This window comes from Lichenostomus cassidix, chromosome 1Aa (assembly GCF_008360975.1).
Source record: "Lichenostomus cassidix isolate B80296 chromosome 1Aa, HeHo_3.0, whole genome shotgun sequence".
Lineage (NCBI taxonomy): Eukaryota > Metazoa > Chordata > Aves > Passeriformes > Meliphagidae > Lichenostomus > Lichenostomus cassidix.
In genome coordinates this window covers 3,630,752-3,701,975 of record NC_139480.1, presented here as the reverse complement: position 1 = coordinate 3,701,975, position 71,224 = coordinate 3,630,752, and the positions used below count along the sequence as shown (strand labels likewise).

The window sequence follows — 71,224 nt, the reverse complement described above, 5'->3', positions numbered from 1 at the left end:
AAAAAAAAAAGCAACATTGGGGAAAGATGTAAAATCTAGTATGGCTCCAGATAGCAGCTGGAATATAGAATGGTTTGCACTCACAAAAGACATTTTTAAAAGGGTTTTAAGTTGGGCTTCTGTGTTGGTGGTGGTTTAACCTGGCAGGCAACAGAACAGAGCTGCTCGTTCACTCACCCTCAGAGGGATAGGAGAGAGAATCAGAAAAAGGGTAAAATTGATAGTTAGGATAAAGACGGTTTAATAGGACAGAAAAGGGAGGAAAAATAATAATAATAATGATGATAAGAGAATATACAAAACGAGTGATGCACATTGCAATTGTCACCACTTACTGACCAATGTCCAGCAAGTGTTGGAGCAGCTGCTGCCACCACCTAGACAATTTTACTGTACAGAGTTTTACTGTTCAGAGTGATACTGTATGCTCTGGAATATCCCTTTTGGGTCACCTGTTTGGGTCACCTGTCCTGGCTGTGTCCCCTCCCACCTCCTTGTGTCCCCCAACCTCCTCACTGCAAGGACAGTACAAGAAGATGAAAAGTCCTTAACTTAGTGTTCAGCAACAACTAAAACATCAGTGTGTTATTAACTCATCCTAAATCCAAAATCCAGCCCTGTGCCAGCTACTAGAGAGAAAAATAACTCTATCCCAGCCAAACCCAAGAAATATGCCCACAACTTGATTTTTTTTTTCACCTTTTTTAATCTATCCACTGTGCTAATAAAAACATTACCTCTCTCTACAAACCTTGTGTTACTGATATCCTCAGGACATCAGGGCTACAGAAACACTTCTAGTAAAAAGTCAAATGAATAATACATTAAGGAGAATTTCTCTGTAAATATGTCTTTCAGGTCTTGTGTTTACTCACTTGTAAAAAAAAACATGAAAGAGAGAGCTTTGCTTTACAGCCCAAGACAGGTGCAGAGAAAGATGACAAAGATGATAAAAAATATAACCTTGGACTCACTTCCAGACTGAGGAGGTGGCTGAGGGGTACCAGAAAGGTCTATCACATTTCTATCGCTCTCCTAAACGGTTTTCCCTCGCTTGACATCAAACTGCAAGACTGCAAGGAGCACTCCCACAGCATCTCCCCTGGCTCTGCAGATGTTGTAAAAATGAAAGAGGGACAGGGAATAAGCTCCAGGGATGTGCTGCTGCTTGCTAGTTCTGTGCCCACCAATATATCCTCATGCCACATCCCCAAGGGATAAAATAATCTTTTGCTGACAAATTCTTTCTGCGAAGCACAAGTCTGTAGAGCTCCACTGCAGCCTCATTGTCGTGACCTTGGCCTGAAAACAAGACTCTAAAGGGACATCTCACAACCACAGGAATATAAGAAATGTCATGGTGAAGAACCAGGGCCAATGTGGTGTGGACACAGCCAGGAACATTCCCTGGACAGGCAAACAGTGCCTGGTTTGGACAGGTTTTAATAAACATTTTTAGGTGTTTCTCCACAGAGCAACAACTTTTGCTGTTGTCTGGGAGAGACCAGATTCTGGTCAAGAAAAAATCTTGGTGAGGTCAATCTACAGCAGAAAATACCTTTTAATTGCCTACCTGTGGTCTGCAGACTCTGTTAGGTGTCAAAGCTGACTCCCAGCTCCTTCTTCCAAGCCACTGCTTTTTTTAAAATTATTATTTTATTCTCCTGTGTTTTCAGCCACTTCTACATGTGCTACACTTTGGCCATGCAAACATTTTGCTTCCTCAAGACAGACTCATGGTCCTGGGCAGCTGTTTTATATTTTGGTGCCACACAGGGACCTGTAGTACTGCAGCAATGGAAAATAATTAATTAACACAATTAAATCAGCGTTTCATTTCTCAGCTTGATCTGATTTTTCCTGGCCTGCAAAGGAACCTCCGGAATTTAGTTTGGTGTTGGACATGGCTGAGGAAGGTATCTTTGCTGTGTCCCAAACTCACAGGGCAATAATTCCTCTGGAGCACATGCATGGAGCCATGGCTCAGCCTCATTCCGTATAAAAATGGGGCTTGTGAGCCACATCTTGTGTGTATCCCTTGATCCATACCTTTGGGTCAGTTTGAATGGCAGACTGAGGGCTCTAAGAATTTCACATTTCATAGAAAGACACAGACCCATAGAATCACAGAATCACCAGGTTGGAAGAGACCTTCAAGATCATCGAGTCCATCCCCACCTACAAAGGTTGTAGTTGCAAACACAACCCTTATCAGACCTTGGAGAATTCCCACAGGCTAAACCCCTGCAAGTGGGTGAAAGAAATCAGCCCCCTACAGCAAATCCACAGGAAATTAATGGAATTACTTCTTTCCTCCTTGAACTGTCAGCTCTGGAATAACCCACCCCAGTGATGCATTCTGCTTCTGTGGGAAAGAGGGAAATGGGGAATAGGGAAACTGAGGCAGGGACCTTGGCTTCCCCTGTCTAAAACAATTCCCTCACCAACATCAAATATTCATTTTCTTGAGCAGGGGGCAGGCCAGCTGGTTTTTGTGGAGAGGAGAAAGGCAGTGTGCTTGGCTGGAATGTGGGAGGAGGCAGATAATGAAAGATTGTGGTAGAAATTGCAGGTGAAAACGCAGAGGAAGGCAGGATTTTATCTTCACCAGACATGGGTAAGAGCTTTGTTTGAATGTCACAGAACTGGTCAATGAATTTTTTGCCTTCCAGGAAAATTGAGCTGCTGGATTTCAGTTTATACCCAAGAAAATAAACTTATTTCCAGCTGCAGGTGTAAGACTGGAAGGTGTGAGGGATGTATGAACCCAAATCATATCCTACATATTCACAGAGCATCAGGGAGCCTTTGTGTGAGGGATTTGTGGTGTTCCCTTCCAAGACTCTCTGAAAACTAGTGATGATAGGCTAGAATCAAAAAATGTGGGGAAACACCGGGAGCTGATCATTTCAATGAAGAACATGAGTCATGCTTTAATTACCTTCATTTTTCTGTTTCAGTGGGATGCTCCTAAAGCAACCAGTAATAAATTGAATTCTCATGAGAAAGAGGCAGGGCTTTTTTCACTGACCTAAACTTAGATGCCTGGAACCACCTGAGGATATCTGAGACATTCAGGTGAGGCTGGATACATAGGACCTGTGCATTTCTGGACATGTGGCATTCAGGTCCATCTAAAATTGCCCCAGACATCTAAACAGAACAGCAGTCTGGCACCCCCAAAGTCCAGGAACCACAAAATGATCTCCATTTTCTGCTGAGAATGTGACATTTCAGTGCAATGCAGCAAGTGCTGAGTCTCTAAATGCCGAGGAAAGTTAAAGAGCAGTCTGGCACTTCAAAGCCAGCCAGCAAATCCCTAAAGCAAAGCATTTTACTAACTTTTATTTTAAGCTTTCCTTTAGTAAACATGGCATGTCTGAATACAAATTATCACCAAGATCAAGATGTTCAGATCTGAAAATACCTCAAAACAACTGTCTGCTTTAACCTTTGCATATTTTACATATTTTTTCCTGATAATCAGATTCCACCCACTAAAGGATTTCAGAAGAACCGGAAGGCAATGCTTCTATAGAAGGCATTTGTTGGAACATAATACCTTCCATAAAATGTAGCTGGGAATTATTAGATAGTATCCTCAAATAAATGCTCCTCATTAGACCCATGCTAATTCAGAGGATCATACAATTTTTAAAGAAGGTGGTATATGCAAATAACATCTGTGTCATTTTTAGAAAATGGCCCCAAGCTTAAAAATTTGAGCCTGGATCCAGATCTTACACATCATGAACTGTCAAGAGCTCCAGGCTTGGGATCTGGAGAAAAGAAGAAAAAATAAATAGAAATAATATTAACACAGAGGTCCCAGCAGCCAGGGTCTCTGATGAGCCCAGCAAGCAGGGCAGGTGTGGAGTCACAGATAAATTCAGTAATCAGGAGTTCATTCACCAAGTCTTTCTCATCTGAAAGAATTCACTGCAGATGTGCTGTACACATCCACTGGGTCTTTCACCACAAAATTGACATTTCTTTGCCAGTATGACAGCCACATTTACCAGAGATGAGGTGATATGTGGTGAGGACAACTGGAGGTGGATGGCCACATCTTCCCAGGAATGGATTTACCTGGAAAATTCACAGGACTCCAAATCCCTCCCTTTCCTCCCCCAGTCAGCACTCTGGCAGAGCAGATGTTGTTATTTCACAGATTTGCACATCATAGATTTACACCAGCCTGTGCCTGCTTACAGGAGATATTTATACAAGAAGGAAACAGCACTTTGGGGTGTGAAGCTGATAGTACAGACTGAAAAAATAAAAATCAAACCTAGAAGGTGAGGTAAACCTATTGTTTGTGGTGTTGGCTTGGTACCCTTGGAGGGTGAGATCTGGCCTGGAGCCTGCTCTTCAAGAAAGGTATGAAACAGGAAAGGATGGTAAAAAAGACCTCAGGGGCTAAGAAAGCATCACCTACTAGGAAAAGCAGAGTGAGATGGAGCAATTTAGTGTTAAGACAAATTCAGTGCAGGCAAGAGGGTGTCCAGTCTCTGAAAGTTACTAATGCCAAATGAACTAAAAAAAATTGCAATAAGCTAAACACACTTTTGATACTTTCAGCCTCCAGGAACTACCATTTCCAAGACTTCCTGAACAAGACAGGTTCTACTGGAATTGAATAGCCCTCAATGATTTTTATCTGTGTATTTGTCTAAGTGCTTTTTGAACCTGCCTAAGCTTTCAGTGGCTACAACATGGTCACTGAGAGGTTTCATAACTTAATTACAGGCCTTGCATGCTGCTTGAAGAACTGTTATCTGCATGTCTGTCTGAACCTATTTCTTTCACCTAATTTGATGGTAATTTGGTGTTCTTGTGCCAGAAAATACCACAGACAATCATCTCTTACATGTTGTCTCCATAGCACTCATGGTTTTTAGAGGTCTGCATCACAGGAGAAGGAGTCAGAGGCTTATCATGATGGATTTGGATTGCACATTAATAAAAAATTGTCTTTCTAGAGGTAAAGAGAACGAGATGGTGAAATAGATTGTATGGTAGGAGGATTAAGCTTGATTGCATGTGTCAAGAAGGCAGACAATCAATGCTGTTCATGGTGCAGTTTATCCCCTTCTGAAGTAAATGTCCACATTCAGTCAATTAAATTGCACTTTAAATTCCACTGACTATTGACTGGGTCTCCAGTGACAGCCATGAAGCTCCAGCAGCCTCCTTACAGGAAGACAACTCAAGTTGGAGGAGAAAAACACCACCCATATGAGCCCATCCAGGCAAAGCAGGATGGACAAACTTTCATCGTTAGCTAAACTGTAGAATTATTGGAAGCTACAAAAATGCCATGATGATGATTTGAGTCATTGCTACAAAGACTTGCTTTTCCTGGGTGTTCTTTGATGCCAGGCTCACAACATCAGTTCAACTGCTTACATTCTGACTTTGCAAATAGTGCAGGGCAGCAGCAAACCGTGGCTGAGCTCTGCCAAGTCATGGGGTGGAAGTGAAGCCAAGACACTGAACTGAGGCAGGAAAAGATGGAATCACTTGAGTTCCTTGTTCTCAGCAAAGCCCACAACAAGCATTTTTCCCATTTAGAGTCAAATGCTGTGGCTCTGCCCACCAGGATGCTCCTTCCTTTCCCAAATCTCCAGGAATTTGACTGATCAACAACTGACCTTCCCTCAAAGGCTTAGCTCACCCGAAGTTATTTCTGTGGTGGAAATGACTAAAAGATTACCTTGGCTTTGACAGACACCGCCATCTCAGCTGTGACACAGTCACAGAGCTCAGCACCAAGGACTCACCTGGATTCCACATCCACATGAGTATTCAGGTCCTAAATCAGAGCTACATTCCCAGCAGCACAAAGGTGAAGCCTCAACAGTTCCATCTCCAAGGTCCCTCATGGAGCTGATACCTCAATCAGTGCCATCACTGTGGCTCATTCCTTGCCAGCTGGTTAATTCACCACCTTTCCACTCCTTCCAGGTGCATTTCATTATCCTTAAAATTTCATTATCCTTATATCTAATCAGGCAGATCTAAAGAAAAGCTACTTTTTTCCCCTCCTCGCTTTTTTTTTTTTTGGTGTGTGAATAATGGCCACTCTTAAATCTATGTACCATAATAATGGCAATTAATGTGAACAGGCCATTTAAAAGCCATTGTATTGAGCTCAGCACAAGCCCAATTGACATGCAGGAGCCTTTTATAACCTGGTACTCTCTGCATTATCATCAATTATCTCCTAATTAAACAACAAAATTCCCTTGAAATGCCCTGGTTAGACATCATTACTAAACATTTTGCCTTCACTTAGTGGATTAATGTGTCTAATTAAATAACTTGCAGCGCGGAGGCAGAATCGTGGCATGATACTTGAAATGAGGTGTGCAGACCTCTATAAATTGTTTGAAGTCAAAACCTGCTTGGCTTGTATTGACAGAAAGGATTACTTTAAAAATCAATAGCTTTACTCTGTTTTTTGGGGTTTTTTTTCCATCTGGGTGAATAAAAACAAAGAAGCTGCCCACAGACTCCAATGACAAATTGCCATTGGAAAGGTTGGCTTTTCCATGCTCAGAGGAGAGACAGCTCATTTGCTCAGTGTTTTCAGGGTGTGGGAGTCTGGGGATTTTATAACAAAGATCTGACAAAATTTTCCAATGAATTTTCCATCAGTGATGAAAACTGAATCCTTGAGCTTCACCTGTGCATCCTCTAGGATGTCACTCCATACTGAAGCCTAACTTCCCCTGGTCCCTATAATCTGTAATAGGGAATTCCTGCACTGTTCATATGGTATCCAGCAGAAAGAATTTGGGATGATCTCTCTCAAACATCTATCTGCTCCAGGGAGTCACCAAACCCAGGCTACTACTGCTGTGATCACAGGAATATTTCTAAATCCAATCTGCTTCCAGGAAACTTGGGGGCTTGGAAGCTACCAGCTTTCCAGTTAGTGGGGCAGACCATGAAAAAGCCCTTTTAGGATGTCTAAGGTTCCTCTTTGGAGCTGTAATAGGACTGCTCATATACCCCAGTGACCCTGATGGAAATGTTGAGCCTCAAATCCATGACAGCAAAGGGCAAACCCAAATTACTGCTCTTCTGCCCTAGGAAGCAATAAACCACCAACCTGCGAGTGAAAAAAATATCTGAGAAAAACATGATTAGGTGGTAAGGTATTCTCGTGTCCTGAGCTGTGTCTGAGGATGTGCAGAGAGTTCAGATTTGTGCTCAGATAAAGTGATCACAGTGAAACTGAAACTCCCTGCATGGTAGCTACTTCTGACTAATGTCAAGGATGTTGCCTGAATTATCATAAACTCGGAGGCACCTAGCAGAAGCAAGCATGCTCCAGATGATGGTTGATTCCTTGGATGGGCTCAGAGCAACCTGCTCTAGTTGAAGGTGTCCCTACCCAAAGCAGGAAGCTGGAAGCAGATGATTTTTAAGGTTCCTTCCTACCCAAATCACTCTGTAATTCTGTGATTATGTTGTTGGGTGGCACTCCAAAAACACAGGTGAAATGGCTTAAACACTCTCCACCAGGAGAATGTCATTAAATCCCTTTTAAATGCAGGTGATGACCTCAGCTTTTCATTTCATCTGCCCCTCTGGGTCGAGCAGCAGCTCCTCAGTTCTTCTCTTTCTGCCAGATTGAGCACAGAAGGATTCAAAGTGAAAGTCACACACACATGCACACATATGAAAATGATCCCTTTGGCTTTCCTGTGGTCTGCAGTTTGATCACTAAGCTGCTTTGGAAGATTGATTGGCACATCAGTGCACCCCTGGCAGGTTGGACAGAGATTTCCTGGTTATCCCTCTCTGCTCTGCTGTGGTTTTTAGTGAGGTCATCAGCCCAGGATGGCACTGTCTGCCCTCAGGCCAGTGTGGTCATCAGTCACATGAGTTAGAATCAAACCTACTCATCTCCAAACGAGCACTTCCTGCCTTCCTTTCAGCCTCGCATGTGTCGTCATCTTCTGCTTATTATAGTGCCCAGTGTGGGTCACAAGGGATCACTTCTCCTTTCTCCCCTTGCATTGCAGATATTGCACAAAGAGACACCCAGGCCCTGCCCAGAGGGGACAAACTGGGCACAGGGAGGTTGGATTTTATTTCAGAAAAAAATATTATTTCAGGGGATTTCAGGATAAAATATTATTTCAGGAAATTTATTTCAGGGGATACAAGCTTTTGCTAGTGGGCTAAGTGGGGAAGCCTGATGAAAAGCAGGAAAACAAACCTATGCAATAATAAAAGTGATGCCTCAAGGTTCAGGCTGGAGCAGGGAGATCACCTCCAGGCTGTGGCTGCTGAATTGTGTGGCAGTGTCAGTCAGTGGCACAACTCCTTCAGCATGGAGATGACAGCTTTCTCTTTAGTCAGCTGGAGAGATTATGCCACTTCTACTGCAAGGAGCCTGGAGAATAGAGTGTGAAAGAGAGGGGAGAGGAACTTTTTACACAGGCTTGTAGCAATAAAACAAGGGCTTTAAACTAAAAGAGGGGAGATCTAGATTAGATATTAGGATGAAATGCTTTACTGTGAGGGTGGGGAGGCCCTGGCACATGGTGCCCAGAGAAGCTGTGGCTGCCCCTGGATCCCTGGCAGTGTCCAAGGCCAGGCTGGATGGGGATCTAAACCACCTGGTCTGGTGGAAGGTGTACCTGCCCATAGCAGGGGGTTGGAGCTGGATGGTGTTTAAGGCTCCTTCCAATCCAAACCATTCTCTCTGGGGACACTTGGGCAGGTTAGACAGGAGCAATCACCCCCTCCACAGCCCTCAGCAGGAACAGCAAAAGCAAAATACATCAACTCTGTTCAAGCGGGAAGAAAACAGCTGTGCAACTCCAGCCTGGAACAGAGCTATAGTATTCAGTCCTCTTGACCTCCTGCTCCTCATCTTCTAGATTATCCCCCACAAAATCAGACCCTCAGCTTCTGAAATGTCTCCTACATGGTCTCCAGCCACACATGGCTGTGCCCATCTCTGCAGTTTTTCTCAGTTTCTCATTTTTTTCTCATTATCTCAGTTTCCCTTGTGTCAGCTGAGGGAGCAGAGCTGACTCAGACACTGTGCTGAGGCACTGGACTAAAGTTTCAAGCATGGAAGTCAATCCATCCACTTCCACTGTCCTTTCACATTAGAAAGGGAAAAATGGGTGTATAGGAAGAACAGCCTGGAACCGCTTCCCTGGCTCAGTTGCATCACTGGCATTGCACAGCCTGTCCCCTTGGCTTCCAAAATCTGGGCAAAAGCAAAGAGAACATTTGCAAAACCGAAAATGAGAGTGGTGGGGAATACAAATAAACACATGCATAAATACTCACATGGGCAGATGGGACACAAGACTGTTCTGTTCCTGCAGCTCTCTTTTGTCATCTGGGCAACTCTTTTTATATCTCTAACTTGTTGTCACCTCCTGCTTGCCCTGCTGCTGCAGGTGACAAGGCTCTCTCCTTGGTTTTAGACTGTGGTCATACCCTGGGGTGTCTGGGGGTGTATATTTGTAGGATCTTCTGATATCCTGTGTAGATTATGCCCCTGCTACCTCCCTGCAATCTAAACATTTCTGCAGAGTGCATATGGATATGGCTTGGCAGTGTTAGGTTTACAGTTGGACTCGATAATCTAAAAAGTGTTTCTCCAACCTAAATGACTCTGTGCATGAATATGGATTTGTATGTATAAATATCTTGGGGTTTGTTATTTGTATGCCTCTAGATTAATGCACGATGGTTTCAGTATTCAGTTTTCTGGCTCTTAAAAAGCATGGTTTTTTACTCTTAAATTAAGCTCTTAACCTTAACTCTTAAATTAAGCTGTTACTCTTAAATTAAGCTCTTGACTTACTCTCTTAGCAAACCTCAAACCCAGACCAGTCCCTGTAACCTTTGGTTCCAGAACATTCCTTCTGTTCACAGACTGAAAAGAGACAACCTCTTCCACTGACACTGAATTAAAATTATACAAGTATTCCTCTTGATCCAGACTTCTCAAATGATTGGAGATGTGCCTGCTGTGGTTTAAATGAGCACAAACCTCCCCAAGCCAATGAACTTTAACTGACTTACAAAGAGCTGCCTTTTCGACTTCTCCTTGTTGAGAAATTCGATCTGAATTAGACTGGCAGTTCTCCATGGAAGTGAAATTCTACATGAATTTCAGAAGGCAAAGACATAATTGCTAAAGAGAATATACAGTGCCTCAGCATCACAGTTATTATTTAGCATTCATATTTCACCAGCACATTATTTCACCATGATGAAAAGCTCTCATGCTAGGATATGTCCAGACCTGTAGAAGTGAAAATTGCTGTCCAAAAGAGCTTAAAGATCCAAATCAAAAAGAACTGGGGGAAGGGAGGGACACTACTGGAATGAAATGACAAAAATATATGCAGTCTTCATCCTCAGTGCTAAGTGTACTGACATTAAAAAAAGTCAGGGCCCCGTGCACCTCATGACCTTCCAATTGCAATGCAGAGCTGATTTCCCATTACTGAACGTGCAACGGCCTAAGAAATAGCATGAATCAGGAGTTTGTGCAGTGACATTTTTAAACATTCACTGACTTTTAGGGAAAGCCCACAATGAATATTAAACAAGCCCCTGCCTTTCCTGGGGTTGGTGGGTAGGACCTGACTTTCTCAGTTATGTGCGGTGACCTTTCAAAATCGTTTTTGTCGCTGCGCTGCTCCCCTGGTTCTTCAGCCTTATACACTCTGGGACTTCAAGAGAATTAAGTCTCTTCTGTTGCTAATAGATGGAGCCCTGCATTCCCTCACCTGGAAAAGGACTTTTGACTAATGCTACTGTGCACAGAAGAGTGCTCAGAAATTATAAGGGCATTTGAGTGCAAAGCAGAGGCAGCAATGGAAAGAATTGCTGGTTTCGATTGTTACATTTAGTGCTACAGCACCTTGATGCCTCACAACACCCAGATTAAGTCCAAATCTGCAAGGCTGTACTGGAAGATAAAACACAAAGCCTTCTTATCACCAAAGTCCCACTTGAGCCTTTAAAATAGACTTCAGGCACAATTGGAGTGCTGCACTCAACTCCTACCTGGGGGACCTTCTATAAAACAGTCATTTAATTTCAAGGCATGTTTGAGCTTTTTCTTGTGTATCCTGAAGGAAATCGTAGGATCAACCACTTGGGATCAAAGAGCAAAAAACAGATTGCAGTTTTGTTTTTCCTCTCCATCTTTTGTTTCTCCTCTCATTAGCAAGCACTGCTGAACAGGCTTTCAGCCACCTAATCCTCTCTGAGAGCTCTAAGAATCAGACAAAGCTGGAGGTAAAAAATGATTCATACACGGTAGTGTTTGTCATTGTCTGGAAAGCAAAATGTTGAAATCCACCAGAGACAAAATAGCCTGAGCTGACACGATGATGACCTACTTTTAATAATAAATGAACACTTCATGACTGTGTGCTTGGAGTTTAGCTCAGTGTCAGTGGAAGGGGTTGTTTCGTTTGACTCTGGGGACAGAAGAATGTGCTGGAACCAAAAAGAGGAGAATAATTAAGCCTGGAAAAGACCATTAAGTCAAACTTTCAATGAAGCAGCCCAGGACTTATTTCATGCCAGGAGTCCCCTGGTCTCCTAACAGGAGTGTGGAGTTTCCAGTGCTTCTGTGCACTCTGCAATACCCCACATGTGGCCACAGTGGACATGAGGGTCACAGCAGGCTGAGTTATGTCCCTAAGGGCATGATGGAGTGGTCTTCAGCCATTCCTAGGAAAATAGTAATGAGGTGTGAGCAGAGAGCCATGAAATGCCTGGAGATCTCCCTTTTATTCTGACCCTTGATGAAATCCCATTTCTACTCCTGTTAGCCATGCTGCAGCTTTTTGGATACCTAAATGGGTTATAATCAGTTAACTGTGGCCAGTAACAGAGTGAGAGGATCACCATACTTTTACTTTTGCTTACTTTAACTTCAGGTACCTTCCTAATTTTGGAATTGCTCAGGACATTGCCCCAAGTATCTCCTCCTGATCTTAGCTGAGATCTCCTGGCTGCCAGAGCTAGCTTGAGTGCACTTGGTTTTCAGAGGGAAGCTAACACATTTGACACCATCTAATTTTGGATTTTTTAATTGTTGCTGAAAATTGAGTCTGTTTTGTCTCTTTCTGTGTGTCCCAAAGCCCAGGTCATTGATGGAAAAAGTATCCTGGACACCCAGGGTCATCCAGGCAACAGAGGATACTGTAGAAAGTCATCATTTGGAGAATTTTGTGGACAAAATGGAAAGGATCACAGAATCACAGAATCGCAAAATTGCAGAATCACAGAATTGCAAAATTGCAGAATCACAGAATCACTGAATCAATTAGGTTGTAAAAGACCTCTGAGACTGTCAAGTCCAACCCACAACTGAACACCACCTTGTCAACACAGAATCAATTAAAATATGTGACAATGATGTGACAACGGTTCCCTTAACCAGACCCTATGTGTTTCCACCTGCCAGCCCTGATGGTAAATGCACTCACATCAGACATTTTCATAGCACTGAGAAAATGTTTTGACCTTTCACCTTAACCACTAAGAGAAAGCAACCAGAAAATCCACTCCTCACCCAAAATATTCACCACACAGAGGTCAGGCCTGAAATGTTACTGTCAGCAGTCTCTGCTCACCCTGACTTACGTTAACTCTGCAGCAGAGAAGGACGATTTCTGGGAAACTTAGAAGGAGTGTGCACACCACAGCACCCAACTGAACAACCCATCATTAGCAAAATTTCACTGGGAAACAACACTGCCTGGCAGTGGCCTTGTTTTTGTGAACAGGGCACTTCACAAGAATTAACAAGTGAGCTCAGGCGAGAAACACAGAGAGAATTCAGAGAAATAAAACCTTCACAGATCACCCTTGGCTCTCACCTGCCCATGTGGAGGTTAGAGGAGGTGAAACTCCCAGAAAGGGCTGGGGCTTGGGTGGCTGAGCCCAGCTGAGGGGTGGCACTGGCAAAGCAAGCACAGGAATCAGATCAGAGCTCATTTTGCAGCACCAAGGAGGTGCCAGCATGGCCTCAGCACACACAGGGGATGTGTGTGGAGCAGGGGGCTGCTCAGCATCCTGTGCTGGGTTGGGGGGAGGCAGAATGGGCTGAGTCAGGGTTATCACCTTCCAAACTGTGTCTCAGTTTCACAGACCCATTTGCTAAACTATTGATTACTTCTCTCACAGCCTTACTTGGAAAAAGCATTACTGAGAATGTGAAGATGTCTAATGAGCACCTGATATCATTTTGGTGAAGGAGTCTGCTTGGTGCTTGCGTCTTCACCAGTGCTGAGTGCACATCCACCAGCCCCTACCATAGCTCCTTGCTAAATCAGGTCTTTCTTTGCCCAAATCTTCACCACCTGCAGTGGTTTCCATCATTCTTTACTCAGAAGGTGGTGAGGCCCTGGCACAGGGTGCCCAGAGAAGCTGTGGCTGCCCCTGGATCCCTGGAAGTGTTCAAGGCCAGGCTGGACAGGGCTTGGAGCAGCTTGGGATAGTGGAAGGTGTCCCTGCCCATGGCAGGGTGTTGTAATGAGATGATTTTTAAGGTTTCTTTGAACCCAAATCATTCTGGAATTCTATCATTAACTTATTCCATGGCTCAGGAAAGATTCTCCATTGGGAGAAGTCTCCACCTTTTTCCTGGCAGGCCTGACCTGTCAGTTCTCACCACATGTCTTACAGTCATGTCCAAGTGCAAAACACACCTGGAAATAAAATGTCTTGGGGCTTACAATGTGTGTCTGGTTACCCAAAGCCAGGCACTGCCCTTCTGTGTCCCTAAGCTTCTATCCCTTGCCTATAAAAGAGGGAATGCTGATCCTTTTCAGGGCACAGTAAGGATAAAAGCATTAAAAACTAGGAGATATTAATATAGTGGTTGTGACAACCTTTTGTCCTGCCTTAAACAACTTGTTCTGTCTGGCTTTCCCCATCCAGACTATTTGCTGTTAGGAGTTGGTTCCTTTCAGGACCCAGCATGAGGGGTTTGTGGGTTTGTGTGTTGGACGCTCAGCACTTCTGAATTATGAGTGATAAACTGCTTTGAGTTACTGCAGTGCATAGCCCAGAATCCAAGTTATCTGGTAAAAACCTCCTCACTGTTACATGAGATGTCATTTAAGATCCAAATTTGGTGTCTTGCTGCTCTTTCTGGCAAACTATTCTGCATGTCTGCTGCAATCATACAGGTAATAAAAATGAAAAGTATTTTTTGATTCCTGGGAGGAATTTTCAAACCTGCTGTGATTGCACATTCACTACATCAAATGCAAGAGCCCTTACCAGCTTTTGGTTTGAAGGAGGTGACTTTGTCTCCAAAAACCTCTGTCCCACCCCTGCAAGCATCAGCAGCATCTTCCAGACATGATGTTCATTTCAGATTTCAGTTACGCTGCAGTTTCAGTCTTGGTACAGAGTTCAGCCATGGGAGGACACCACAATATGAGTTCTCAGCAGAAAGGATTGAAGTTCAGACACCCTAATCTACAACTGAAAATCTAAAAAAGGAAAAAAAATTAAAATTAAATCAGCCTCCCAGTCATCTTGCCTTTAGAGTATCCTCTTCTTCACCACCACTCTTATCACTCAGCCCTTCACATGGCCATTTCCTGTGAAAATGATGCCTCTTACAGGCAAAGAGCAACCCCTTTTTCTGTTTTCTTTTGGTTTTGTTGTTTGGGTTTTTTTTTCCTTTTTCAATTTTGCTTTGCTTGTGTTTCTTCCATGCAGACTGTGGAGCTGCTCTGGCTGAGAGCACGATAAGGTGATGGGTTGAGTCAGCAGAGTGAGGAAGCCAAAACCAGGACTGGGGAGGCAGGAGACAGGCAGGAGAGAGGCAGAGTGTGGGAAAGAGCAGGTGAAGGCAGGCAGAGGCTTTGCCTCCCTCCACCTGTGCCCTAAAATGAATTTTATACACCTGCTCAAATTGGTGGTTTTGAGTGCTGCTGACAAACCATGGTATTGAGCCCAAATCCTGACAGAACAGGGACTGAGAAAAAGCTTTAAAACTTCATAAAATCACAGATGAACAAACTTTATGGACTGGGAACACATTTAGCACCATATGCTCAGTTGATCCTTGGCATGAGACTAACAACAATTGAAGGTTTTTTAACACCACCAGGGACAGGACCAGCACCACAGTTGATTTATTTCTCTTTGTAGCTTGAAAGGGACAACAAATATCTCCAGTCAAGGAGTTGCAAGGAAGCAAAGTCAGGCTGGACGCTGTAGAAAGATTCTCCCATAGTTACTCAGCGTTTCCTGGTGAAGCCTGGGAGAGATTGATATCGTCACACCGCATTTTGCAAGTGGTTTGATTTGCTCACTGCATTTCCTGTCCTCTTCTGGGGAGGGCAGGGAACTCCTGAGCTGGAAGTGTGTAACCTCCAGCTGGGCAGACATCTCATGGGAACAGGGGGTTTGGGAGGTGCTGGACCCACTGTGTGGTAAAAGGGATGAAGTGACCTCTCTGCTCCTTTCTAAGCCCTTTTTTTATCACTGCTAGAAGAGACTGAAATGTAAAATAAAGCTCATGGTAACATGCAGTGCACACTTGGGTCAGAAATAGAAACCTTTGAGGGGGGAAAGAAAAAAAAACCAAAAATACTAATAAAAACTTAACCTGCTATAATTTCTTCCTTTTTTGTCAAACACATCAATAAACTAATTTCAATTAATTCAAAGCTCAAAGGGGAATATTATATCTTCTTTCACAGCAATTATTAAATATGTGCTCCTGTTATTTTCCCCACACACATCCTTTAAATTAACTATAACTTACAAACAACTCTCCTTAAAAACAAACAGCGGAGACCAAATATTTTGAGAATGAAACTCTTCAGAAAAGCCCACTGCCCAGGCGAAACGCTCAATCAGTTCTGGATTTTTTTTTTTCTTACTGAAAATGTGGGTGGTTTTCAAATACAGGAAAGAAAACACCATGGCTTGTGGTGATATTTTCCACCAGAAAGATGCAGCTTTAAGGGCTTTTGGTTTCCAGATACCTCCACCCACAGGAGTGGCCTCGTCTGTTGTAGAAGGTGACGCCTGATTAGTTGCACGAGTCAAGTTAAATGACAATAACAGCGCACAGCAGTCGATGTGTGTGTCAGAGGAAGCTCTGTGTCAGCTGGGTGATTATCCTGAGTCTGGGTAATTAATATGGCAGCTGCCTCCCAGACCACAGAGCCGTCACTTTTCAATATGACAAAAAGCTGCTGTGAGAAGGAAAAAAAGAAGTGGAAAGAAGTGGAAAATCTGTTCTCTGTATCCGTGGTGGGCAGGATGGAGTTGAAGATGTCCCTCTCATTGCAGGGGGTGTGGACTTGACAACTTTCAAAGATCCTTTCCAATCCAAACCATCCTGTGATTCTGTGATCCCACGGCAAGAAGAGGGCTTAAATCCCAGAAAGGAGGGTTGAGGTTGCACAAGAAGGGCAGTGAGGGACAGTGAACTTTGGGACTGGCTGTGGCAGGCAGGTGTGGAATTGTCACCAGAGGTCTGCAGTGACAAGATGGTGAATTCCTCTCCAGAAAGGGCTCGTGTTGATTTATTTTCCCTTGCAGTAAGGGTTGGAATCCTTGGCTTGTCTTGCCAATAATTTTTCCTGATCTGAGACCTTCTTGTTGCACTCAAATGTTTTGCTGGCAGAGGCTGCAGGCTCAAACCTTCTTCTGCCAGATTGGAGGTAAGTGGCCTAGTGCACTGTTTTGTGTGAAACATGGACACTCATCCTGAGCCTCAATATTTGCACATCTGCAGAATTCCCATGGACAAAGTGATCCTCACATAACCAACTCTGTCCCCCAGGTCACAGAATCACAGAATCCCACAACAGTTTGGGTTGGAAAAGACGTTAAAGATAATCTCATTCCAACCCCTTACCATCAGCAGGAACACCTCCACTACCCAGGTTCCTCAAAGCCATATCCAGCCTGGCCTTGAACACTTCCAGGGATGGGATCTGACCCATGTGGGTGAGGCAGTGGGGTCAGGGAATGGGGGACAGACCATGGGGCTGCATCCCAGCTGGGGAAATGCCACCACAATGCCCAAAGCCTGCACCCATCCTAAGTGGTCCTCCAAGCATCAGGTTCCTGTGCAAGTACAGCTGAAATCTTAAGCTTGGGATGAGGATACACTGGGTTTTAATAATCTACAGCTCACCTTCATTTGGGGTGAAAGAACCTATTCTGCATGCTTGTGGTATCAACAGCCTGGGAAAATGGACTCTGATGCAGACAGGAAGGATGGATGTGTAAGTTAATGGGGTGTGAGCCATTAAAATGCAAAATCATCTGCCTTATGAAATTTTTTTTTCTCTCCTGCCAGTGACAGGAATAGGTATTACACTCAGCTGTAATTGTTCCAGAAAATAGGAAAGAACCACTCTTCGAAAGAAATTCATTTCCCCTGATTTCCAAAATCCCAGCAGCTTTTTCGTTTGCTTTGCCTTGCCTCTCATTTCTTTATTTCAGCGCATACTTTACATTTTAGAGATCAGCATAAAGGGCAAAATAATCACAATACTATTCAAAGAACCATCCCAGCCTGTTCAAAGTGGACACTTGAAGGCCCTAAAATTCCTAAATACCTCATTTGGGCAATCTGAAACAAAACATCTTTCATGGGTCTGGCAGGTGCTCTGTTCTTGACCTTTTAGGGAAACACTAAAAGATTCTTCACTGGAGCCTTTGGAGCCACAGAAGGTACCTGACCATGGCCTCGTGTTTTCTGTGGGTACACCAAGGGGGTAAAGGATACCCTTACTGTGGCAGTGATCATGTTGATTTGTTTGTCAGCAAAGCCCATGAGTCTCACAGAGATGGTGTGGTCCTGGAGGATGGGAGGGTTTGCCACTGTCTTCTCCAAAATCCTTTGGCATCCAAATTTCTGGGGTTTCCTTTCCTCTTTTTCCTGTGGCTCCTCTCCCATGTTCCTGGGCCAGTTTCCTGCTCCAGATCTACCTGTCCATGATCCCCAGCATCACACCACAGGAGGAAACCACGATTCCTGTGGAGATGAGAAGCTCTCCCAGGGCAAAACCCACTTTTGACACCCTCAGCCCCTGAAAGGGGTGCAGCAAGCAGGTACCACCTGTCCTTTCGCACAACAACCTGGTCTGAGGCTTCAAACACTTATAGCCAAGAATATAACACAGTGGGAGAGATGAATGAGGAAATGACTTCTCTGTTGACATTCTCTCTGCACCTCTCAGCAAGCCCTGTCAGCCCTGCCAACAAGGCTCTGCAGCCTGGAAAAAGATCAGGTTGTCCTATTTCATTACTTTGGGAGAGAGTTTCATTGCAGCCACTGTTTCGCTGCCGGCAGCAAGGACTCTGTGCTGCAGCCCTGAGGCAGGGGATGGACACGATGCTCAGCTCCCAGCACCTCCAGCTCCCAGGATCGGGATGTTTTGGGGGCAAACTCGAGAGGACACCCGGGGGCGGGGAGGGGGACGCGGCGGGGCACGGAGCGGGGTGGTGCCGAGGAGGAGGAGGAGGAAGAGGCAGCGAGGGCAGCCCGGCGGTGGCTGCGGACAGCCCGGAGTGTGCTGCTTGCCTGCGGGGGCGGCGGGAGCGCTGAGCCGGGCTGGGCTGAGCCGAGCTGTGCCGGGCGGAGCTCAGCAGAGCAGAGCCGAGCAGTGCTGAGCCGAGCCGGGCTGAGCTGAGCTGGGCCGGGCGGAGCTCAGCAGAGCCGGGCTGTGCCGGGCGGAGCTCAGCAGAGCAGAGCAGTGCAGGGCTGAGCCTAGCCGGGCTGTGTCGGGCCGAGCTCAGCAGAGCCGGGCTGAGCCGAGCTGTGTCGGGAGGAGCTTAGCGGAGCCGGGCTGAGCCGAGCTGTGCCGGGCGGAGCTCAGCAGAGCAGAGCAGTGCTGGGCCGAGCCGGGCTGCGCCGGGCTGTGTCGGGAGGAGCTCAGCAGAGCTGGGCGGGACCAGGCTCAAGCCAAGCCGAGCTCAACTGAACCAGACTGCGCCGAGCCGAGCTGAACTGACCGAACCGGACCGATCCGAGCTGATCTGAGCCGAGGCGCGCTGCGCTGCGCGGGCAGCAGGTACCGCCGGCGGAGCGGGGCGGGATGCGCGGGGATGCGCGGAGGATGCGCGGGGATGCTCGGGCAGGCTGTCCCGCTGCAGGGCGATGTGCCGGGGCCCGGTGGGACCCCCGGAGGGAGAACCTGTGCGGAAGCACCGGGCAAGTTGAGGGCACTACTTGGCGCAGTCGGCTTTTCATTGTCCCTGGACGCTCCTGGTACGCTCGGCTCTCCTGGTACGCTCACAACTTCACACTTGTTCAGAGAGTTGTGTTTCATTCTTTTAGATTTTTTTCCCCTTAAATAAGAGTCTAGATTACTTAAAGCTTCTACACCTGATGTCTCTAGCGAGTGTTTGTGGTTTCGCCATCACATTTTCCTGCCTTTAAAAAAGTGCTGTTTTCTCCCGTGTATCTTCATGCAACAAAGAAAAGGAGAAAGTGAGAAACATAATGAAAGCCAACTACAAACAGCTTTAGTCAACACAGTGAACAAACTGGGGAAAATATAGAGGGAAAACACTTTCCCCTGCTGAGCTCAGTGATGTTTTGTAGGTGTTTCATGGTTACAGCAGTGATTAAACAGCCAGGTAGAAGTCTAGTTTTAGCTGCGATGTTGTATCTCAGCAGCTGGGCGTATCACTTGTGGATCGAGTTTGTCATGTTCTAGAAACAAGAGCTGGGGTAAGTTTGAAGGCAGATTTGGGCAGTTAAAGAGGAATGAAGTGCCTCCATCCCTCCTTCGCCCCGCGCTGTTCGAGCTGCATTTCCTTTCGGAGGCGGTGACTCGCAGCCCCAGCCCGGCCGAGCTCCCCGATGAACGCCAATGAAGTTAAACTCTTGGGTGTAATCGGATCCTTTTAAAGTGCAGCTACAAGGCAGGTAACCAACTTCTCGGCTGTTCTTTAATCTCCAGCAGTGTGATACTTTTCAGAGGGGAAAAGGTTTCTAAAAGCCTATTTTTTTTTTTTTTTTAAATTTCAACCGATGAAAGAACAGTAGCAAAAAAACCGACTTCAGCAGCTGAAAGCCACTCAATTGAGTCATGCTAACAGCAGATTATTTAGTAGGGTTACTAGGGCAGGAAGAGATAAAGTTTCACTGAACTTGCTATTAAAAAAAAAGAAAAAGCGGGGGGAGGCAGAGCTATTTGCAGTGAAAAGGGCAATGTTTGAACTTTTGTATTTTTGAACAGCCAAGTTCTTGAAGCCCTGGACACATATATTTTATATTTCTTTTTTTTATCCCTCTTTTTAATTGAAGAAAGGACTTCACATCCCTATTGAGGCATTCTGAGTTTCTGGGAAATGGGCTTTAGGAGAGGAGTTGAGGGACCAGCAAGGAGCACCTGCTCCCAGGAGGTTCTTATCCCACCTGGCTCTGCTGAGACCAGGCTGCTGCTGTTCAGCTGGAAATATCAGATGTCCTCTAAGATTCTGCCTTCCTGGAGTTCACCATGGAGATGCCATTGCCTGAACTTCTGACATCAGAATTGAATCCAAATCCCACTGTGGGCTCCATGTTGTTGCCTCTGTCTTTTTTTTTGCTGTCTCAGCTGGACATGAGATTTTTGTGTCCACCAGCCTTTACTTGCCAAGGCTCCCTGAGCCCCTCCTTTTCCCCACATGATTTTTTAGCCAACCACTGTGAGGACATGTGGTGAATTAAGCAAGTGATGCTCAGCCTGTGCAGAAGTTTTTGACTGGAAAGGCTCCCTGCTTTAAGATGATGCCACAGTTGCACTGGCACAGGCAGTGCAGAGTTTAGTTAGACTTTCTCCTCACCTCTACATGTATTTTGTGATTATTTTTTTTTTAAGGCCCTATTGAAGATTCATATCTCCCTCCTGAAACTCCACCCTGCAGCTCAGCAGCCCCCTGTGCCCAGGCTGGTTTTGTACTCACACTGCTACACTTGGGAAACCTTTTAAATTTTTTTTTCCCACCCCTCAGAGAGCTGTGAGGGTTATTACACCTCCAGGGTGGAGCTGAGATTTTTTTTTTCTGCCTCAAGTGTGTTTCTTTTCAAAGAAAGTCACTTGTTTGACTCTCAGAGCTGCTCACAGAAGCAGCATGTGGCTCAGTATCCCATGCAAGGTGGAGAACTCAAAGGAAAGGTTTAGAGGGAGAGACAAGGAAGGAGGGATGGAGGGAAAAAGAGAAGCAGCTTAGCGTTCCCAGCATGCCAAGTTTTTATTTTCCTTCCTTGGGATTTTTTTCAGGTTAGTCTCTGTTCATCCTCCTACTTTGTTCTCAAGATATGGTGAATATAACTTCTGATGGCGACTTTTTTGTTTCTTCTCTTATTATCTGAGTTTAATTGCAAAGAGCTCTTCAGCAGCCTGGCAGGGAGGTGAAGCATGAAGCACCTTCCAGGGCTTTGTCAGGAGGGCTGTTCTGCTCTTGGCTTTTCTTGTGCATATGTTTGTGGATAAAACTTAAAACACTTGGCTGCAAATTCTGCCGTTGCTTCCCATCTTGCTGCAGCCAGGATTTGTGTAAACAGAGTGTTGTTCTTTGCCTAAGCTTCCAGAAAGTGACTCTTAACATGGGAAAGGAAGAGAAAGTCAACCCAGGAGTATGAACATCCAAAACCTGTAGGTGTGAAATGATGTGTAGGACCAACCAGAGCCTTGATCCTGTAGTCACAGGTACCTGCAGCTTTGCACAGCTCCCTCACAGGGTTGCTCACGTGCCTCTTCTCACACAGAAACCTTCTCCAGATCACATTGGTGATTGACAAAGGAAGCAGCCTGCAAACACTCGCTGACAGTTTGTTTCCATCCCTTGCTGTTGTTCTCTCTTTGCCTCCACGCCTTGCATCCAACTCCTGGTTGAGAGGAAAACATTGGCAAAGGCAGCCTGAGCTCCAAACCCTTCTCTGTAGCCAATTGCAAAGTGTTTTTATTGTATCATGGGTTGTTTGTGTCAATTTTGTGATTTATCTGCAGCATTGCTTCTTTGTGTTAATGTTGCTATTTATCAGGCCTGTTGGAGATTTTTAATCTCTCACCATCAGCCAGATCACATCCAGCAGCAGAGATAACATTTATTAACTGTGATGGTGTGCGTGGAAGGAACCCAAATTTCTTTTTAAATCACACCCAGTTGTCTTAGCAATGGATAATTCCTCTGGTTTGTATCGTATCTTTTAATAACACCACTGCTTCAGAGCAGCTTGCTGGGGCAGAATGGTGCCATTCCATTTGGGGATATTTTTATTTCTTCCTATGTGTAAGAATTTGTGCTGGGTTGGCTCCTTTTGGGCAGAAATGCTGAGTGGAATAAGCATACGGTTTTAAAGGATGTACCCAGGGTGAGATGAAAAGAAAAAGGTGCAGCTTTCATAAAACTGTGCCCCATCTCTCTCACCACGGTGCCATGTGTGGTGAGGATGTAGGGCTCAATTATCTCTCACGTGAATTTCTTGATATTTATCTGGGCCATGAGATGTACAGGGGATAAGCTCTACGTGACATCTTTCTGGGTTTTTTTTGTTTTAGTAAATGGTCATTTCCAAATCACATTTGACCCATTTGGGGCTGGATATCTTCTCAGTGATCAACTTCCTCAATTGTTATGGCATTTAATTTGCTTGGCATTCATTGTGAAGAAATGTATCCTCTTTTCCTTATCATCACACTTAACTGCAGGAAATACAAAATAGTCATTGCATGTGCATAGGAAATACCAACCCTGAAAGGCAAAAAGAGTTCTGGTTGATAAATGAGTGAGCACAGGGAGGTTATGAATGTTGGGGCCATCCATGTGTCATATTCAGCCTGATTCTGCTGGAATCATAGAAAACAGAATGGTTTGGATGGAAAAAAGACCTTAAAACCCATCCATTTGTAACCCTGTGCCATGGGCAGGGACACCTTCCACTGTCCCAGGTTGTTCCAAGCCCTATCCAACCTGGCCTTGGACTCTGCCAAGATTTTTTAATGAGAAATCTGTATTAATTTACCAAAGTATCATCTCCTGGCATAGACAAGGCCCCTACAATGATGAAAAAAGTCAATTTCCATCCAGTGTTGTCAGACCACAGACAGTTAAAGTATTTGATGTGATGTCTAGAGGAGAAGTTGGAACAACTTCCATGATACACAAAGGGATACAAAATTGACATTAAAAACCATTTATACTTACCACATGATAATTATTAGCCAACATGGCAGTGGAAGGACTGTCTCCATCATTCCAACTGCCATGACAGGAGCTGGGCATGACAAAGCACATGAGTCCATAAAAGTAAGTTAATTCTATATACACATGCATTCTTATATAGTGTTTGTGAGTGAAAGCAAACATAGCAAAGCCATGGTACATCTGGAAATAGAAAAGGTGAAAGCAGGAGATGGAAAGAAGGAGGAGGTGCTGCAGCCTTGTGTGTAGCAAGATTGCAGCTCTTCCTGGGCACAGTGACCCAGGTAAGGTGTTAAAACAGCAGAATCTAAGCTGGGAGCATCAGACCCAGATGGCTTTGCAGGACAAGAGAAATGAAGGTGTTTTCCTTTCCAAAACACAGAATACGTTCAGGGTTTTTAGGTTCTTTCATGGAAATATTTCAGTCCGTGACAAAGTTGTTTTGAATGTGAATGCTGCTATTGTGTCTTGTAAGGGTTTAGTTAAAGATGATCAGTGCATTTCCATTCAGTTATTTCCTGGGGCTTCCAAGGTGTGACTGACAGCAAGGTTTTTTTATCCCTGTGTATCCCCATCAATGCAATAACTCCCCACTTTGTACCTAGTTCTTTCCTTGGGATCAAACACACAACAGCAGTTGCCTCATTTGGGCTAAATGCCTCTGTTTGAGATGCCAGATTTAACCTGTAATCTGTATAAACTGCCCAGATATGTGGCCTTAATTTTTTTTAAACAAGAAATCCAAACAAAGCAAAAACCAAAAAGTAAAAGAGAGAGAGAATCCTGCTAGTGGCAGTAGGATTGACACAGAATCATTGAATCACTGAATGGTTTGGGTTGGAAAGCACCTTAAAGATCACCTCATTCCATCCCACCTGCCATGGGCAGGGACACCTTGTGCTAGATCAGGTTGGTCAGATCCTGGCCTTGAACACTTCCAGGGATGGGGAAGGAGATCAAACACACACAAAGCTGGAGTGACTCTCCTGAACCATGCAGGCGTGTTGCAGCTTTGCCTTGGTACGAGTGAAGTCCTGATTCAGCTTGGTCTTTTCATGACCCTGTGAATTTGTAAATAGCAGATAACGATACTCAGGGACACCAGAGCCAGCAGAATGTCACATTCCCAAAAGGGCCAAGCTTTGGGGTCACCTGGTGCCAGAAATCCCCAAGAAGCTGACTCCAGACTTCTGCGAGTGCTTTGGGATCTTTTGTCTCCAAACTAAACTTTTGTTTCCAAACTAAACTTACACATTATTAATTTCGCACTTGGATCCAAGCATTTTCTTCTGAGGAGGTTTTCGATGTGTCATTCCACTTTGCTGTGGTGTTTCTATGTGCTGGTGAGGCTGCTCCTCTTTCCCACCCAAATCAGCAGCAAAACTCAGGAATAGCTGAGATGGGAGGAGAATCTGAGCAAGAGAGGAGGTATTTTGGGGCTGATATGTCAAGAGCAGAAAGAGCAGCTGAGGCTAATGGAGATCTGTTCTGACTTGTGAATGGGATTTGGACAAGGTCATGCCCTACATAAGTATACATAAATATAATATCCACAGAGAACAAAGAGATGAGAACAGTTGTGGGAGTCACTGTTGCTTGTCTTGAAGGACTGTGCACGTGTTGAGGGCTGAATTTACCCAGGTTTTCCCCTCCCACCCTTACAGTAACACTTGCTATTTATGTTTTGATTTACAACACGGGTGCAATAGTAAAGAACGAGCATCCTCCAGCTTCCCTTTTCAGCTCTCCAGTCCCTCCTCCCCCTCGGGCCAGAGGAGTGTGTCAGGACAATTACAGACATGGTTGTTAGAACAATTAAAACATTGTTTAAGTAAATAACGAGCTCCTGAAAACAGCTCTTTTTCTCCCTGTCCTCCCCACCATCAAAGCAAGGTGATTCTCTGCAATGTATTCTGTGGTGAAGTTGGAAATTATGGTGCTTTTACCAAATCTCATCATTACAAAATGTAATTATATGGCTTCTGTCAGTTTTCCCAGTTCCTAGTCATTAGCATTGTCCTTCTGCCTTATTTTCAGACTGGATTCAAACTCCACAGAAAGTAAATAAAGGTTTCAGAGCATTTTGATTCAGTCTGTTGTACTTAGGCAAAGCTGTAAATCCACGTGTGTTAGCTCATGTGGGTTTTAATGCAGAAGAAACCTATAAACTAATCTCTGAATTTACTCAGCTTCTGGCAGGTGAGACCCCCATGTGGGAGTCATCCCCTCTTGTCTCAGAAGTTGGGAGAAAGAGGCATTTGAGGTCAGCAGGCATTTGACCCATTTCAGTCAGCGACATGGAGATAATGGAAACTGAAAACCCAGCAGGTCTCTTTCTTTCTGCTGTTTGTGAAGAGGGCCTGGGGTGAACAGTCCACGTGCAAATGTGTATGGAGTAGGTAGGAGAGTGAATTTCTAAAGCTGGGCGTCAGGAATTGGTTGGTTTGGGTGGAGAGGAGAGGGAAGAGACCTTCAGTGTGTCCCAGTTTGGGATTCTGTGAGTGTACCTGGACATCTGAGTGTGTGACTGAGCTTTTCTCTGGCTCATGGTGTGTGCAGGAAGGACAGCACATTCCCAGGGCTCTGCACTGCTCAGCTGAGCTGGGACAGTGATGCTGAGGTGAAGGAGATATCATCTGCTTGTTCATGATTTAGCTTTTCATAGTGTGAAGATGAACTCATGAAGGTTTTGCTTAAGCAGCCAAATAGTGATATGAAAAACACCCAAACCAAACCAGAAACTAAATTAAAAACTAAAACAACAAAAATGCTTCTCCATCCCTAAAACCTGGTTCTCAGCACTTTGGGCTAAAATTAATTTTCTCTGTGTTTTATATTTAATTTTTCCTCCCACTGTGTGTTCTATATCCCTCCCAGTTAGGGAGGTAACTAAGGGCAAAAGCACAGAAAGAAACTGGTGGATAAATGATAAAGTTGATGTGAGTTAAATGGTGAGTAGAATGGGAAGATAGGAAGAGGTAGAAAATCTCCCAGGAACTGATCTGAAGCTCTGACACAGAACAGGACACCACACTATAAATGGGAAGAGGACTTTCAGCCTAAGTGCAGCCAGAGCTTCTTTATTTAAATATAATGTAGTTTTAAATTGAGTATGACTGAAGAAGAAATGATACATCACTGTTTATTATAGGAGGCTGGAGTCCAGAGGCATTGGGAATGGGAAAGATCTAGAAGTTGGAGTTGGGATGGTGTTGGCATGTGGCACCTGAGATAGATGGAAACAACAACAGTTGGAGGTGATTGTGGTGAAGCCATGGCAGCAAAAATTGATGGAGCAGAGAAGGAAGGCAGAAGCTGTAGATCTACCAGCTTCTGCTGCACAAAAGAAATATTTGTGATTTAAATATGTATTTGTGTTATTTTATTTAGCAAAATTAACATGAAGTTGCAAAGGTGTGGAAAAGCTGAATTACCTGAGATATCCCTGATGCTATTCATGATAAAATTTGAGCTGGGCCAGCTGCTTACAGGGGCAGAGATTCCTGCAGACTTCCTGGGAGGATTTCAGGCAAGGAGGAGGCAGCTGAGGGCTGTGGACCAGAGCTGCCCTCATGCTGTTGGGGTGCCTAAAATGAGTTATCTGGCAGTCATGCATCTTTTTGCAGTTCCTATTTCCTGATAGGAAATGTCCAGTGCTGCAGAGGAGTGAGGAGAAAACACTAATTCTCCTTAAATAATAGTGCAAGCTCTGGAGAAATATGGTACAATCCTAGATCAAAATGAGTTCCTAAAATACACAGAATGATGGAATGGTTTGGGTTGGAAGGGACACTAAAGATCATCTCATTCCTACCCGTGCCATGGGCAGAGACACCTTCCACTAGGCCTAGATTACTCCAAGTCCCATCCAGCTTGTCCTTCATTTCCAAAATCCTTTTTGTCACACAGAAATAAGGTGTGCATGTCTGGTGTGGACCCCAGTTCTGATCTGAGGCCCCTGTGACAGATTTGCCCACTTTTTTTGAGGAGTGTGTGGTAAAACCAAGCACACAAGAAGCTTCGTTGCTGACAGATGGCCAGACAGACACACCAAGGATGATGCAGACAAAGTCTGCTGGGTGGCAGAAGGGTGGCTGAAATGCTCTTTTCCAGCCCCACATTTCTGTAATCCAGGGTCCAAATACCCTGAGCAGATTTCTGGATTAAACAAAGACATTAAATACTTCTATTGCTGAATGAGGTTCATCATAGCATGAAAATGTGCCTGAAGAAGGAAGGATCTTCATAAGTGTGTACCCCTCCTTCGGATTTTTTCTTTCTTTTTGAGATAAAGAAAGTAAAAAATGGGTGCAGATGCTGGCACTGGCAGGAAGTCAATGCATTAAAAAACATCCTGGTACAAGATGGTGAAGTATTTAAGGAACGCTCCACCTGTGTCATTAAAAAAAGCACCAAAAAACACCCAAAAGGCCATAGCAAGAACTCTGTGAACCAGTGCCAAAATCGTGCAGAAATACAGAAATTGCTGTGCTAATGAGAAAGAGGCTAAATGAAAGGATATATTGTAGCTACACCTCAATTCTAGATATCTTTATTTCTCTCCTTACATTGAAAAGCTCTTGAAAGAATTTTGTGTTCAGCATTTGATAAACAGGGCTCTGCTACTTCTAATTTTGTCTGTTAGGAGACAATTAAAAACTGAAAATATAAGATAGTATTAAAAATTATAAATAGGTACAATGGGGATAATTACTTTGAAAACATTTCTTTTGAGGTTGTGTGCCCCAGTTGTTACTGAAATTAAATGATACAGGAAAATAAATTAACCAGAAGCTTTTCAGGAAAAAAAGGAAGCAAAATTGACAAGTTGCTTTTAATAATCTGGACTCAAAAAAATGCACAGAAAAAGGGAAAAGTTTTACAAAGGTGCATAAACTGGATAGTTGGGCATTTTCAAACAGTACAAGTGAGAAAGATTGCTTTGTTTCAGGACCACACATGACAAAAATTCATTAAATGTGAGGAAAAAAAGGGGTTTGACCTGGCTTTGGGGACAGGACCTGGATGGGTTTAATCCAAATAGAGATTTGGTGGGTCTGCTCTGCTTCTCTTTCTAGTTTGCATAGGTAACAAAGGTTTGAGATTTATATGACTTGCCAAGGTAGATAAATTCACATTGTCTACTGGAAAACAAAAGGCATATCTGACAGATTCTTCTTTTGGTGCAAGAATTTTTCTCCTCCTCGATGAGCAAATTAAAAAGTGCTGTGGGGTGTTCCTGTGCATTGGAACAGTGCAAAGGAACAGAATTCCTTTTTCCATTTCTAAGCAAATTTCAGAGCGGATGCTTTTAGTGTGTGATCCTCACCCAGCTGCATTTCACTGTCTTTCCAAGCTGTCCTCACTGTTAGAAGTGAATGCATCTGTTTCTGGATCAAACCCTAAAATCTGGGTCCTTTCCACTGAATATCTGTGGTAGGACTGACCTTGGCCATCTTTGTGTAATCACAGTGCAAAACAGCAGTTCCAGGATGGGTTTGGCTTTATTTAAAATACCCTCTTTAGGATGGGGTGATGCATCCCTACAAATGTTTATACCTCTGTGCTGGCTATTCTGGGAGCTGGGCTGGAAATCCATACGTGCAGTGCAGTTGTCTCTGTACATTCATGTGAATCCACCCTTAATCTCTTCCCAGGCAGCCTGACTGTGATTTCCCAGCCTCTTTATCCCCTCCAAAATGCAGTTGCTGCTCACCACCCCCACACAGCATCATCATTCCTGCTCAGGAAAGGCACCTGCATCCCTGCTGGGTCAGTCAGAGCAGGGAGTGGATGCAGCTGCAAACTCACTGGTCAAGCAGAGGAAGAAAGGTTGCTTTTAGAGAAATCTGCTCTGAAGAGACATCAGGCTGTGCTGGAAGAGATTGGGAAGCTGCAGTGTGACGTGGGGAGAAAAGCTGAACCATATCCTTGGGCACAGCCTGTGTTGAGGTCAGGTTGAAGGAATTGTTGTGAGGAGACCTCAGGGGATAACAAAGCACAAATTTCCTATTTTTAAGACCCAGCTATACGTGTATCTGCTAGAAAGGCTGAGGATTCCATCCTAGAGTCCATTCTGCAATGACCACTGGCATTCCCAGCAGCTCTTTCCTGCAATTCTACCAACCCTTCCACAGCTGTAAATCTGTTCACCTGTGTGAAGTCCTCTGCAGCTTAATCGTATTGAAGACCCAAGAATGGACCTGAGGCTCTGGTCTTGCCTTGTGTACCACAAATGCAACAAAAGAAAACCCCTGAGCTCAGCAGAGTCCAGACAGTGTTTGTAGGCTGTGAATAAGAGACAGGTCCTGCTACCAATACACGCAACCTGCTCCAAACACAGCATCACAAGACAGCTCAGAGGGTTTTTCAGAGAAATGTCCATCCCTGAGCTTGTCCTGTGTTGCCTCCCCCTCTCCCTCCACTGCCTTTGGGAGATGTTGAAGATGGGGTTGCTGATTACAGAGAGGGAAAATTAAATGGCTCTGCAGATTCCCCTCTTCTTCGTCCTCCTCCTCCTCCTCTGATCCACATCCTTGTAAAAGGAATGTGTGAGAAATGTTGGGTGGCACCCAGAGGGGTTCTGAACTTCCTCCATGAGCAGGCTGGTTTGATCTCACTTGAAATAACAGCTGATATGGGCACCCAAAAGAGTCACCTAGGAGTTATATAGATCCACATTCCCTACTGTCTGGTCTGTGGGATATGAGGAGTCAGGGGACAGAGAGAGGGACTTCAGCCATCCCTGCTGGTGTTCAGTGTTGTCCTTGAAATCTGCAGGAAGGCCTTGAGGTGTGTTATGCTCGTGCAGATCTCCACCAGCCTTACAATCAGATCTCTGCAGGGTCAGGACCTGCCTTTTTTACTGGGAGATGCCTTGGAAAGGGGGTGAAAGAAAGTTCATCCCCTTCAGCTATAACTCCTGGATCCTTTCCCTCTTGGTGATGATGATCTGGAGATTATGAACTCATTTTGCAAGCACAGTTTGGAGAGAGAGCTGGAAATGTTCTCTCTGACCTCAAGAAAATGAGTTTGATGACATTAGGAAAGCAGCATCTCAAATCCAGAAATGTTTCCCTTTCCAGCTGGCCCTTATTCAGTGAATTACCATCTTTACTGTGTCATACTTGCATCCATTTTCAGTCAGTGAAAGGCAAAAGCACAAATCCCACCACAGGCAGCTGTCCTCCATCCAGATCTTCCGCTGACTGAGACCAGGAGCTCGTTTCTTCCTCTCTACTTAACCACAATTAATTAAGCATATTAAGGAGTTTATTACTTCCTAATATCATCTGAGAATGATTTCCATCTGTTGAATTATTCTCCAGGGTGGGCAAAACTCCCCTGTGCCAGCAAAGTGGGGTGCAGCATTGCTGAACCCCAATTACACTGTTTTACATACTGAATATTTCACTGGAGGAGAGGTTGCAGGTGGCCTCTCACAGAAAGCTGCATTTCATCCTTAGTTTTCAGATACCTCATGCTATCCTTTCCACTGGGAAATTAAGCAGACACTCTCCATATCCACTGCAGCTGTTTCTGGTGTTAAATTAAACTGCTGCTATTACAGCGAGCCGTGCTGGAGCTGAGTTGTGTTGTTCCTTAATTGTTTATGGCTGTGGATGCCAGCCAAGCAGCAGTCCTGTAGTGGCAAACGCTGGAAATCTGACCTGGAAAACAGATGTTTGGGCCAAAGCCAAGGTGGTTGCAGGAAAGACAGTGGGAGAGAAGCAGGAAACCAGTTATGTGTCTGATTTATTGGGCAGGGTAAAGAAATTCAGCCCAGGGCAGAGTGCTCACGCGAGGCTGGTACAGCAGTAAACTCTGGTTTTAGCCAGCTTGAGCCAGAGCTTTTGAGGTTTTTAAGGGCAGCTGTTGGTTTATCATGCTAACTCCCAGTGTGCCAAACCCAAGTGCTTTGCAGCTGGTGGGAAATTCTCACCTTTTTGCTGGAGGGTGCAGAACATCTCCTGCAATAAACTGGTTTATGTGAAGTCCCAGCACAAGTCTTTCAGATCTGGCACATTGAAGGGATCTGTTGAAATTTTTAATGGTTTGAGGAATCTGATCAAAACCAGATCTTACAGTGAAGGCACTCCATGTGAACAGATCATCCCCAGGTATTCCCATTTACTCTCAAAGGAGGGAAATCTCACACTGGTGGTTCCAGCTCAGGATCTGAGGGTGCCAGTTCCTCTCTGTTCCTCTCTCAGGAGCCCAGGTGATTGCCTGACGTGGGGATGCAGATGCTGTAGACATCTGGGTCTTGGTGAGACCATCCTACTGTGTCTTCACAGAACCACAGGCTGTTTGAGTTTTGAAGTGACTTCTTCTTGTCCCCCTCTCCTGTCCAAGCAGGGACACCAGAAGCCATTTGCCCTGGATCATGCCCAGATGATATTTGAATACTTCAAGAATGAAGATTTCACAACATCTCTGGGATACCTGATCAGGAAGTGTTTGATTGCACAGAACAAAAATGAAATATTCCACTGGAGGGGAGGGAAGAACCATCCAGCATTTAAGATTAAGGAAAGTCTTAAGTGTCACTGTCCGGGGATCCAACCCACAGATCTGAACACGCGTCTTGTAGCACATCCAAGCACTGATTTTTGGAGCAGTGATATGAGTACTTAGTATCATATTTTGCGTATTTAGCAGGACAAGATGCTTTCACAGTTCTAACTGTGTTGTGAATACATTGATTTAATTGAAGTGTGTTGAATTCCAACTCAGACTTTTAGCCCTAATTCTATTTCTTTAGTACCTGAACCAATAGCGTGACCACATTTTATTGCTGAGGGGCCATCAAAATAGCTTTGGATTATTTTAGCAGCACTCATGTTCTCAGATGCTCGGCATATTGACTAATAATTCTGACTGGCACTCTGAGCTTTTAAAGGTGAACTTTGAAAGTCCTGATAAAGGAATTCTTAACCCCAGTACTTCCTCCTGCTCCTGCCTGTGGAACAAGAGGTTCCTAAATTCAGAGGTGTAGGAACTGGGGATTTAGAAGTTGAAGATAATCTTCTCTAGCCCACCAGTGACCAGAATAGGTGGAGTATAGTAGAGGCAGAGGGGACGTTTTTGTTCACACACAGAGGCACAGTGAAGATGTTTTGGCTGTTGGCTTTAGTCCTTGGCCATCTTTGGGTTTCCACACTGATGCTACAGAACATATAATTCCTTGGATTTCTCTTCTGCTGCCAGAGACCCTTTGATTTGTTTCTGCTTTTGTCTTTAGGCTGAGTAGTCTTCTTATTTTTTGAAACAAAGGAAATGTCTAAATAATAATAAATGTCTGCATCACACAGAGAGAGAAAATATATATACATATATTTATTTCCAATGAAGAGATTTTTTTCCCTTTGAATTTGATCAGATTTCTCTGCTTCTGACAGTTGAGGCAGACATTTTAGCCTTTTCCAGCCATGGAGCAGTCATAAACCACTGACTGTACTTCTGTGCAGTGCCACAGGTCTACCTGTGCTTGAGGATCTATTGAAATGCAAGTGGCTCTCCAAAGCAGCTTCATGAGGCACTTGGCTGATGTGAAACATCCTTCAGAGTTGTTGCTCTCATCCAGAGACCATCCTAACCTTCTATATCCAGTCCCAGCTGGTGCTTTGCCTTCCCCACCAGCTTCTGAGAATTTCTGATGTTTTCCTGGTTGAGGGCAATGCCATGTGCAGAGGTCCTTGACCTGTGCATTCCTAGGGATACACAGTAGACATGAGTCACAGGATATTTTTCTCTTTCTCTGCCCCATCCTGTCTCCCCCAGAAACCTGATGGTTTTCTTCTCTTTTAAGTGCAATATCAAAGCAGGTTTGGGACTTCTTGCTGTTTTCCTGAAAACTCAGCCCCATTGTTGGCTAACTCATCCAGGAGCTCAAATGGGAAGGAGAGTCTTCAGGTAATGTTTATTGTATAAATTGAACTTATGTAGAGTAGAAAACTTAGGGAAACCTCCTGGGAAGGCAAAATCTCTGTCAGAGAACATGGACAGTTGGCTGCATGAGCCATCTGTGTCAGAAAATGTTGGAATATGAGTGCTCAGTGCTTGTGACCACTCAGCCAGAAGAGCTGCTGCTCCAATCCCAGCACTAACTGCAGCTGTTTGTTTTATAAAACAGGAAGAAGGAGCAGATCTCATCAGATCCAGGATACAAGTGGAACAACGACCTGCTGCGACCTGGCCATGCACTGACGGGAAGTTGTTCTGGGGTTTGTGATTTTGTACGAGGGGCTGATGGAAACTCATCGCTCCACGCTGCTGGGGAAGAGAGAAGACACTCAAGCAAAGGGCTACATCTTAGTTCCTCAGGTTTTCCTCTCTCCTTGATGGTCTTGGCTCCTGTCTTCTTGAAAGAGAGGCAGGTTTTAAAGTCAGCCCGGCCAGAGGAGCAGATATCCTCATTCCTTCAGCTGAGAAGATCCTTTCCATGTTGTCCACAACTGTGATGAAAATAGAAGCCACTCTCAGAGACTGAACTAATCTGTTGGGAAGATACCATTTACAGGTAAGAAAATGCTATTCCCACCAAAGAATCTGGAACTTCTTCCATGTGAGGCTCCAGAAGCTGCCCTTCAGATAGAGCACTTTTTATGTGTAAAATGGAGAAGGGGCTGGGCTGCTTTCCACACCACGAGTCATTCAACCATTTGCTGTTGTGCTTGAACAACATGTCATTGTCCATATATTTGACAGATAACAGCTGGTGATAGCACTGATGTTTTTTAACACTGGTGGTCCAAGACAGACATCTGCAGCTGAGTTCAAAGTGCCTCTTGCTTCCCATTGACTGGAAGAAAAGCCAGAAATTACAAGCTCAGATGATGAGACAAAAGTTGGGTGGTAAAACTCAGTTTTGGGCCCAGATGGTACAATGATGGGCACTAGCTAGAGCAGTTAATAATGTCTGGTTTCACTAAATCTTCTTTCTGAAAGCTTTGAAAGAGCTTGCTGAGAAAGTTTTGTAGTGTTTCAACCCAAAGGTTTTGTAGTGTTTCAACCCAAAGGTTTTGTAGTGTTTCCTGGCACCTTGATTTTATTTGTTTCTGCTTTCAGCTGCTTAAAATAAACCTGAGGTAGTGGGGTTTTTTGGTGGGGGTTTTAGTTTCACTGTCCATACAGTGTGGTTCATATGAGCTAAATTTTCTCTTTATAGCTTCACTTGTGAATATGGTTCAGCACCCAGGAATGCCCGAGATCCTTTCCATGCTGCATATAAATAGTACACAGTTATTTCACAGTTTCATGTTCAGCTTGCAGGCTTCCAAGAGTATTCCCAAACCCCTCTCTATTCCCATAGCACTCAGGCTCTTGATGTGACTCAACATAAATTCCAGCAGAGGTTTATCCCAAGCCAAGAAAGCTCTGATTTGACTCCCGTGCATTGTCATCCTCATTCCCGACGGTCGGCGTGAAGTCATCAGCGCTCAGAGCTGCTCTTGTGGGTTTTTCCAGCCCTGGGATGAGTTCAGCTCCGTGGCTAAGCCCACAGCTGAGTTTCACCACCTTGGGCACGTCCAGCAGCGCTGGGTCAGTCCGTGGAAGGAAGTCTCTCCAGCTGGATGGATAACTAGCGGCCGACGTCCCGCTGTCCGACGGAGATAAGGGGCTGGTGGAAACCAGGGGAATTTTTAGACTCTCTGCCTGTCTTTTGTTTGGCACAGGGCTTGTCATGTCTCCCTTCCTGCGAATTGGTTTGTCCAACTATGACAGTGGTCCTTACCTGCCGTCCCAGGGGGAGGTGATTAACCCCTACTGCGCCGTGATGGTTAAAGAAGCTGTGGAGTCAGGTAAGTGGGGAGGGGGTTAAATGTAGATGGGGGCTTTTATAAGTAATTTCTGTGCCTTTCTGTGTCATTTCCTGCGTGTAGGAAACATGCTGGTAAATCATAATGAACCATAAAATAGGCTGGCTTGGAAAAGAACTCAAAGATCATCCAGTTCCAACCCCGCTTTGTAAGAGTTTGTGAAGTCCTTTTTGTGTCCCAGCACAGTGCAAGTTTGGGTTTGGTGTGGTGTGCAAGGCAATCTGATTTTGAGATGATGCCCAGCAAATCCATGTCTTCAATTTGAGGTTATTATCAGCTGCATTACATGCCCCAGCATGTGACAGAGCAGATGAGCTGAGCTGTATTTGGTTTCACCCTGCCCTGAGCAGTTGTTGGTTTTTCAGTGGGACTCCAGACAGGTGAAATCTGAGTGTCCCAAAATATTTGGGCAAGGCCATCTATGTTAATCACATTTTTTTGGAACTTATAGACACAACTATTTCCATAATTTAAAAAAAGGCACTCAAACAGTCCAGTCTTTACAGAGAGAATTGATTTCTCTGTGTAATTGCTGTGTTGTGTGAAAGGTTTGAAAATGAAACCTCCTGAGAAGCTGTTTGCTGTGTTTGGATATATGGATTGTCGCACATTTTTCCTGATTGAACAACGCTGATAAGCCCTCCTTGGGAAAACATTTATTATAAGTCTTATGCATGAAAATAATTCCAGTGAAAGCGTGAAAAGTTCTGCAGTTGTGCTTTTGAAGAGTCATGAAGAGCAAGACCTTGAGTGTTAGGGAATTTCTCATATTGGCCGACATTTAGCTTAAATCTTTGATAAATTTCTAATTTGACTGCTGTGATACTTTAAAAAATAAAATCCCCTCAGAAATCCCTATTTATTGAGAATGTTCATTACTCTAATCTCCAGAGGATGTTAAAGTAGTTCAAAAAAATTAGAATTTTAAAATTGCTCAGTATTTCACTGGGTTTAATTTTTTGTTTAAGAGTCAGAATTTATCACATTGAACTTTGTCTTGCCGTAAATGATATTTTAAATAATAATAATGGAAGATGTGGTGAATAGTAAATTCAAAATGAAAGAAAATACTGCATGACAAGATATACCTAAGATCTCACTTTCATCAGAAAATACGTTCTATTTTAGCTCTGTGCAGAGCTTGGCTGTTTGTTTTAATGAAGCTTTTGAAAGCCATAACTCAAATTGGAATCTGTGTCAGTTCAAAAGTGAATAAAATCAATTTGGTCAGAACAGACCTGTATTTATTTGTCTGACACAGAGCTGAAAGTGTTTTCTGGTATCCAACAAACACAAAAGTACTAACTCAGGGATATAATTTTTGTGCTCCTCAGAGTAAACAATCATAATTATTATTATAATAATTATAGTTATTTTAATAATTATTGTAATAATGATAATTATTTTAATTATTATAATAATAAATCCACTACCAACAAGAAACAAAAAATTGTGTTTGAGAGAACTTTTCTCTATTAGTGGGGACTGAGTGTAGGAAAAGTGACTTTCTGCTATTAGAAGATTTCTGTTTGCTGGGATGAAATTTCATCTAGTGATTGCTAAGAGTGCAGTGGGACAGCCAGAGGGACTTCTCACATCAGTGAACCTCCTGGGACTCACCTCAGACACCCCTCTTAGGGTGGCTGAAACACCCTTGGGAGGTGTTAACCTGCTGCTGGTGTTTAAATGTGTGGGTGGCCAACTTTACCTTAAAGTGACCAAGAAAAGTGAGGTCACCATGGGACTCATCTGCCCTGTAATTCAGGATATTGATGTTTGAGCAATCCCAGCCTGAGGAGCACATCCATGATGAGTGTGGTGAATCACACCCTGGAAAAGCTCTCCCCTGACCAGACAGACCACTCAGAGGTACTCATCTGATACTCATGGAGATGAGTCTGATTCTGAATGCCAGGAATGCTCTCAACATGACCATTCCAAGGAGCTGTCATGCTCTAACAGGCTTCAAGAAGGCAAAAGGTCTCCAGAAAAACATTAGCTGAATATATTTGAGGTAGAATCAAGGAATCATTAAGGTTGGGGAAGACCTCCAGAACCATCAAGTCCAAGTCCAGCTATTAATCCAACACTTCCAGTTCCACCACTAAACTATGTCTTATCCCTGCGTCTTTTTTTTTTTTTTTGGTCATAGTTTGCTCTCCAGCTCACTGGTCTGACAAAGCACTTGCTTCTCAGTTGTAAAGGGATTAAAATATATGTGTATATATATATATTGGTTCCCTGATATGCAAATTTTGGCTAAAATTTTGGCATGGCCAAGCAGTAAGAGTGGATCAGTTGCACAGCTGGTGAGAGATGCAAATCATCCTGACCACCAGCCTTGTGCTCCGACACTTGGACATTAAGATATTTACAGGGCAAAATTGATTGCTGAGCAGGGCAGGACATGTCTAAATGTTCAAGGCCAGTTTGGACAGGGCTTGGAACAACCTGGTCTAGTGGAAGGTGTCCCTGTCCATGGCAGGGAGATGGAACTGGATGGTTTTTAAAGTTCCTTCCAACCTAAACCACTCTGTGTTTCTATGTTTAGCATTAGCAGCATGAGGGGTTTTTGTTTTTGTTTGTTTCGTTGGTTGGTTGGGTTTTTGAAAACAGAGCAGTGGGTAAATGTGTTTGGTTTACAAAAACAATCAGTTTGACTTTGGATTCATGCCAAAGGCTGTCCCTTGTCAACCAACCATAATGGAAAGGAAATTGGGATAGAGGTGCCCAGGGATCTGGGAGTAGTGAACATCATCTGTGGACACAGGGGTGTCACAACAAGATCACCCCGGAGAATTTCAGAAGTTCTGGATAGATCTTGGGCAGCCTTTTAGATTTTTCCACTCACTTATTTTGTAAAAGGGACTCTGGCACATTATAATACAATCTTTAAAAAAACAAACAAACCAGACAAACAAAAAACAAACCACACCTCCATACAGTTGGAAGTGTAACAGCAATTTATAACTGACGACAAAATATTTCAGAAATTATATGTGCCTCTGAGATATAAAAAGATTCTGCCCTTTAAAAGTGGCTCCAGCCTTCACAAGCCACCTGGCCTGGTGCCATTTTACCACCTGCCTTGGTGACATTTGCTTCATGAAAGATCCTGCTCCGTGTTTGAACTCAGCAAAGCCTCCAGGAAAAGCTCTCCCGGCTACAGTGGAAGCTGCTCCCTAGGAAAGACAGTTGCTATTTCATTTTTCAGGACCCCGGGGTTAGATTAATCCCTGGCAGGATTCCACAGCCGTCAGCGGGGATGCACCAGGGGTGACTGTCTGATCCCATCTATCGGGCAGTTCATTCACATTCCAGGGTTTGTTTATTTAAGCCTGGCGTTCTGGAGTGCAACGCAAACGAAAGCACTTGTTTTGCAAGTGCTGTGTTTCACTTCTGTGGTTTTTTCACTGGTTCAGCAAAGAAATAATGGTCCTTTACTGAGATTTCTGTTTTCTGGGATGCTGGGAAGTTTGTGTCTCATTTTTATCTCTGATTTTTTGTGCTTTTTGTTGAAAGAGTGTGTTGGATATATATTTAAAAACTTGGTGTGAATGAACTAAGTCTGCAGACAATAAGCTCAGTACAGAATTGCCTCAATCTGCATATGTGAAAAGTCAACCCCATGACAGAGATGGATTCACCTTAGACTGAGGTGCCCTGAGCTTTGGGGAAATCAGATTTGGGCTTAAAATTTAGCTGCACAACTGCTTGTCACACCAGGCAGGAGACTGAGAAGTTGACTTATACTGCAGGAGTGATCTGGGGATCAGATCATTTCCTCCCAGGAAAATAGTGGAGGCACCATCCCTGAAAGTGTTCAAAAAATGAGTGGATGTGGCACTTGGGGATATATTTTAGTGGGCAAGATGGTTTTTGGGTGCAGGTTGGACTTGGTGATCTCAGTGGTCTTTTCCAACTTTAATGATTTCATGATCTCTGCTTAGTCTGTTATGCAGACCAGTGCTGATGGTCAGACCTTAAATCGAGTTTATGTGGTGGAACCAAGTGCAAAACTGCTTTGTTATTGCCAAGGGTTGGGTCATGGGCTGGAATTTAATTGTTAGGGCTGCCTGCAGGATCCTCAGGAAGCTGCACCTCAACCCAAATCAGTCTATTGAGTTTTGTAGAAAACTTTATGTAGAAGTTCTGGCAGTCATTGCTCCATGCACAGGGTGGTCAAGGGAGATTTTTGTTATCATCTCACAGCCCTGACATTTGTTCTTTACTCCATAAACATTCCCTCATTTCCTGAGAGGAATATCACACAATCCAGAATCGCTGTTCCCTTCATTCTCCTTTTCTCCTGCTTTCCATAACACTGGAGCTTATTTGCCAGTTTTAATCTATCCTGTAGGTGTGGCACAAGCCTCAAATATCCTGGAGTTCCTGCCTGAGTAAATTAAAGCTGAGCAGAGGGAAGAAACCTGAATTTGACCTCCCATCTAGGGAAAAATTTCCTCCAGCACATGTCACTTTCCAGGCTATCAGCTGCACGTTTTTTTCCAGCTGGGTGAGAGGAGGGAAATGCTGGGATTTTTGGAAATAGGAGCAGGGTCTTTAGCAGACAGGGGTCACAGGTCTGCTGCCTTTTTTCTCTTATTCCTCCAGCTTCAGCATTTGATGGGTTGAACATTTGCAGAGAGTAACTGCGATGTAGAATTTACCTTGAGTAAGTATCCAAGACTTTTACAGGGCTGTATGAAATAAAACTGTCTCTGTGAGAATAAATAAATCTGGCTGAGGCTCTTTTCAGAGAGACCCAATTAGTACCTCTGCAAGCCTTAGAGATACCCATTTTTTTACCCATCACCATTTTAAGATGCTGTGAAAGAAGAGGAATTAAAGCACAAGGGAAAGTTTTCTCAGTTGAAAACTCTGCATCCCTGTGGAATAGTTGCAGGTCTGCAAGACAGTTTGTGTTTTAACATCCCTTAGCTGGTTGCTGGGTTGGACATGTGCTTCAGCTGAACCTTAATCCTGAAGTGCACACAGCTTTTGGGGGGATTGGAGCAAATCTGTCTCATTTTGCAGTGCCATGGGACAAACAGAGCTGTTTATCTGTGATGAGATTCACCTGATTAGGACTATTTATGGTATTGGAGTCTGCAGTAGAGGTCTCCTCAACAGAGCTGATGGACTCAAGGGTGGAAATCACCTTTTTTAGGGCAGATGTCTGTATTTGGCCACATGAACCTCCCTCACTGCATGGATTTCTGTTCTCCCTCTCCACAGAGAATGGCCAAGTGTATGTGCAGAAGAAGCCCACCATGTACCCACCCTGGAACAGCACTTTTGATGCCCACATCAACAACGGCCGGGTCATGCACATCGTGGTCAAGGACAAAAGTGCTGAAATGGTCTCAGAGACCACGGTGGAGCTCAAGGTGCTGGCAGAGAGATGCAAAAAGAGCAATGGGAAGACAGAGATATGGGTGAGCATCTCTATTTTCTCCTGCAGGAGGGTAGGGGAATGCCTTGTGGCTGTGGCTGTCACCAGCAGGCCAGTGGGAATTGACTGCCACCCAAGGAATAATGTTTTGAGTCTACTTGGGTGTGACTTGAGGGAGAGACTTGTCAGAAGAGAAGAGCTTGGCACTTCTATTTTACCTGCTGCTGCTTTTTTGAGACGTGCCTGTGCTAGTGATGATCCTGCTTCAGGTGAGATGTGCCCATGGATTAATCTTTGCTGAGGAAACCCACTGGGAGCAAAAGGTAGTATGAGTGGCTGAACATGAGTTATTTTATGTTCTCTGAGGAAACAGCTTTAAAAATTTAATCTAATGCCAAGTACCTGATTCACAGCTGCCTGAGTTCAGAGTTATGTCAGAGCAACTCCTTAAAAATCACTGAAGTTACGGTGGAGTAAATTTGAACAGTCTTCACAAGAATGCTAAATGTAAGGTTGTGTTCCCTGGCAGTCCAAGCAAGAAAGATCTTTACAGAAGTCTTTAAAATGTAGTATTCAGATTATACATAGTCCAGTGGATTCAGATTTCCAAAGGCACTTATGGATGAGTGTAATGTAAAGTGTATAGATGAGTATAATGAGTGTTATGTAAAGTCAGGTGGGTGAGAATTGCCAAGTCCAGTGGGAAGGCCCAAAAAAAATGCCTGAGTAAGCTCATAGCATCCCTCACACTGACTTCAGAGAAGTTAGACTTGCAGAACTGAGTGCCTAAAAGATTTCAGCATCACCTGATTGAAGCTGGCTGGATTTTTTGATTTGCTCCCACTTTCCTTTGCAGGATACATTGGGAACAAGTTTTCTCTATAGATAGTGCTGGTGCTAAGCTGCTGTCTAAAAACCTGCCTACATCTTCTGTGGTTTAATCACATTCATCCCTTCCACCATGCTGCTCTGAGTGGTTGATATGAGCTGATCAACCCTCCTCTCTGTAGTTGCTCCTACCCTGCCTGGTTGCCTCACATGGGTATGAGCAACCCAAAAATTAGCATTCATTGCTATTCATCAGTTCCCACTGGGAAAAGGAGATCGCTTGAAAGTCATCTGAAATGATTTTTCCTTCTTTGAATGACTGTTTAATGGACTTTTTTCCTTGTTTTTCACTTATCTCAACCAGCTAGAACTGAAACCTCAAGGGCGAATGCTGATGAATGCAAGATACTTCCTGGAAATAAGTGGCAAGTGATTCTGTTTGTTAATTTATAGCTGTGATTTCTGGTCTGTGGGGCAGACGTGGTGTCTTCACTAAAAGCAATGCCTGTGTTGTTACTGACTGATTCATAACAACAAATGTTAACAGTTTGAAACAAAAACTCCAGAAAAGTAATTTTTATTGTGTGGTGGGGATGAGGACTGACTGTTCTTCTGCGATTTGCAAGGCAGATTTTTGGCTGGTTTACCACTAAATGGCAGATTTTCCCATTATGCTAAATGAGACAGAATGGATGCATAAGAAGCCAGCTCCCTCTGAAATCATTCTACTTTTTGTACTACAAGAAATACAGTGAGGGGCTAGAGAGTGTCCAGAGAAGGGAACAGAGCTGGGAAGGGTCTGGAGCACCAGGAGTGGCTGAGGGAGCTGGGAAAGGAGCTCAGCCTGGAGCAAAGGGGTTCAGGGGGACCTTGTGGCTCTGCACAGCTGCTGCCAGGAGGGGACAGCCAGGGGGTCAGGCTGTGCTCCAGGGAACAGGGACAGGAGGAGAGGGAACAGCCTCAAACTATGCCAGGGGAGATTCAGATTGGATATTAGGGAAAATTTCTCATGGAAAAGGCTGCATTTTGTTGAAGAAAATAGATTGGATCCAAATTCTTGGTCTTATTCTCCTGTTTTCATTGCCAAAATTCTGATACCCTCATGTGCATGGTGAAGCTGTGAGGTGCAGATATCTGGGAAGATCTTCCATTTACAGAAACAGAGAAGTACTGAAAGCAGCCATGGCCATGCTGATATTTTCTGAACCATCCCTGCCTTTAATAAACACTAGATTGCTGTTGTCTCCTTGTGTGTTATAAGATGTCAGGGAGGCCAAAGCATAGAAAATGCAAGTTATGCTTCTATTACAAACACCAAGATCAGCATCAGATCACACAGAGAGCCAATTCCCACAGATTACCTGTGTGACTTGCTGGCAATGCAGGAGTGAAACAAAACAGAGATTGATTTCCTGGGTGAATATCAGATTTGTAGGCACAAGCACATATATAAGTGCACAAGTGCATGTGAAATCAGAATTGGTTTGTTTGCTGTTCCAAAAAGTTTAAAGGTGAGCTGTGAATAACAGGAAGGGCACAGCAAACAGCAAGGCAAGTGTTGGCATGGAAAAATAACAAGAAAAAGAGTATCCTAGAAACATAAATATCTGCTTACTGATGCATGTATATGCATAGAGAAAGGATTCAGTTAAATACCCATATATATATATTTAGGTATACACATGTGTGCTTGTGTCCATATAAAAGTAGTTATTATTTTTTATGTATTTTCATCCTTTTTTAGGGCATTTTTCTTCAGTGCCATACAGAGTTAGAGTTTTATGTTTAAATTCTCCCTGCCTGAGAAATTTCTGTTCTACATTTCAAAAGCAGCATTATGAATAGTCAAGGGAGCTCAGAGTCCCAAGTCTAAAGTCATTTTAGTGTAGGAATGGCAGATAAAAACCATCCAAATGAGACTTTCATGGGTTTCATAAAATGATATTTCTTTGAGCATTCATTACCATGAGTGAATCATCAGCTTCAGTCACACAGTATTTGAACAACTACATTTTTTTCAAGGCACCTGATGGGGACAGGGAACACTTAAATATCTCTCCTTTCACCCCAGATGCAAAGGACCTGGCTGACTGTGAGACTGAAGGTTTCTTCTCCTTGCACCAGCGCAGGGGAGCCATCAAACAAGCCAAAATCCACAATGTCAAGTGCCACGAGTTCACAGCCACCTTCTTCCCACAGCCCACCTTCTGCTCTGTGTGTCACGAGTTTGTATGGTAAATGGAAATGGATCTGTGCTGCTTCTCCTTTTAACCCTGGGAATGAGTTCTGGTGTCAGGGTGGTACTTGGGAGTGTGGTTTAGTGTTGGACTGGGCAGATCTGGGTTAATGGTTGGACTCAATGGTTTTAAAGGTCTTTTCCAACCTAAAAGATTCCATGATTCCCTGATGAATGTCTGTGCTCCTGCTGTGGGACCTTTGGCATTTCATGTGTGGAGTTATTGCGTCACTTCAAGGATGTGGTTTGCAGTTGTAATTCCAACTGTGAAAATTCCCTTCATTTTTTAATTTGTTTTTTACAAATATTTTTGCCTTTGGCCAAATGCAGAGGCATTTCTCATCAGTCCAGTTTGCTGTTTGGATATTGTGAAATTCAGAATGTGAATGTGTGCTGAAAAGGCTGTGAAAACCACAGAGAATCACTCCACCATTAGACTGAATGAAGATAATGAAATTAAATAAGCTCTACAAAGACTGATAAAAAGCAAAGCGATTTTATTCTGTCTTTCATAAATTTCTCTTCTTTCTTCTGCTGAGGCTTTCAGACAATTCAGAATTAACTACTTCTCTGTTTATTTCAGGGGTCTGAATAAACAAGGCTATCAATGCAGACGTAAGAATCTTTTTTTTAAATTTTCTTATTGTCATTATTTACTTCATCTTTTCTTAAAGAATTTCTTTATTAACACCCTGACACATTTTCTGTTGCAGAATGTAATGCTGCCATTCATAAGAAGTGCATTGATAAAGTAATAGCCAAGTGTACAGGATCAGCAATCAATAGCAGAGAAACAATGGTAGGTATTATTTTTAATATTATTATTGTTGTTGTTATTATTAATTTTGTTGTTATGATTCCTTTAAAAAAAACTTTAGTGTCGCTCAGATCTCTCCTACCTCTCTGCAAAGCAACTTCTGATGAAGCAAAAGGTCCTACTGGACTGAGGACTCTGTGATCTGATCTGTGCCCTTTGCTTTTCACATTCCCAGTGGTTTTGGTTCCTCCTACTTAAGATTTACTCAGATGCAGCTGCACAATAAGCAGTTGCTGAATCAGAACTGACATTTTTCTAATGCATAAAGTATAGCTCAGAGGGAAGTCATTGACATGAGGTGGAGATTTACTTGAGGAAACTCTTCACTATCCAGTTTTAGCCACACTAAAATCAGGCCAAAAATTCAGATTTTTTTCTTGAGCATCCTATTCTGTGTTATCTGAAGCAGTCAGTGGGAGATCTGACATCTCAGCTATTATTTGCTTTATTTTTCTCATATCAGTTTATTCTAAACTTTGGTTTTTGGTAGGTAAAACCAGAATTTAGCCCTGCTGATAGGACTATTCCCTTTCCCTTTTGTCCTACAACTTCTGTTTGCTCTCAGTCCCATCCTGACTCTCTTTTTGGAGATGAGATTCCTCTCACTTCTCTTCTGACATCTCCAGGGTAGATGTACCCAACTTTGTCATCACCTTCTGTACTAAAAGAATTAAAACAGGTTCTTCTAAGGAGTGATTCATGACAAAAATGTAGACACCCATTGCAGGATGAGGTGAATAATATTTAAAAGAACCAATGTTTTCCCACTGAGCATTAGGGGAGCCTGGGTATGTAAATGAGGCACAAGCAATTCTTTGGCCAAGGCCAGGGATGAAGTGACCCAATTCCCACTGAATTGCAGTTGTTACATATCTAAATTTGGTTTTGTGTGCCTGATGGACAATTTCTGCTTGGCAGTCACCCCAAGGATAGCAGGGCAGTAGACAAACACGTTTGGTTTTCCACATGGAGCTGAGGTGGGAATGAGGAGTGGATTTTCAGCCTGGCTTTTGTCTTGCAGTTCCACAAGGAGAGGTTCAAGATCGACATGCCCCACCGCTTCAAGGTGTACAACTACAAGAGCCCCACTTTCTGTGAGCACTGTGGCACCCTGCTCTGGGGCCTGGCACGGCAGGGGCTCAAGTGTGACGGTGAGTCCCTGCTGAAGGTGGCACCAGCTGAGCGAGGGAGGGCTCGTTGTGTTTGGAGGGTTGCAGTCGAAAAATCCAAATTTCATTTATCACCTTTCTCTGCAAAACCAGTATGAGATGGCACCCAGGAGTGTGAAGGAGTAGTCTACAGGATTGTCCTTCAAGGAAGACTATTCTTCCAGAAGGAGGACAATTGTCCATGTACAGAGAGATATTTGATCCAGGAGGACAATGAGTCACTTCCCAAAGAGTCAAAGAGCATCACAGTGACACTGTTGATCTTCCCAAATCACCCCCAGTATGAGCTTGCAAGCCTTATTTCCACTATCAGACCCAAGACACTTCACTGTCTTCCCAATCCTACACCAGTGGGAGGATCCTGTTCTATGATTATGGTTTATCTCTGAGATAATGAACTGTAGAGTTTTGGTTGTCTATACCTGCAAAGGCTGATGGATGTGGAAATGCAACCTCTGGCCAGAAGAAAACAGAAAAACAGTCTCCACAGGAACCAAAAAACTACCTGAGTGCCATCTCAAGATATATTTAAACTTTTTAAGTGGTTCATTCTTCCCCTGGTCAACATCAGTGTATGTTCCTGGCCAACCCTTTACAGCCTTTGTTGTCCTGACACCTCTTGTTCTTTCTTTCAGCTTGTGGCATGAACGTCCACCACAAGTGCCAGACAAAAGTAGCAAATCTTTGTGGAGTTAACCAGAAACTAATGGCTGAAGCTTTGGCAATGATAGAGAGCACTCAGCAGGTAAATGATTTAGGCATTTTGAGATGCTCTTCCCATGAGCAAAGACCTCTTCTAGATCTTGGCTTTTGTGAGTCACATTTGAGAAGCCACAATGTTCATAAGCTCAGGGCATGAGATTTGGTTCAAAATTTTGCTGTTTTCTGTGCCCCAGGCTCGCTGTCAGCGTGACAGTGAACAGATCTCCAGGGATGGACCTCTGGAAATCGGCTTCCCCATTCCTGTGAAGGACGTAACACCACTTCAGGCATTGCCAGCATCTACAGCAGGGAAAAAAGGTAATTTCTCCTGATGATACAGGGCAGCAGCTTTGTTGTTGTTTGGTTGGTACGTGGTTAGCTGGAGGTGACATGAGTGGGGAATTTATTATCCAGTGAATCTTCCATGCATTCCTTCCCAGCCTAGAGCAAGACAGACCCTTTCTGATCCCAGGATATCAACAGCTCTTCCCTGCCTGAAGCTCATAGATTTTTAAATCTGAGCACTTTACAGAGAAACCAAGCTCTAAATAGGATGTTTATAATCCTTCTAATCACCATGGCAAATTTTGTTTCTGATTTCATATTTTTGAATGGAGGTTGACTTCCAATAGCTTTGAAAAGCGTTGGTAGATCTCCACTTCACTCACCCAGGAGCTCATCTAGGTGTCACAGCCCTCCATGATACAAGAACAGATGTTCAGGAGGGTAAATGAGAGACTGTACCCTTTGGCCCCCAAGGAGAAATGAATGATGTCCCCATCTGTGCTTATTTTTGTTGTGTTCTGCAAGTAGTACTGGCTATGCTGATGTGAATCAGTAAAGCCCCAGATGGTTTCACATCTGTTTCACACGTGGGTCAGTTTGTCTGCTGGGTAGTGTTCTTCCAGTTTTACAACAGTTGCATCAATGGGATAAATCCAGTGAGGGACAAAATTTCTTGCAAGTTCTTATAAATCCAAGTTATTGGATTGTTGAAAAACTCTGAAGGATTCCACTCCAGGGCAGCTGGAATGGTTGATCTGGAATGCTTCACATCCAGAGCAGGAACACAGTATGGAAATGCCATCCCATCTTTCCACCTAGCTTTTCCAAGAGTTTTGGAAGGACCTTGAAAAAATGGGACCACATCATAATGGCAAGCAGCAAGAAGGACTGAAGAAGACAGGTGGCCAGAAATTAAGGGTTTGGTGCCACAAAACAGAAAGGGAGATGAAGCAGTTTGTAAAGTGGTTTCTAAAGAAGGAAAAAAGCCACTGAAGAAAATTGAGTTTCCACTGGAATAAAGTTTCCTCTGGAGAGAAAGCAGTGTGGGATCAGAGCCAATCCACTTAGACATGGCCACCACATTTCCATTTGTTTGAAATACCCTTTCAGACCTCTCAGCACAATACCTGTGAGTGTTCTAGGGATTTTCCACTCATTTGCAGGGGTCTATTTGAGTGCTTTGGTGTGTGTTGCAGAGCCACAAGGCATCTCCTGGGAGAGTCCAGTGGAGGGCACAGTGAAGGGGGAGTCTCTCATAGAGTCAGATTTGGGAGAACAGTCCCAGGAGAAGCAAGAGCACCAAGTGCAGCTAAAACTGACCATTGAAGACTTTGTCCTGCACAAGATGCTGGGGAAGGGCAGTTTTGGCAAGGTAAGTGTCAGTACTGGGACACCACTGCATACATCTGCATGTTGCTTTGTATGGCACTAAATAACGTCTTTTTTGATAGGACACTTAGCAAAAAACATGGGATCATTTAAGGTGGAAAAGACCTCTAAGGTTATTGCATCCAACTGTTAACCCAGCATTGCCAAGTCCACCACTAAACCGTGTCCCCAAGTGCCACATCCACATGTTTTTTTGAATGCTTTCAGGGGAGGTGACTCCACCACTCCCTTGAGCAGCCTGTTCCAATGCCTGACTCTGTCAGTGAAGAAATTTTTTCTAATATCTCATTTTAACCTCCCCTGGCCCAGCCTGAAGCTGTTCCCTCTCCTCCTGTCCCTGTTCCCTGGGAGCACACCCTGACCCCCCCTGGCTGTCCCCTCCTGTCAGCAGCTGTGAAGAGCCACAAGGTCCCCCTGAGCCTCCTTTTCTCCAGAGTGAACCCCCCCTCAACTCCCTCAGCTGCTCCTGGTGCTCCAGACCCTTCCCCAGCTCCATTCCCTTCTCTGGACAATCCTCAGCCCTTCAGTGTCTTTCTTTTAGTGATGGACCCAAAAGTGAATGCAGGATTTGAGTTGTGGCCTCACCAGTGCCCAGTACAGGTCACTGCCCTGGTCCTGCTGCCACATTATGGCTGATAAATCTCCAAATCTTCAAAGAGTCCTTGCTTTGGTATGGCTGAATCTTGAACTCCATCCTCTCCTGGCCTTTTCCTTTTCTCTGTCCCATTGGTTGCTGTCTCATGACTGCCCATGACAGGAGAGGAAAGCCCCAGAAAAAGCTTCAACTTCCCTTCTCTGCAGGTTGGTAGGTCCTGGATATCCCCAGAGAGCTGGTGGGAAAAGTCTCTGTGCTGTCACTCTTCTTAGAGAGGTGGGAGTATGAGCTGAGAAGCTGAGTGTGGATCAGCTCTGCTCTCCAGAGCAGCAGGTCCCCATCTGGGAACAGTAGCTGCTCTTTTCTAGCTCTGATCTGTGCTGGAGCCCGAAGCAAATTTTGCAGCAGCCAAGAATTTGTGCTTTTGAAACAAGAACCACCTGTTTTCAGTGGATCCATTCATCTTGATGAATTGTGGATTGTTCCTCCTTGTTGCAGATATCCCCTGGAAGGGGACTGATGTTACTCAGTGCCAGTGCAAAGCTGCATGAAGCAATGTCAGAGGAACTCACCATTGTATTTTCACAGCCAATAAGATGTATCATTATGTATTGCATTGCTCACATCCCTCATCTTTCCAAGGGGGAAGCTCTGCCTTAACAAAGAGCTGCTTTTTGCCTGCTAAATGATCAGCAGCAATTGCTACAAAGAGTTCTTAGACTGGTGAAATATTTCCTGCGTTGACTTTTCATGAAAATCATAGAATCATGGAATGGTTTGGCTTGGAAGGGACCTTAAAGACCATCTGGTTCCTACTCAGTGGACAGGGACATTTTTCACTAGAAAGTGTCATGTCTACTCATCATGTCCACATTTTTCATGGGAACCAGAGCTGAGACATCTCACAGCTAAACCAGAATGCCCCAAAATGCACATTCCAGAATAACCTGGACTCAAGAGCATAGATGTCATAGAAACACTTTAATTGGAAGGAAGAGACCTCTGGAGGTCTTCTAATCTAAACCATGCCTCAAAACAGGTCTAATGAGATGAGGTTTCTCAGGTGTTTGTCTATTCAAGTCTTGAACACCTCAATTAAAGCAGATTCTGTACCTTGTTTTAGCCCTCATGCTGACATGGACTCTCCAAGCCTGCAGCCTCCTGCATCGCAGAAGTGCACCTTGTGGGTGTGCAGAGGATGGGCCATTTCATGCCTTTCTGCAACAAAAACTCACCCACAAGTTTCCTGTGTTGGTGTCGCTCCTGATGCCCTCATTTGCTTGGAGTGAGATTCACTTCCCCAAAGAGGGGACAGGGTTTGCAGATCTCAGTGGCTCAGGGTTCTCTCCAGCTCTGCATCATCCTGGGAGGCTGGGGGGAAGATCCATGAGGATGTCTCCCACCACCACATCTGCAGGAAGTCTGGCATTGCCTGCCTGCTCCTTGGAAGTCACAGCAGAGGTCACAAATGGAGCACATTCCCAGTTTCCCCAGGAGAGCAGTGCCCAGCACAAAAACGAGGGTAAAAAGGGTGCCTTGCAGCATCAGCACTGTGAGCATTTCTGGTCATTCAGTGCAGAGACAGAGGGAGGCTCTGGGCTCTACTCTCTGTCTGGTGCTACAAAGTGAAATGCAGCAGTAGCCAAAAGGGTAAATAAAACTTTTGTCAGGACTAAAACATGCCTGAGCTTACTCAGTAAATAGTGTCTGGCAGAGAACTTCAAAGACCTCTTTGATGAGCCTTACACATTTATTCAGTCTATAGAAACAGGGTCAACAGGCTGTTAGTGTGAAGATCAGGACTGTCATTGCCTTTCAGCAGAGACTTCTTTGCTCTGTGGTCTCTAGAAAACCCTGCTCTACTACCCCAGGTCTCATTTTCCCTGCCTATAAAAACAGACAGAGGTTGTAACTCCTCTGGGATGTATTTGCCCATTCTCAGAGAAGAACTCCAGCAGAAGCATGGGACATCCAGCCTGTTTGCTCAGACCTGGAAACTGGAAGGAAGGAGAGAAAGACATCTGATACAAAACCAGTCTAACTACTGGTGGACATAATTTTCCAGCTGCTGAGGATCTGGTGCAGGCTATTTGCATTTCAAATGCTGACAAAGCAATATTCTGTGTTTTGTTATTTGAAGTCAGAAAACAGGAAATGTATCTCAGGAGCATTTGCATGAGGATGGTTTCTGCTATCAGAAGTGTTTGGCTCTCTGGCATGTCCTGTCCATAGAGGACTCTGCTCCTGTAATGGCCAAGAACTTCTCATCCTTCCCCAGGGCTCAACTTCAGAAAACTATGCTGGGTGTGGGGAGCAAACTCAAAGTCTACAAAGTCTTAATGGCAGAATTGTGCCTTAAACATCAGGGGGGTTTGGGGTGTACCTGAGTGAATTCCCCAGAGCTCAACTCCCACCCTCCCATGGCTGTTCTGAGAGGAGATAATCCCTCTTTCTGAGCAGCTCTTTCCACCTCAGGTGTTCCTGGCCGAGCTGAAGAGCACAGACCAGTATTTTGCTGTGAAAGCCCTGAAGAAGGACGTGGTGCTGATGGATGATGACGTTGAGTGTACGATGGTGGAGAAGAGAGTCCTCTCCTTGGCTTGGGAGCACCCATTCCTCACTCATGTCTTCTGTACGTTCCAGACCAAGGTAAGACAAGGATCTGCCACTTCCTTCCACAGGCTGAGAATGCTTTACTAAAACACAGATACTTGGTGAAGCGCTTCAGCCTGCTGGGGTGAGTGAAACTGAAGTGACATTTAAGTAATACATTTATTTTCATGGTCCTACGTGCCAACATCCACCAGCTGATCAGCTTTCCAGAGCTTTTCCTACAGCCACAGTCAATTGTCTTAACACCAAAGCATACACAAGGTGTAGAAAGAAACAATGGAAGTTTGAGAATTTTTGTCTGTCCAACCTACTCAAACCATTCCTGAGAGATGATTGATAGCTCTCAGCTCAAATTCAAACAGCATCTCTGTCTCATGGCTGCTTGTTCAGGGTTTTGTTAGGATGCTCCCAGTCCCTTCTCAGCCCAGGATTTGGTGGCACAAGCCACTGCTCAGTGTGAGGTTGGGACCTGTTCAGTGAGAGAATCTTCTGCAGGGTCAGGAGAAACAAATATAACCCCTGTGGTACATCCCAGTCATCTGTGGGATGTGTCACCTGTTTAAAGACAGGTTAAATTCATAGCAGAGAACGTCTGGGAATTGCTTCAGGCAATGTGACACTGAGCCCAGGCATTCATGTTTAACCCCTTTGAGACTGACAGTGAGGATAATACATCCTGGGAATGGATCCTTGCTTGGCAAGGAAAGAAATTCACTCCCTACTTGAGGGGGGAGTAGTTTTCGGAGGAAGATATAAATGCCACAGCTCCAAAAGCAAAGAAAATCAAGATTTAATTGAAGAGATAAAATATTCACAAGTCACAGCTCTGATGCCAGCAGCTGAACCATGTTGTCTGTGCTCCAGCCTGGTTTGGAAGCTGTAAATCAAGTTCAGGATGAATACAGCAGGGACACTCTGCAGCTCTGCTTTCAGGCAGTGCAGGAATGCAAGTGTCTCCTTCCCTCATGAGACCATGGCAAAAAGAGTAGAGACCAAATAGAGTCATATCAGGATCCAGGTGGGATTTACTGACCATTTCAGGAGGTGCTTCCAGCTGTGGAAAACTTGAAGGATGGAAAAGCAATGTGTGCCTGAAAAATTCATCGTTCCAGGCTCAAACACCCAGGCAACCTTTTTCTACACTTATGGGCAGCAGCACAGTATTGCCCTCCATTTTATAGAAATAATCTCCATCCATCTCATCCCAAACCATCACTGCCACTTCAGAGTTGTGTGATCTCCCCATCTTTCCCCCAAGTTCACAGAGAGAGAACCTGCAATGTGGCTGCCCAGGCTCTGATTGATTTCAGCTTGTGTTTTTTCTCCTCTGACCTTCACCAGCCAGCAGTGATCACTCAATGCATGAAAATCACCCAGACCAGGGGAGCTGTGACAAGCTGGATGGTCTTTCATGGCACAAAGGACAGTGTGGTTCAGTCGTAATGTCTTTTATAGTAATCATTTTAGGATCATGAAATGGTTTGGGTTGGAAAGGACCTTAAAGATCACCTATTTCCTGCCCCCCTTCCATGGGTAGAAGCCAAGGCACCGCTGTGTGAAGTCCCTCTATGGATTTTAACATTGAAAATTTGACAATTTTTGTTTTCTAGTTTCGCTGGATAGATAATTAATTTCAAACAGAAACAATGCCTTTCTGAATCCCTCGTGCTTTGGCTTACCTGAGCTGCTCCAGGTGCTGAGTGTCTCTTCAAAGGACACTAAAACCAGGAATATTCCTACAGCAAAACAAGGACCTCAATACTCCACATGTCTCCAGAGGGGAAAAAAGTCCTATAATCTGTTGACAGCTCTCTGAGCTCTGGGATGAGTTTCTTCCTCACCTCAACCCAGTTAGTGAGTGACTGCTCAAATATATAAATCTGGACAGCCCTTCAGACAGGTTTTAGTAGGCACCTAAAGCTCCTCTTCACTCCTGTGGAGTCTGAATGATCAGTGCTTTCAAAACTCAGAATACTTGTCTTGTTTTACTGCATGAAAATAAATGCATGCCCATGGTGGTTTTTGGGTTTTTTTCCCCAATCTCCTTTTTGAATGTGACTGTTTTATTTTACTGCAGTCATCTTTGTATCCGGATATTCAGCTGGCATAATTACATAGTGTGAATTTTAACAATAAGCTCAGAGAGCTATTCTGCTGTGTTAAATTTAAAAGGATGATGTTATGTTAAAGAGGAGGAAAAACATGTTTATTATTCTGTGAAATCCCAATATTAGTAATGCCAAAGCAATGCTAGCATCCCAGTCCTTACGCTTTATTCTTTTTTGCATTTCACTGGTCTTCTGCCATAAAAATAGGCTTTCCCTTTTTGAAAGCCACTTTTATTTCTAACTGCTTCTTTACTTCATTGACCAAGTTTTATCAACACCCTTTACCTAAATGCAAATTAAATCTTGAGGCAATTTCACTAGTAGCACAAAATAGCAACAGAGAAGACTATATCAACCTGAAAGAGAAGTAATCTTTACTGCAATTTAAAAGAAAATCTTACAGAAATGTTTATTTTCTGCTTTATTGTTGTATTATATATTTTCAACATCCTGCTGGTGAGCCTTTTTCACATGCTCTGTTGCCCTCACGTGCTTAATACTGAGTGAAAAATCTCTTACACTGGCAGGAAGGAGAAAAGAATTGTAAATAGGGAGTGGGGTCCTAATTTGAAAATTCTTAGGCTCTGTTTTCCGTGAGTATTTTCAGATTTCTTATTAAAATATCTCCTCAGCGGTTACTTCAAACCTTGAATTTTTTTGTTTTCCAAGCACAATTTTAGTTTTCTTCTCTGTCTGGCTGGCTGCAGAGGGCAGGGTGGATTTCTTTGCCCTGGATCAGAGCATGGGGTTGGCATTTCACACTTGTAGGGTGTTCATCTCCACTGCCTGGTTGTGCCATGGACCCCCTAAACAGCCCCAGCTCATCCTCCTAGTTTTTTTGGGATAATACATCAGCTTGGAAAATCCATCCATCCTCCTAATACTTCAAGCTTGAAAAGAACCTGATTCAAGGCTAGTAGGCCAAATTTGAACCAGCTGATGGGAAAGTTGAGAAAGAATTTGGGTCTTCAAGGAAGCTCTGAGGATTTTGCCTCTTGCAACCAACAGGCAGGAAAACTGGCAAGGTCTTGTTCAATCCTGGCCAAAATTTCAACGTGGTTTAGCAGAAATAGCAGCAACTCAGCAGAGCTTTGGGATTTCAACAAGGTTGTGCCAGGGAAGGTGTGAGGAGCTGTAATTATAACATCAAATATATGAAGTTTTTGCAAGATGCTTCTGGGTGGTGTCAGCCCATGTGGTGTGAACAGGGGGAAGGCATTGGCCAGGAAAAGAGGAGGACAAGCTCACAAATAGGAGGTTTTTAAATGATAGATGACTGACATATTCAATACACATATTTTCCTTGCCTACACATTGTCCAGCCTGACGAAAATCAGCCAAAAATGCATTCAACTTTGCCTGAAATGTCAAAAAATCTGCAGTCTAGCTTCACTTTACTCTGAAAAAAAAGACTTCTTGAAATAAAAACATTAAATTTTTTTGCCTGTTTTTCAGCTGCTAAAATATTTATGCTTCATGAATTTGTCTACTTTTTTGTTTAGTTTTTGGTCTGATTTTTTTTTTTTTTTAATCCCCAAATCTTCAGACAAATCTTTTTCTAGCCTTGAGGAAATTAGTCTCTTTCCAAGATTCTGCTGGACGCTGATAGGGAAAACCACTTCTTCTTGCAAGACATGGGCTGATAGTAACTCAGTTTATCAGTGAGTGATGGACTCTGTCTGCTCTGAGTGTGAGTAAAGGTCTTGGGATCCCAGAGCTCGAGTGGAAGGAGCTATTGTCAGCCAAGTCTGCACCTTTATCTCTACAGATGCATTTTATTTCTGTGTATAAATATATTCCTGTGCTTTGTACCAAGCAGATGGGCTGAGCATCCCAAATGAGCAGCTTAATATGCAGTTAAAAATGCTGACAGTGCAAAGGTTAGAATAAATAGTGAGATCAGGGACTGGACTGGACTATTGAGCAGCTGCAAGAAATGCTGCCATCTCCAGAAGATAGATTGATACTACACAAGAGGGGGAAAAATGTCTTTAAACTAGAAAGCAGAATTAAACCTTGGATTCCTCTGGTGCAAACAGCAGTGCAGGTGAATTCCTGTAGTCACCTCCCAGCAAGGAGCAACCCTGTGCTAACTGTTCCTCATGGGAGTAACACAGTGAGGAGTGCATTGCCCTCTTTCCCACTGGATGGGATTCTCTGATGAGATTGCAACACTCTTAGGGGAGTGGTAGAAAAGGCTGAGAGGCTTCTGTTAGCTATCTATCCCTTGAAATAAAATAGATCCAAAGCATGGATCAGCACCCAGGCTGTGCTGAGCTGCATGAAAAGGTGAGACCAGAATTGGCTGCAGGAAATGCATCATGTCCAGCCTTTTTCTTGGCCAGGGCTTAGTTAATTCCATTGGCATGCAGCATGTGGAGCTTTCCCCATGTTTTTTTTCTCCACCATTTGTTAGGGTAACTGCTCTAAGCACAGGTAAAACCACACTGTCCTGCAGCATTAATTATTCCAACATTCATCCGCCTGGAAGCCCTGGGAAGAAGAATTTTTGCTCCTCAGTAAATGGTGCTAAATTGTGTATTTGTATGTATGCAAGTGCTTTCAAAATGCAAAGAAAACAAAATCTGAAAATCTCTGCAGAAAAGTGCTCTGGAGGGCTTCCAGCTGGTTAAAGGATTTTAAGAGCCTGTTAGAGGATGTACCTTCAAAAGATCAATTTAAATGCTGCCTGCTTTATACCCATTGTTTATAAAGTTGAAAGCATCTCTGATAGTGACTATTCATTCTCACAGCAGTCACAGCAGAGCAGGTTGGTTTAACTCCATCCCTGCCGTGTCCTGGGGAGGCAGAGGGAGCAGATGGCTCTGTGGGGAGGAGCTTGGCTCAGCACAGGCACAGAAAGGGCAGGAAATTGAGGTTTTGCAGTAATCCAGGCTTTCAGCACCTGGCAGGACTGGCTGGACTGGGGAGCTGTGTTATTTTGTGTGCAGGAGCTGTGTTATTTTGTGCAGGACTCAGTAGCCAGGTCTGTGTGTTGTAGAACATCATGTTGTAGGGCTCTGTCTGCTGTAGGAGAAGCACTTCAGCCTCCCACAGAAGAGTTTATCCTCTTCCCTGGGCTGCAATGGAGAAAGCCTCTGGAAGATGGTCTAGAAGTAGGGAATGGTTGACATATGGATGTTCTCAAGACAACTGGTGCCAGCTTGTTCAGGAGGTGTTTAGACAATGCTCTCAGGCACATGGTGGGATTCTCAGGGATGTCCTGTGCAGGGCCAGGAGTTGGACTTCTTGGTGGGTCCCTTCCAAATCAGAATTTTTCTGATTCCATAACTACCCAGGGACAGTGTCCATCCCTGAGTGCAGGAAGGGCCTTTACAGTCCTCCTTGAGCTGTATGATTGTAAAAGATGGTCCCAAGCTCTGCTGTGGGACTAAATTTTTTCTGTTCTGTCGTGTGAGTCTGGAACTATGACCAAAAGTTTGGCTTGAGCATTTGCCACCCAGGGATGCTCCCATGGGTGGTCAGCAAGTTGTCACCTTTCTGCAAGGCAGAGGGACAGAGCACTCTGTCCAAGCCTCCTGCAGAGCTGTGTGGGTCTCACCACTGAGGAACAGCATTCCTGCTTGTTTGCTTAACCTCCACAGGCAGGACCACTGCACAGGATAAAGGCATGACAGAGCCTTGAGAATCTCAGAATCAGAGTGGTTTGGGTTAGAAGGGACCTTTAAAGGTCATCTAATACAGCTGCCCTACAGTGAGAAGGGACATTTTCAACCAGATGATACACACTTAACCTCCCTCCCCTGCTCCAAGTGCTGACAGACTCCAGAGCCTCTCCAGCAGGCAGCAGCCATCAGTTAACTTTCCTAGGACAAGAGGAAGTGTAGGTTAGAGCTTGTCTGCAAGAATGTCCTCTGTGCCACTCTACCCCTTTGACCTCTTGCACTCTCTTGAATTTTCAGTGGTTTCAAGAATGGGTTTTGCCACTTCCCATTTTTAATGTGGTCTATGGCTCTGCAGATCTCAGGCCTAGGGAGCTGACTCCAATAAGCTGTTGCACTTTGCCCTGCTTGGTTAAGTCTCACTACTCTCAATGACGTAGGGCTGACCTCAACCATTTTTCCTCCATCAGCCATTCCAGACATCTGCATTTCTCAAGAAGCCATGGGAACTTCCAAGGCCCAGAGCAGGAAAGTCAGAGTGATGCTGTCTCTCTTTTTAATTGTGTTTATGAACCACTCTATAGCACCTGGTAGACCATAAACTTCAGTATTAATCATGCCTAAAATTTGTATTCTCCGACTTCATAGCTTAAGGCAGTTGAGCAACAGAGTTAATAGATTTGGATGTGAATTAATCTGAGGGTTTGTCTACCTTCTCTTCCCTCAGATGGCAGAAGGATGCTGCCACAGTTCCCTGTTTCAAGTTAGAGCCCTGGGTTCAGTTAGATATGTGCATGGAGATGGTTGCTCAAATCCATGAAGGAACAGAGCATGACTGCTCATTCTGCTGAATAAACATGGACTGAAAGTTACACTTAGAGATGTGAGATCAGGTGTAGCCAAAATCAGTGAGCTTTCCAGGGAAACTGAGGGGTTTTCTCCTTCCCAGCCCACTGAAGCTGGATTTAGCCCATTTGAAGAGCCATGAGGTTTCTTCAGTCCCAGCAGGACACATGTGGTTGCTGGTTTGTTCTTAGCCAAACCCCATCACCTCCCTGTGTAGCTCCCCAAAGTGCATCTGTCCAAGTATTTTCCTGAATGGGCTCCTGAGCTCATGTTTCTTCCAAAATTTATACATTTCTTCACTAAATTTCCCATCTTTGGCCTTTTTACTTGCTGGAGTTCATTTACACACACAGCCCCCTGCAGGTGCAAGAACTTCACCCTGAAAACTTGCACCCATTTGGTTTAGTGACAGAATTTGTATTCTTTCCCCAGGAGGGCAGATCTGGCTTTGAGCTTGTTGCATGACAGGTGGGGTTTCCAGTGAGTCCATTTAAATAAGAGTGCTGTAATTAAGAGGATCTGGCTAAAGAAATTGCACAAATTAGAGCAGACAGCTGTTGTTTGAAAGGAACAAGCACTTTTGTGGTTTTTTAACATAGCCAGCTCTTGGCTTGCTGCCAGAGATACTTACATTAGATCTCATGGATAAAAAGTCCTCAAATGTTAAAAATATAAGTGAAAATAACTCTATTTTTCCCCCAGAAAAAAATGTAATGGGCAATAGGCAACACAGGGAAGATATTTATAAACTTTATAGCATAGCCTAGAGATGACTGACTTCAGGTGTTTATGGAACAGAGAGAGGCTTTTGAGGGGGAAAAAATACTGCATCCATTTTATTTTATTCCTGCTTTTATGCACAAAAGATGAGATTCCCAAACCAGAAGTTTAAACTGGGAGCATAACTCAGTGTGCAGATGCCCTTCCTCCAGAAAAAGGTGCCCTTTCTGCTTTGTAGGTACAATTCAGCGTGGAAGGGATTGACATAAACCAGGTTCTGCAGGGTTCTGGTGGTGAAGTTTGGGCTGATGAAGCTGTGAGAGGATCAGTGTCATGTATATGAGCAGCCTGGTCTAGTGGGAGGTGTCCCTGCCCATGGCAGGGGATTGGAACTGAGTGGTCTTTAAGGTCCCTTCCAACTCAACTATTCTATGATTCTATAGCAAGGATTGGAAAAGAACCCTCAGTGATCAGTGCTGCTCATTATAGAGAGAGATTCCATCATTTCTGTGTACCAGGAGGAGAGTTTTTCACTGCCCTGGTCAAACAGCTGATGGTTGCATGCAACTGGAAACAAGATCTGGACTTTTTTCCAGGCTTCTCTGACATGCAAGTCCTGAACGTGTGTCCAGAAATATGACTAATTCATTAATTTTCCCACCAGCAAGTTACACAGAGCAGACTTCAGGTTTAAAATGAAGTGTGTGCTTAAAACAAATTGGTGCATCTGGCTGGCATCTCTGATAACTTGAAAAAGTCAGACCCAGGTGTCTCCACAGAAGATATCTAGGAATGCAGGTGACACCAGCTTGAGGTCACTCCAGTGGATGGACAATGCACTGGGATGGGGACCAGAGGAGACCTGGCAGTGCTTTTTGCCTTCCCACTACTGCCATGAGGAGTCTGTCCATCTGTCCTTCTGCTGTGCAGGCACAGTAGAGTTACTGACCCCTTTCTATGAGCATGGAGTTCAGCTGGTAAAAATCCACAGCCCCAGCTGGTTATTAAGTGGCTTTGCAATGTTTAATAATGGTGTTTATAGAAATCAGAGCAGGGAGTGTGAGTATGGGCTTAGAGAACCAAGAGGAGAAATGAGTAATCTAAAAAAGAAACTGCTTTATTTCCAAAACCCTCACAGTAATCTTTTCCTTCCTCTTTTTTGACTGCTTTCTGAGTGGCTGGATTTTTTTTTTTTTTAATATATAAACTTTTACCTCGCTCTTCCTCACTCCTTATTTATTCTCACCTTGTCTCATTCTCTAGGAAAACCTCTTTTTTGTGATGGAATACCTCAATGGAGGAGACCTCATGTTCCATATCCAGAGCTGCCATAAGTTCGACCTTCCCAGAGCCACGTAAGATATTTATCATTGCCTTTGGGCCCTCAGGGTGCACATGAGACAGAACCAAACTGGGAACTTGATTTTATTCCCAGCTCTGCTGCTGTCCTATAGAGGAAGCCTTGGGCAGATTATTTGACCTCTCCTTATCTTGCCCAGCTGCAAAGTGGGGATGATGTTTGTGCTGGAGGCAGAGTCACTCTCTATCCCTGCTGTCTCCAAACTCAACAAAGCCATGCAGATCATCACCTCAACTCAGTGAAGGACTTGGAGTGAGTCCCTTCCCATCCTCTTTTCCCTCCCACAGATTTATAGACTCCATCCACACAGCTGATTTCAGTCAGACATGACTTTGCTTTTTCACACCACTCTATAGCCAAGATGCAGGACCTGCTTAAGCTGAGGTTCCAAGCCCAGTGTTCAGAGGTGAAGCTTCTGTTTGTTAGAATTAATGGGATTTTCCCTTATTTCCCTTTAAAGTTCAAGGAGGTGTGGGGAAAACCTATCAAAAGGACAAAAGGTAAATTTAAACAAAAAATTAATACACCCACGGAGAATTAAAAATGTATTTAGCTTTGATTAAAGTAAATAGAAGAATTAGAATAAATGAAAGGTGCTTTTAATCCTTCTGCAAGCAAAAGGTATTTTGAAAGTCAATATTGAAACTACTGTAGGAATTATTTTTTATTTAATAATTTAATAATAAAAAACCCGCACCGTCATTTAAATCAGTGTTTGATTATTTTTTTTCAAAAGCATTGGAATGTTCAGAATTAAGGGCCAATGCATTGAAGACTGAGGGAGCAGAGCTGTGCCCCATTGGAGGGGGATATGATCCTCTGGTTTCATTCCCTTCTGGGTTTCATTCTTCACACTGATGCTGCCTCTTTGCAGCAGGATGTGGTGCTGCTCTTTGGGTAAAAATGTGCTGAGAAGAAAGACTTCAACCTAAAAAAAAGCTCCAGAGAAAGGCCACCGAGCTGCTAGATAGCCCATATTATGGATAAGCTTTTAAAATTAGATAAAATTTCATCACTGAAAGTGTGGTCAGGCATTGGAACAGGCTGCCCAGGGAAGTGGTGGAATCACTGTCCCTGTAAGTGTTCTAGAAAGGTGTCGATGTGGCACTTGGGGACACAGTTTAGTGGTGGCCATGGCAGAGCTGGGTTAATGGTTGGGCTCAGTGATCTCAGAAGTGTTTCCCAACCTAAATGATTCCAGAATTCTATGATTCTATGAAAATCAAGTCATAAATCTGAGCAGGGAAGAGGGCAGTTTGACAATCTGGGGAGTCTATCTGTGCTCCCCATCTCAGATTCCCACCTGTTTTTGGGAATCTCACATCACCCATCAGTAAAACACAGCCACCCCAAGCCTTCTGGAGACACTCCAAACCTTCTGGGAACCTAATGATATTTTGGCTCTTGTGGAGACGAAGTTTCCATCTTTTTGGGTCCAGTAGGAAATGCCTTTGGGAAGCTCCTGTTCTAACTTGTGCCTTCCATCACTCAGGTTTTATGCTGCTGAAATCATTTGTGGGCTCCAGTTCCTCCATTCCAAGGGCATAATATACAGGTAATTTTACTCTTTAATGAAATTAATATGCTAAATGCTAAACTTTTTCAGCGTTTCCTTGTGAGCTCTAATGGCAATGGAGAGGCTGTTTCTTGGCTGTAATTACTGGCTTTGCATTTCTCTGCAGATTTCCCTTTTACAGAGTTTGAAGAGAAAGTGTTGAAAAGGCAGTTTTGAGGCCTTTTTAAGAACATAGTTCTATTTCAGTTAACATTAAAACAAACCCTTGCATGCATTTACACGGAGTCATCCATACAGCACCCAGTATAGGCACCTTGTTGGAAGTTTTCAACATATAAGTTCAAGTCAGACACGAGAAATTTGGTAAATTTTCTGTGCTGGTTACCCTGGGACAGTGGTGACAAGCTCAACTCAAGTAACAGCAGCAGGGAGACAGTGATGTATCTTAATTTTGGGTTATCAATAGGCCTGCTGTGCACAATTCTGTGGGGAGATTGGATTCATCTCACCATCATCACTCTGGGCTGTCTGTCAAGTTCTTCTTGTAGTTAGCAGAGAGCAAGAGGGCATTTTTAGGTTTGTCAAACCTGTGTTAAAACATGTATGAAAAGTGCCTGTTTCTACCAGAAATTAGGCCACAGTCTGATTTCCCGTGGCTGAAAGGAGGAACTGAATTTTTGAGGAGCTCTAGTCAAGCTCATCTTCGTAGCAAAATTCAGTTACCACATTGCAGCCTCCTTTAAAAGCAGAAAGCAAATAACTTGTCACAAACAAATGAGAAAGCTCACTACAGCAATGATGTTTGCTGAACCCAAAATGAGCTTATTTCAGTGTTTGTCATGTAGTGTGAACATTAGAGCAAACGCTGGAATGCTTGCTCACAATCCATTCTCCCTTTAAAACACGAGCTTTGATTCTTATTAGTGCTCATGTGGGAGCCATTTATAGTCTTTATTGACTGATGATGGTGATTGCATAAACATGAGATCAATATCAGTGGCATTAAGCTAAGATGATCTCTGGAGCCTCAGCAACTTTCTGGCTCTAATTATTATTCTCAATGAGTGAAGGGAAAAATTTTCTGAAGTGCCCAAATCACTTGGCTGTTTCTGTTATTTTTCCTCAGTCTTCTCAGAAAAGCTGATTAAAAATATCTGCAGGACATGGTGAGTTTATGGCAGGACTGCTAATGCTGACATTTTGTTTATAATTCACGTTTTTACTTGGAATCACTACACCAGTGCTGTGTTTGGGACCCATTTCCTCCTGAAATGAGGGGGGGTGATTAGAGTCTGGAACCTTGGGAATTGAGGGAAAATTGGGACATCTGGGCATTGGGTAGCATGTGGATAGGAAGAAATATCTCATTCCAGAAGCTGGTGATAGTGCTTTTCTCTCAATGCCTGATACCAAAAGGTTTAACCAGTCCTACTCTCTTTTCCCTTTTTCTCTGAAGACAATGACAACAAGGTCAATTGAGAACACAAAGTCATCAGTATCTCTGTCAGAGCAAACTCAGCACTTAGGGAAGTGGATAGAAATCATTTTTGAAACTACATCTCTTGTGATGTCGTAAGAATAATGAATCCAGCTGTTCTGTCTCATGCACCCACGTTTGGAAACATTGGCTTCAATTTTAATGAATGAGCCGAGGTGTTTTTTGGCAGAAACTCCAGTCCCTGGAGCCAGTGAGTTTGAGACTCATCAAAATAATGAAAGCAAACTGTAGGTGATGGGGTTTTTTTGTTTTGCTTCGATCTACCAGATGAATAAAAGCAGTGCTGGCAGCCCAGGATTGATCTCAATGTTGTAACTGAAATAAGTCATTCCAGCTGGAAATTGTGACAACATGACTTTCCTGCTACTTGGAAGGCAAATGTCTTGGTTTTCTCTGTATTTCTCTTTGATTGATGACTCCCATTTTGTCTTGGGCCATATTCTTGCAGCAACCAACAATTGCCCCATGACAACAATTTAGTGTGTAAACACAATGTCCCCTGCACTGATGAGGACCTGGTCCAAGCAGGACAAGAAGCTTTGCAAGAGGGAGTCATCTTTCCTGCAGTTGCAGGCCATCATCTCATGAGCAACAAGCATTAGAAATTACCTTTTCTGAGGAACATTTCTGAAAAAAAACCAGCATTTAAAAACAGTTATCAGTGGGAAGGTGGCTGTGCAGCAGCCTCATGGTTAGGCCACTTGCCTGAGATGTGGAAAATCACAGAATTTGGGTTGGAAGGGACTTTAAAAATCACCAATTTCCAGCCCCCTCACCATGGGAAGGGATGCAACCCACTGGATCAGCTCCATCCAGCTTGGCCTTTTGGCCAAAGTGTGTGTAGGCCATGAATAGCAGAGGTTGAAAAAGAACAGTTTTTCCTCAGCTGTGGGTACAAGCAAATGTGCCTGGGTGCTTTGGGAGCCCTGAGAGGGAGCAGTGATTGGCAGCTTAAGCCAGGCAGTGCAGGAATGTGTGCTCACAGACCAGGTGACCCAAATTCTACCCACAAACCAGGTTAAATGCAGCATCATTGATCCAAACATCTTACCTGAGTCATTATCTCAGTGAAAAACAAAACTTTTAGGTAAGATTTAAGAAAAATAGCATAGAAACCATGCCAGCCTTCCTTTCTTTCTGCCTTTTTCCTTTTTGTCTTTGCAAGCTTTTCTCTCTTTACAGTGTTAGTTCCCACTTGAGGGCCACTCTTTGTTCTCCATCAATGGTCATGATTCATCAGCTCATTTGCTTTTATTTCCTTCTCTGTGCAGTTTTGTTTTCTTCCTCTCTCTGGTCTCTTTGCTTCCCAGAGTAGCTCAGAGCCTGAAGCCTCCGACAGCAGCCTGGCAGCTGAGTGTGAAGGGCTTTGTAAACCCTGGGGTGAGAAGGTGCTGGAGGTTCTGCTGATGCCTGGGATGGTTCTGACCCTCTGCAGGGCTTGTGGGTTCTTACATCTTGCAACATTTGTAGAGCCTGTGCTAGGAGGGAGATCTGGCAGCAGCTTCAGAGAGAATATTGAGATTCCCAGAGAAGAGAGTGAAAATTCCCTGGTCACTGCCTGCTCTCGTTCTCCTGGCTGTGTTAGGGCAGAAACACCAGCTGGCACAAAGCCCTTCTTAGCTTCACTATTCTGCATCTGTATTAGTTTGAAAACAAGCCAGTGGGATATTGCAAGTCAGGATTATATTTTATAGGAAAATTAAAAATAAGTGAAATAATGCAAGGAAAAACACTGACAGAGGCAGATACAACCTGCCACCCTTTTAGGGTGGTGGTAGTAGTCCATGTGAAGTAACTTAGTTGAAGCAGTGATCCTGTGGAAGGTCTGGTCTCTACCTGAAGGTCCAGTGGTAGCTCTTGTCCTCCAGGAACCCAGTAGACAGAGCTGTTCAAAACTGTTGGGCAGTTCAAAGCCAGGTTATATCCAGGTGGGAATGCTTGGCTCCTCCCTCCTGGGTGGAGCATCTCACAATAGGATGACATAAATCCATGAGTCATGCTTGGCTTCTTGATTGCTCATTAAGTGTTATCAGGGGTGAGTCATAGCAGGAGATAACAGCTAATGGCCCATAGCTTGTGGTAGTAGAACAATAAATACACCTAGATTACAACCTAGGACAGCATCCTTGAAGGAAACAACTTTTAGAAGGTGTCTCAGGTGATGTGATCCCTGGAAGTGCTCAAGGCCAGGCTGGATGGGGCTTGGAACACCCTGGTCTACTGGGAGGTGTCCCTGCCCATAGCAGGGGATGGAACTGGGTGATTTTTAAGGTCCATTCCAAGTCAAACCATTCTGTGATTCCATGATTCTGTGTCTTCTCCAGCAAACAAATCAGTGCTGGGACAAGATAAATGAGGAAGAGTGAAACTGAAGCCCTAGAGAGCAGCTCCTCATTCATCCCTCAGCCTTCCTTTGTAATTCCAGCATGCAGGCACTGCATTAGGGACAGAGAACAAGTGTAATAAGTCTAAACTGCTAAAATAACTAGTGTGCTTCTGGAACACTTTAAAGAAGGAAATCTCCTTCTCTTCCTCCTCAGAGACTTGAAGCTGGACAATGTCCTCCTGGACAATGAGGGGCACATCAAAATTGCTGACTTTGGGATGTGCAAGGAGAACATGTTTGGAGATGCGAAGACAAGCACTTTCTGTGGGACTCCTGACTACATTGCCCCTGAGGTAGGTGTGGAGCACAGGGAGGTCAGCAGGTGCTAAGGAACAGGAATTATGTCTTAAAACGTGACTGTTGTGCAGTGGTGGAGGCTGCAGAGAGTAATGACCTAGTTTGGAGCAGTTCCAGGCCACAAACTGGATTTCAGCTTGACTCGGAGGAGTTTGTGTTGCTGTCTGGCATTGCTTATTTTTGGCTAATTCATTTTTCAGTGGAAAAAATGGTGCATTTTTTGGGGCTGGGAAACAAGGGGACATTGGCTTAAACCAAGAAACAGAGTGCTTAATGGAAATTCAGTTTGAGCCATGGTAAAAGAAACTCCAAGAGGTCCTGAAATTCAGACACAGCATGAGGAAGGCTGACTGTGTCCTTTCCCTTATTTCTTCCCACTTTTAACCAGAAAGAAACTTGGTTTTTGTTTTTTTTTTTTCCCCTAGGAAATGTGGGTGTTTTGAGCTAGATCCCTCCAGAAAAGAGAAAGTTCCCTTAACCTGATGACTTCACACAATGATAGATCTTACTATGGAGAGGCTTTGACTAATTAGGTGGCCAAAGAAAATGTTTCTTAGCTCAGAGAAAAACCTACAAGTCATCCATGCATCATGTCTGACATCAGTCTGAAATCCATTTATTTACCTTTCAAGATCCCATTTTGTAATTTTAGGGTTTTCATGATGGATATTGGTACTTTCCAAATAGCTGTCAAAGCCTTTAGGGTTTTTTTTCCACTCTACTATAATTCATTGATACTTCACTGTGCACTAAGGGCTCGATTCTGGCTGAGGTTACGCCAGTATTGGCTCAAGGGTCTCCTCAAATCAATTGTGTTTCTATTGCCTAAAAATGGGTGTAAGTGTGCTCTGCAATCAAGCTGCAATTGTCTTTTATTCCACTTCAATATGCTTTTATTTAAGGAAAAAAAATGCCATTTGTCGCTCCTAAAAAAAGATAGCCAAGTGTTGATCCATTATCTGTGATTTTATTTTATAGAAAAAACTGAAATAGCTCAGAGTTTTATTTCTGCACCATGTTTATTTTAGGGATTCAACGAGTGCATATAAAACATTTTACCTCTAAATTGAAAGCACTTCTAGAGTTTATGGATCATCTCTCCTGCCACAGGCAGGAGCACTGGACTCTGTCAGTATTTCACTGCAGCTGCTACTGTAATTTTTTATAGACCCAGCACTTTGGTCACAGCCGTGCAAATAAAGGGGTTTGGGGTCAGTAGACAAACAATTTTTTTTTTCATTTCAAAAAATACCTGACCAAAAAAAAAAAAAAAAAAAGACAACCTGAAATTAAACTGAGTTTATTTTTTTCCCAGGGAATTTCAAATGAAAGAAACCTTTTTTTTTTTCAAATGAAATAAATAAACTGCCATAAAACACTTTAATTACATTTTCCAGACACTTTAGACTTTAAAATATAAAGTCTTATAAAAATAATTTCTCTTTTCAGAAGGAAAGGTCAGGATGATTTTGTTTGTAAGTGATCCAGAAAAAATATATTAGGGAGTCTTGCTGGTTTTTTTTTTTTTGGCTCTAAGTGGAACTCACTGTATATATTACATTATATATTCAAATCTCTTTTTTGTCGTTTTTGGATCTCCTCTTTTGGAGATAGATGTGGTCTAGAGCATCCCATTGCAAATGTGGGCTCCAGGGTAAAGATTGTGCCTTAAAGTGAATTTTTCCCTTCTACAGCTCTAAAATTCTGATAAGAATCCTACACACCACAATCTTCATGTGAACCTTTAGACATCTGCAATGTAAACATCTATATTTGACCTAGTTTTTTAGGCTCTTTGAGAATGAAAGGAGACAAATAGGGGTTGTATTTTACAGCAGGTAGATATTTATCTGGATATTTAAAACTGAGTTAATTTCCCTCCTTGGCTATAAAAGGAGCTAATGATAACTGGTTCAGCTCTGGGCATCTCCACAACTGATATCTAAAGGCAGGTGAGATTAATTTTGCCTCTCCAGGGAGGAAGTTGGAGAACTTGGTGATGGTCCTTCAGACCCTGGGGAGGTCATCATTCCAGCTGACCCCACTCTGGATGTCACTTTATGATGACACTGAAAGGCACAAACCAATGGACTGACTGAGGACAGATTCCCATTCCTCCACCTGAAACTCAGTTGGTCTCAAGAAGACACATCAGCTAACCCTTTCACATTTTTCCTGGGGAAGACTTTTCTGGGGTAGATCCACACCATTTTAACTGACCGATGCTCCTAAAGTACCCTCGTGCTGCCACATCTGCAGTTCTAAAATTCAGCTTGTGTGACTCAAATAAATCCCAAAATGCTAATGCCTTACTGTTTGTCTCCTTGGACTTCACAAGCTTTATGTGAACCCTCGGAGAGCAGGTTAAAAATTACTTATGTCACCTTTTACATTTGAGATCTCTCTGGTTTTTGAAACCTCTGCTACCCCATTCTGCAGAGCAGCTGTTGCCAGGCCATAGTCTGGCCACCCTTCTGAAGTTGAAAAACTCACGTCAGACATTTTCCTTCTGCTTTTGTCATTCCTCTTTGTGGGCAGATACTGCTGGGGCAGAAGTACAACACCTCTGTCGACTGGTGGTCCTTCGGTGTCCTCCTGTATGAGATGCTCATTGGCCAATCCCCATTCCATGGCCAAGATGAAGAGGAGCTTTTCCAGTCCATCCGGATGGATAATCCATTCTACCCTCGCTGGCTGGACAAGGATGCAAAGGACATCTTGGTGAAGGTAAGACTCACCACCCATCTAATGAAAGTCTTTTTGCCAGAATTGTCGTCATCTTCGGTTTGTCATCTTCATCTGTTGTCATCTTTGATTTGTCATCTTCATCTGTTGTCATCTTCAGCTGTTGTGGAGAGAAAAATTTAGTGTGATAAGACCAGGGAGAGTCACTGTCTTTTCTGTGGGCATCAAGCCACACCTGACCTAGGTCATATGGAGATTTTTGTGTCTTCTTTCTCCTGAGTTGTGATGATGGCTCCTGACAGGGCACCAGGCACCAGCAGAGATCAGTTTCTTTGCAGAGCAGTCCCTAAGGTGCAAGACATGTTAGCTCCTGGGAAAGACACTTCAAACTAAGGGTTATAGTAGGCTGAGATGTTGAATATCTATTTTTGGGACACATGCTGCCATCTTTCTGCACAGGCAGCCTGTATTCTCTCAGGGTTAGAGATAATAATCATCTTTATATCAATCAGTAAACTTCCTTGTTTAGGAAAAAAGTTCCCAGCATTTTCTCCATTATGGGCTCTTCTCATTGCACTCTGGATAATTACACATTCCACCCTGCTTAATGCCTGTATTATCAGCAGAGAATTTAACCTATGGAATCAACATTCCAGCTTTTTGTAAGAGAGCCTGAGAGGAGGCTGGGAGCAAGAGGGAACATCCGCCAGCACGCCTTTTTCCGGGAAATCAACTGGGAAGCTTTAGAAGAAAGAAGGATGGAGCCTCCTTTCAAACCAAGAGTGGTAAGGATGGATTTTCTTTCAATTCCACCCATCTCAGGTCTTCTAAACTGTGCATTTCTGCTGGTTTCCTGACCTGATCCTCACACCTACTGCTTTGTGGTGGCTGCAAGCCCAGGCCTGGCACACCCACACCTGAGAAACCATAAATTTCTGATCGCTTTCACAATTACTGCAGCAGGATAACACCTTCCCTTCACCACATAACTACAGCCCATTCTGAAGGGATTATCTTTCATTGCGCTGCTAAAGGTAAAACAGTTCAGGAACCAGATGTATGGCTAAGTCAGAATAATTCCAGCTGTTAATAACAGTCCTATTAAATTTTTTAGGTCCTATTAATGAGAATAATAGAATTTAATTTGACATGCACATCGTACTTTCATTTTACAGTCTTTCACAAGTGTTATTCCATTGATGGGTTCAGTCTGCCATGTTGCAAAGTTGTAACATCCCTGCCTGGCAGAATTCCTGGATCACAGCCTCATATATTTTTTTATATTTTTACAATATTTACAATATTTTACAATATTTATATTTACTGGCTCCCAACTAAAGGCTGAGCTGAGCCCCTAGAAAACACTCTGATAGGGCCAGCACCATTGTAATGAAGATCTGACTATTAGTGGTTTGACATAATTTTTTTTCCCTTTCCCTGAAGAAATCTCCAAGTGACTGTAGCAACTTCGACAAGGAATTCCTAAATGAAAAACCCAGACTGTCCTGTGCCGACAGAGCACTGATTAACAGCATGGACCAAAATATGTTCAGCAACTTCTCTTTTGTGAACCCTAAAATGGAGAAAATATTTTCCTGAGATCTGCCTTACCGAAGGAATTCTCTGTAATGAGTTTGAGTCACACTTTGTCAACTGAAGATTGTGCATGGTTATTTTTATCAAGAACCTTCCAGAAAAAAAGCACCTCAGTGAAAGTTTGTACCATGCCTGGAGGCTTCTGACTTACTGCAGTCCATAGCAGATGCCAGCCCACTCTTCATTGATGATAAAAGTTTCTTTGTGGTACCTTTTGGTCTCTCTTCTCTATGTTCTTGAGGTTGAGAGCATCTGAAAGTGAGGAGGTGCCAAAACCTGTTCCCCACTACTTGTACATGCAGCCAACAGGTTTCTCTGTCAGGAAAAATGAGTTTATTTGAGTTTCTGGTGAAGTCAGTGCAGAAATCGCAGACATCTGCAACTCTGACCCAGACCCACCTTCTTCTGAAGGAAAAGTGGTTTGCTCAGTGCCTGAGAGTATCTGGGAAGACTGAGGTTGGATGCTTTGGTAACCTCCTCTCACACCTGTGCAGAATTACCTCTGTGTGCACAACTTTGAACAAGAAATTTGCTCCCTACACCATTTAAAAATGCTGTTCACAGGTGTTAGGATTTAATTGTGCTCCACTGGGACAAAGAGACTTTTCAGGTGCCCATTCCACCATCTGTACATCTCAATGGATCATCTCCATAGGAAGTGCCAAGATCAGTATGGAAAACCAGTATTTTACACTTAGTGCCCAAGCAGGAAGTGTTGGAAATTGCAGAATGCTTCAAGAACCCTCTTCTAAAGCTTTAAGTGTCCTCTTACACACCAGACTCAGGGCAAGATCTGGATGGAGCGTTCTGGCATTTTATCCTAAAACCATTGCTTAAGCATTGTAAAACTGGCCTTCCAGTCACAGAATTGGGGTATTTCACTTCAAGGGTGCTAACTGGTCCCTGCAAAGGTTGATTTACTTTCTATTTCTCTAAAGTATTTTCTATGATCCTTTCATCACAGGATACTTTTAAATAAAGGTTCACTGTTTTCTGAGGTTGGAGGTTTGTGAAACCACCCAGTCACTGAGATATCTGTTAAAAGCTGGGTGAAAATTAAGTCAGAGTTTAAACAGAAGATTTTTCTGTAACAGCTTAGACTTAAGCAGTCACCCAAGTTGGTGTTTGGGTCTATTTGAAGAACATACATTTGGAGCTTTGTTGCATCAACCTCCAGTCCATGGAGAATGAAAGCTCTAGGAGGTGAGTTACCCCAAAATCAGGTTCCCTTCAGAGGTGCCTTCCTGGCTCTGCTGCACTAGGCTGTTGGTTTGGATCTCCCAAGGGGATGAATGCAGCCTTGCAGGCAGTGCTGGGATCTCACTGGCAGTGGCTGCAGGCACAGAATCCAGCAGGAGCAAGAGCTGAAGTGCCTGAAGATGACAAGAAGAGCAGAACACCCGAGAAAGGTTTCAATCCAGTGACTCTGATGAAATCCTTGTTTGTGCTGTATGGAATGCAGGAGGGGGCATCTGTGCTCACAGTTTGTGGAGCTGGTCATTGTGTTTAATTAGAATGGTTAACATGAATTTTTTTAATGCCAGTGCT

At 43.8% G+C, this 71,224-nt stretch overlaps 1 protein-coding gene and 1 long non-coding RNA gene across 3 annotated transcripts in view; one reads left to right on the top strand and one right to left on the bottom strand.

Annotated features, from left to right (window-relative positions):
- Positions 1-5,928, bottom strand: part of LOC146443082 (uncharacterized) — a 10,140-nt gene extending 4,212 nt beyond the window's left edge. The window contains exons 1-2 of the long non-coding RNA XR_014855919.1: positions 5,784-5,928; positions 1,574-1,788 (exon numbers count right to left, since the gene is read on the bottom strand). This is a non-coding gene — a long non-coding RNA (uncharacterized LOC146443082). The remainder of the gene's footprint in view (positions 1-1,573; positions 1,789-5,783) is intronic.
- A 12,903-nt stretch (positions 5,929-18,831) lies between these two features.
- On the top strand, positions 18,832-70,500 carry PRKCQ (protein kinase C theta). 2 transcript variants are annotated; one of them, XM_085082356.1, is made up of 19 exons: positions 18,832-19,067; positions 33,326-33,712; positions 34,869-34,994; positions 40,251-40,450; positions 41,600-41,660; positions 43,307-43,469; positions 44,055-44,086; positions 44,185-44,270; positions 45,310-45,439; positions 46,093-46,202; positions 46,354-46,477; positions 47,641-47,816; positions 50,904-51,077; positions 59,602-59,693; positions 61,191-61,253; positions 65,253-65,391; positions 67,934-68,122; positions 68,737-68,865; positions 69,524-70,500. In XM_085082356.1, exons 3-19 carry the CDS (start codon positions 34,877-34,879, stop codon positions 69,677-69,679), a joined length of 2,142 nt encoding a protein of 713 aa, XP_084938482.1. In that variant the 5' UTR covers positions 18,832-19,067; positions 33,326-33,712; positions 34,869-34,876; the 3' UTR covers positions 69,680-70,500. The 2 variants fall into 2 exon arrangements, with proteins under 2 accessions (XP_084938482.1, XP_084938471.1); XM_085082345.1 differs by having other exon boundaries at positions 34,505-34,994.
- Positions 70,501-71,224: the final 724 nt, after the last annotated feature.

Excerpts from the sequence above, each read along its gene's own strand:
- PRKCQ (XM_085082356.1), top strand. The coding sequence starts at position 34,877 with ATGTCTCCCTTCCTGCGAATTGGTTTGTCCAACTATGACAGTGGTCCT. Across the intron at positions 43,470-44,054 it reads GTGTGTCACGAGTTTGTATG|GGGTCTGAATAAACAAGGCT; the intron begins GTAAATGGAAAT and ends TGTTTATTTCAG. Across the intron at positions 46,478-47,640 it reads ATCTACAGCAGGGAAAAAAG|AGCCACAAGGCATCTCCTGG; the intron begins GTAATTTCTCCT and ends TGTGTGTTGCAG.